We start from the raw sequence: 60948 nt of genomic DNA on the forward strand, positions 1-60948 counted from the left end.
TCAACGTCCTACAGGACATTCAGCTATATTTTAGGAATATCTATTTTTACAAATACGCGCGTCTCAAATTCTTTTAATTTCTTTATTTGTGAATCTTGTTTTGACGCCCAATCTTACCTAAATAATATTATTATGCTACTATCTCTGGGTATAAAAAAAGTGTAGACAGTTTTATGTTATTAAAATGTCTTACCAAAGAAGTATCGTGTTGATCAGCTAACTGGGTTAAGGAGGTCAGATAGGCAGTCACTCCTTAAGACACTGGTACCTACTTATCTTTATCTGGTCAGACAAGGTGCGGATGCAAACATAGTTGGGAAAAATCTGGGATGATGATTCAAACCAGCTGTAGTTGCACCCGTGACACATCGAAAATGATCCCACCGAAACATAAAATCAGGATAAATAAAATTCCCATATGTTAATCCAGGTTATAAACTATCTGTGTATCAAATTTCGTCCAAATCCGCTCAGTAGATTCTACGTGAAAGAGGAACAAACATCCAAACACAATACACACAAACTTTCACTTTCATATTAGTAGAATCTACAACAAACCCGATCGCAGTTCTATCTAGTTTCAGCTAACGAACTGCAATTCATTTATAAACACACACACACACATAAAAACTCCGCGGTAGTTATCAACTGCACTATTTCTTTCAATATCAACTTAAAACTAAAAATTGCTAGCTCTTGACTGTCTATCTCAGCTTGTAATTGCTGTGCCCGGTGGACTATTCAAATGTCGATACCGCTGGAATATCGACTCGCACTTGTCGATAGTGTATTCGTTAGGTCAGCGGGTTCACAACGGGAATGAACGGGCTTCGAGTATAGCATTAGCAGCAAGTTTTTGAAGCTTAAAGGAAGGCAATTTTGATATCTTGCTAGTGCAATTTAACTGAAGATCGCTTGATTGGATACTTTACGTCGTATGTGATAGATGTGAGACAGGTATCTGATTTTGCAACATAAGATCGCTTCAAAATGAGAAGCAGAATCCGAGTTTTCCCTTTCCCTTTGTGTACGGCAGACATGTCATCAGGCCTAATAGCATGACGACCTCCATGGTCGAGTGGCGCACGCACCGGTTTCAAGGTGTCGCTAGCTCTGAGGTCCCGGGTTCGATCCCCGGCCGGGTCAATGTAAAAATTCACATTTCTACATTGTCTCGGGTCTGGGTGTTCGTGGTACCTTTGTTGTATCTGAATTCCATAACACAAGTGCTATATAGCAACTTACTTTGGGTTCAGAACAATGTATGTGATGTTGTCCGCATTTATTATTATTAATAATAAAATAGAGGTATATGAATACGATACAAACTAAATACTTTAAAAAACAAGCCTAGTTGCAAAAACTTTTGTTCAAGAATTTTAAAAAATAACTAAGCCGAAATCTTCAATAAAGTCTTTTTTTATATCTTCAAATTCTTCTCATTAAGAAACTTTACATCCAGATAGTTAAAAACAAGTCGTTAATCATTGTAATCGCATCATAAAACAAATCATATTAGCTGTAACAAAATCTAAAACTATGAAGCAATAAATATAAAAGCTAAAAATACGGCTTACCCGACTGCGACATAAAATATGGATTATGTGTTCAACCCCTACTTCAGTTTGATCCTGGTTTTATCACACCATGAATTCTTATTGGAGATATTAATGTTTGAATTATGTTTTAGGATATTGAAAAGCGATTTCTTTACTTCACTTGGTGATACAAAGATATGATGTCTCTTTTTTGCGACATAATTTTGTGGTAAATCAGATTATTTTGGGGCACTACTCCTTAATAAGTATGTTAAACAATGAGCAACCTGCTAACATAACTTCACAGTTGGTATCAGTTTTTCTTCTTTTTGTCTAGTTGATATACAATCTTAATGATGTAACCGTTTACTCACGCGTATTTATCGGGGTAGCCCGACTAGTTGCGGACCCAAACGGAGTCCTTAATCATGAGCAGACGCTGTGGGGTCTCGAGTCGAACTAGTCGGGCTACCCCGATAAATACGCGTGAGTGAACCGTTACATCATTTAATAATAAATCATTCTCGCGATAGTTACCATCAAAAAAGATATACAATCTGGTGGGAGTTTATAACCTTTCCTTTAGAGCGGCATAAAATACCCTGAAGAAAAACACGTGCCTTGGTTTCCTCGTGACGATGTTGTCTTTCACCGTTTTAGCAAGTGGTAATTACTTTTGTCATACGCATACAAATTGAAAATGACTTTGATCACCACCAATGTCCTTTTCAAATGATTACGAAATTATGGGAGTGTGTGTGTTAGTGTGTTTTTATGTTTGTTATCTCTTCACGTTCCATGGGCTGGACCTATTTAAATAGGCATGTTATGAAGCTTGCTGACACCTTTTATACATAATATAGTACCCGACTGCTCTATCATCGGCCTAGCCTTTTCCCAACTATGTTGGGGTCGGCTTCCAGTCTAACCAGATTCAGCTAAGTACCAGTGTTTTACAAGGAGCGACTGCCTATCTTACCTCCTCAAGCTTCTGACTGCCTTTAACGACTGCCAAAGTTGTAGGAATAACAGCCGGGACCTACAATTTCACGTGCTTTCCGAAACACGGAGGAACTCGTTATGACAAAGATGGTCACTCATCTACGGACCAACCGCGTCAAACATAGCTTAATCTGTGATCACTTATGCGGTTATAGGTAAGCCTACGAGCTCCTGCTTTAAAAGAATGTAATGATGTTACAGCTATAACCAACATCCAAGCAAGTTAAGCCAAAAGCAACACCTAGTTATAAACACTCACAAATCAAAGTCCATAACAAGAAATCCTCTTAACAAACACACAATTAACCGCATAGTGTCAACTCGTTACCACTTGTATTTGAAGTTGTAATTACAAAAATAACAGTCACAGTATGAGTTCATCAAAATTCCGCATTCGTTAACTTTTGCCGAAACAATTCCGACGTCGACGCGGCTTTGCTTCAAGAATGTGTTTGCGGTAAGGACGTGGTATTCAATCCTTTTAATGTATGTTCCGTTTTATTCCTGAGTGGAATTATGTGGTTTAATTAAAAAGTGTTTGTAGTAATGAGCTTTTAGTGGGTTAATGCGAGTCAAAGAAGGCGAGAGAAGAAAGAATTTTTCTGTTTACTTGAGAAAATATAATTGTGATAAAGAGTTTTATTACTGCACTGACATTATATTACTGCTCTTGTAAAATAAAAAAAAATAGCTTGAATAGTAATGATATTTAAGTTAATTAATACAAATGATTTATTTACAATTTTACAGAGTTAAATATTTACAAGTTAAAAAAACAAAAAATAAAAAATAATTAAATTTATTAAATCAAAGCATCAAAAAATTCATCGGCATCGCTGCCGGCTGGGAGTGTGCCCAAAAGGCTGGCAGCATTGCCACGTCGAATGGCAATGCTAATCCTCTGAGCGAGGTAAAAGCCAGCCTTTGGGTCACGAGAAGTGTCAACAAGACGCTTTGCTAGGTCTTTAAAAAGCGTTTTGGCACTCGGCCCCCACGGCCCAAAAGTTTCAACCCCAAACGGCTCAAAGAAGTAACTACCAACTAGATTACCATATTTGCGCCGTTTGAGTTTTCAGCAGCCGCGGCAGCAGAGCCAGCGCAGCTCGAAGAGCCGAGAAGGTGAGATGGCGCAAGAGTATCGACACAAGTGGCGTCCCACACTAAAGGCCTACCCATCTTCCAAGGGAACAAAGACATACCGTCCGGTCTCTTGCCATCATCGCGTACCAAACCATTAGGTTCTAATACAGCAGGTACGCCGACGGCAACAAGAGCTCGACGGATAATGTCATTAATATACGCGTGACGAGCCATGCGACCTGCACTACGGCTGCATGATAGACCGTGGTGTCCGAGGCTGTTGACTACTTCACCACAGTGGCAGCGATGCGGAGAACAAGATGAAGCACCTAGTCTTAAGGCAGCAGCGAGACGGAAAGTTGTGTCGTCGAACAAGGTGCCTATATTCGACGACGGTAGTGCGTAAAGCCAAAGACCTGACTCCCACTCACTCACAGCCAGGAGGCGCGCCCGCTCCGCAGGAGTGGCAGAAGTAGAAATTAGATGGTTCTGAACTACTCTGCAAAGCGGCTCGTCCCACAGCTTTTGAGATGATGGGCAACCAGGTAAATTTGCACTTGGGCAGGCGAGTCTCCAAGCATCCACAGCCTCGGAGATGCACGGCACTTCAAAATCAACCAGTATTGGAGCTAGAATTTTCCTGGTTAATTTATCAGTGCCGTGGACCGAGGATAGGTACGCTGGTAAACTAGTACTTGAAATTTTGCGGATACCGAGCCCTCCCATCCGAATGGGAAGTGTGGCTTGGGACCAAGCCCGGTCATCCATGGATATATTTAAAATCATACAAAGAGTGTGTTTAATAATTTCGTCCATTTGGTCTAAAAGATTAGGGTACTAATCTTAAATTAATACAAACATTTCGGTATACATCACAATATCATCGTAATATTTAAATCCATCTACTCCCTGTGAGTAGTGCTAGCACACTGAGTAATTTTCCGTCAAAAATAAAAACCTTTTTGTAAAAAAAAATCGTTAATATTTTTAAATCACACCAACCACTCCTTTCATATCAAAACCTAACTAACATTAGCACCTAATCCTCTGACAATAGCAAGCAAACATGAGGAAACCGTGAGCCGGGACTCTGCGAATGTTAACAAAGGAAGCGACAAAATGCGAGTTCCGCAACTTTCGGCTATAAGTACTGCTCGTAATTAAAACACCACTTATTTATAACGTAATTGGTGGCTTGCAGACTGATTTATTGTATGCAAGGATGCAGGGATGTTGGGAGTTTCAGGTTTATTAAGTGTTGTAAGGATATCTACTGAGCGCGACGTGTCTTGCGTTCGGACCCCGTGTAGGACCAGCGTTGACGAATGCTTGTGCTGAGTCTGGGTATATTTATACACGCGGCTTGAAATATTTTTGATCTATCACGGCACCTACGTTTGTATATTATTATTGGTACTTTATACCATATTGTAAACGGAAAAACAGCGTGCTGCTGACGAGTTAGGAAGTAAAATTACTTAGAAAGTGGTGAAGAGTGGGCAAAGACTGGTGTTCGATGTAATTTGACCTTCACAAAGAGCTACTTAGTAGCCTAATTTCAATAAATAACTCCCATCTTAAAAAGCAAAGCAGTACCTGCTCTTAAAGTGCTTGAAGCAAGATACTGTTCGGGGTAAACCGTCGTTTGGTTTACATTTATGCAACAAAACTTCAAGAATTGACTGTTGGTTAACCATGTAGGTAACCATGACTTAAGTGGCTGCTCAACTATAGCATAAATGAGTATATATTAGTGCAAATCCACTTTTTAGATAGTTACTTATTTCTTACCAGTTCACCAATACAACGAAAGTGTTACTCACCTCATCATTTTGTGAATGATCTCCACAGAAATCCGTTCCTAATTATCAATTATCAAAAATGCCCTATACTCTCGACATCGTCAAACCAAACTATCGCAAACCAAAAACAAAATCTTTAAACCCATTAGAATCGCCTCTACCCTACCCTCATTATGGAACTGAATACACCGCGATTTCCTTTCATAAAACTATCCCATATGCTTTAATTACGACACCATCATTAACCATAGGGCTGTAACAGTTGAGTTTCGCTACACTAATTGCACAAAGTTTTCGTACATCTCTCGTTAAAAGTCGTCAAATTTGAGACGTCCGTGTCAGCCCTTTATGAGTGAGTGGAACTCCATGCGGCTTTTCACTTGGATGTGTCTTTTGAAAAGTTTTCGACTTAAAAGTAAGGGTTTGTTCTGCGGCTGTAATGGTTTTTGAAGACAATTATAAGATGGTGCTTAACTTATATGTTTTCGTTTGTAACTTTGTTTAACTTAAGTCGGTATTAAGGGTAATTAATTTTATTAATGACAGAGTTATGTTATATGATTAGGTGTTTTGCTTGTACTGGATTTTTAAGGTAAGAATTAGCACTGCCTGAAACCTTGTGTCAAGTAGATATTTTCAATGAAATATTCGTTACTTTTGTATCCAAGTTCTGTATGAAGGGATTAATTTGAGCTCGCCAAGCATTTTATTGCTTCAGTTCTTAGAAATATAAAAGAAAAAAAATAAAGACATGCAACGTAAATAAAACAATTCTCGCGATTCTGAAAAATCATCCCTCGTGAATTATCAATTTGTAACTTGGCTAGCAAACCTTTTTGTTCAATACGCTTAGTGATTTATGAAAAAAAAACCCTTCATTTTATGTTAGTTATGAACACTTCCTTGATTTTTCCGTTTGGGAGCTACGATAACAACACTTAAAATTTACAAAAACCTTTAGTTTTTGCGTAGAGGGTTAGAAAAAATATGAACAAAAAGAGACCTATACGGGTTTAATAGACCTAATGATGATATTGACTTGGGATTAAAGGTCAACGACTTCCCAAAAATGTCTGACACATTTTCATTTGTCAGTAACCCCTGACATATAATAAACTCGTTATAAAATGTTTCAAATGTTTTTGACAAAGTTAAAATTGATTCCTTTTGGGAGCCGATGAGCCTTAATAAAAACTTTTCCTTGTTTACCTAATCTGTTTTATAGGAAATTATTCTAAAAACCAAATATTTTAAAGTATGTAAATAACGTTTCAAAGTATCTGTATTCGTCTTTTAATTGTTGTGCTAAAAATATTCAATGTTTGCAAATATTTTTAGAAAATCTGTCCATTTCTTTAAATCCCCCTAATACCTAAACCCCAAAAACAAAACAGCCTAAATACATAAACGCTAACTGAACCGAGAAACTCGAAAAAAAAACAAAATCGTAACCAATAAAAATCAAATTCAATTTAGCAAGTAAACAGTTTCGGAATCTCGATAAAGATTTAAGGGGAACACGGCGACGTTTATCGAAGCTGCCATTATCATGCATTAAAATTCGTCTTTACGGCAAATTGCTATCGACGAAAACCTAATGATGTATTTGCATGGGAAAAGAGTTCTACTCAGCGCTCCAAGTTGTTAGGAAAATACTGGGACGAGGAGTATTGAATCTCATTGTTCGATTGGGCTGTGGGTGGGAGAGTATTTGTATCGGCTTTCCAATGTCTATTTTTAGTGATTCCTTTTGAGGTTTTAAGCTGTTTTGGATAATGATTATTTTGTGTTTTTCTTGTCATTTGTTTTAACGAGGTTTAGTTTGATGACGAACTGTGTGTACAAGTTATGTACCTGTTGATAGTTTTTATGGTTTAAAAAAAGTAGGTACCTGTTTTTTAATGTTTGCGGTATCTTTTTATAGTCTCCTATTTTTAACTGAATTCATAATACGATATTGTTACTCTGTAAGTTTAAAACAAATTTTGGGAAATTAAAAATATCAACGACTTGTGGTATAATGGTGTACCGGAACCCCCAAAAAATGGCAATATTTAATTAATATCGTCCATTATTTTTGGTTATTTTTACCTGGAGCTGACAATTTGTTATTGGTATTAGCTATCGATAATATAATCTTCTCCAACTTATAGAAACATGCTAAAGCTTTTAAGATAAAAAAGGGAATAAATTGCCGAAACACTCATGACGTGGTACTCTCGTAATTTTCTTGATTCCAATGTGTAGTAAAATATGAAATATTTATTGTTTTTCCTGTTTATCTTTACTATAAATATGAATTTATATGACTATAGTTATTCTTCGGCAAAATATGATGGAAGCAAAACAAAACCATTCCAAACTATGGGTGAATAAATCATATTGCAACGTCGACGAAAATATTGAAATCGATAATGTCATATAATTTTACTAGCTGTTGCCCGCGACTTCCTCCGCGTGGTTAGAAGATATAAATTATGATTTATACCTGCCCTGTTTTTTCCATATTATCCATTGTATCTTCGCTCCTATTAGTCGCAACGTGATAGTTTATAGCCTTAAACCCTCCTCGATGAATGATCTATTCAACACAAAAATATTTTTTCAATTTGAACTAGTAGTTCCTGATAGTAGCGCGTTCAAACAAACAAACAAACTTTTCAGCTGTATTTATTAGTACAGATATAGATTATGCCGAAGTAAAATAGATGCTTTAATCAATACATAACTTATTGATGGCATAAATTATGACGTAAAAACAAACAAACATTTATCTTCCTTGTTTGTTTGTTATTTCGAAATATTTTCTTCCTCGATTCTATACTTCTACTTGCCATTCCTTCCTTTGCTGATTATTTTGTAGCTATACCGACTTCACAGCAACTCACAGCTGTTGAAAAAGAGTTGTACCGCGTTTGGTTACATAACAAACAAATCACTTTTGTCTATTGAATAATTTATATTGGTATTTATTTGTATTTTTCATCAACCACTCAGAAAGTAAATGAAATCATTTTTTTGTGAAGTAGAATACGGCATCACTTTTACACTTAATTTTTTCAGCTACTTATGCTATTCTACTTAAGCAAGAAGGAAGACGATTTATCATATCCATAAATATTTTTTTAACATAGTATCACAAGTACCTAACTATGACTCATATAACCGTGCATCTACAGTGTCTTAGTAGTTCTGTTGCCTAGAAAATGGCCTATTTGAAATAAAAACTTTTGACGTGAAACGTCTTAAAATGCGATTGAGCCGGCTGCACACACGAAAAAATGCGACTTTACCTCGATCTGAGGCATTCCGTTGCCATTATTTATCTATTGCAGTAATTCAATCATTCCGTCAGTATTAACTAATGACGTTGTCACGTTCAACTATCGTCAGTAAACAGACTTTATATGTAACGACTTTTTATTCAAATACTAAAACCACTCAACAAAATCCATCTTCACTCAGCTCCAAGTTTTTTCCATTTCCACATTTGACTTCGTCTCCTCGACAAACATATCTCGAAGGCATTTGTTCTTATTCCGGTGACATCAGTTCGTTCAGTCCACAGCATCCCGACCGCACTAGATCAATCATTTAGTCCAAGTTTGTCGTTGAAATGCATTGCCGACTTTCACATTGGAGTTTTGAATTTTTGAAGTGAAATACAAAACATTTTAGACTATGTATGTGGCGATTTTTGTGGGATGAGTCTGTAATTTTTTGGCTAGATATTTTAAAATTTTCAAGAAATTGGTTAGGTTAGGAAGTAAACCGATATAATTCTGATTTAAAAAACCAGCCAAATCAAAATGCTTAAGAAAAACATATTTATACCAAAAATTAGCCAACTCCTCAAATAGCCGTACTCAGCGTGTCTATTCTTATTTTCTTTTTTGTTATACGACCAACAGAAACACAGTATTTGTATTGCATCTTTATGGCTATCACCGTTCATGAGATACAGCCGGTTGACAGATGGACAGACAACAGTGCCTCCGTAATAGTGCCTGAGGCCGAGTTCCTCAGTAATTCCGTTCTACCCCGTAGTTAGAGAACCTTAAAACAAAATTTATGTTGTTAATTATATAATTCTAAAGCACGACAGGGCAGAATACTTTCCAAAAAGGTAAGTTAACTTCAAAGTAAATCTCTCTTCAAAATCTAAAGCAATTTCCTGTTTCACTAAAAATACGTAAACAAGAAATTAAAAGCTTCGGTTTTTCTTACATCTACATACAATCGTGTAAACCAGGTCATGTTAGATTTACTAGATCTTATTAGAGTTAAATATATTTAAACCTCGGCAAAGGTATTCCCTAAAGAACTTCGTACGTACTCGTATTAGGGATGTAACGCTTCGCTTGTTAATTGAATCGAGGTGTTTGTTTTATTTATCGAGAAAAATGATTGGTAAAAATGACGATATTATTTACAGTTTTTTTACAATACATAATTGCTCTTATTTACAAAAAAAACTGTTGATGAGGTTTACCATGCACTTCCATTGCCGAATGCAGAAAGGGTGATAATATTGAATTTCGGACGGAGTTCAAATTAAACTGTGGAAATAACATTAAATGTAATTTATCATTAGATAACTCATAGACTTGATGCCATTTACCATTAAAATTCCGTATAAAAAGTATAGTCCATAATACACTGTATTTAAGCAAAAAAATATCGATACATTTATCGATACTACCCTATCACTAGTCAGTTCGTTCGCCCCTAGGGACCCGGGAGCGACACTACATGTGATCTGGCTTATTTCCCGCCCGCGTTTGTTAACGTTTAGATACACTCACCTGCTTTGTGTATGCTACTCCGGAAAATCGTTACGTAAGCGAGTGTAATCAATGCGGAAAATCGATTATGGAATTAGGGTTATACTCGATACTCGATAAATTGTTGAGTAATGTTGGCCTTACAGTAAGGAATCCTGATATGGTAAACTATAGAACTACAGAAGTATGATCACGATTCAACGAAACGCCTTTAGTTATAATCAAAATTTATGTATTTTTCTCTTGACATGGCATACATACAAACATTTACATACATATGTACATACCTTTCTTATATTGTGTTTAATTGAAACTTATGTTCAACGGACATTGTAATATGCCGTTGTCAGTTAACAAGAACGTTTGATAAGGAATCAAAAATACTACTGATGACATTAACAGTACTTTAAACATAAAACGGAATTAACAAGGTCTGCACAAATAAATGATAATTACAGAGAAACAATAGCACAATGTAATGGAAACAAAGAAAGTCTTGCATTAACATATTTTATTGGCGCAGAATAAATATACAGTGACAGCAATATAACTGGGAATGCAAGAAAAATGGTGTGGTTACACTGTTGACAAGTTTACGATGGAAACAGATGTAAAGATTTTCTAGATGGATCAATTATAATTGGTATTATGTAGTTATGAGAGCGTAGTTCATATTATTATGGAAAGATCTGATCAAGTTCCAGCCGGACTTGCGACATTGAGAGTTCCGTACACACTTCCGTATGCATTTACAAACAGTTCCCCAATCGAGTATTATTAACCGCGCGATGCCTTACCTCGCATTTTTTTCTATAGTTTTAGCGGCAACAGAAATATTCGGTAAAAATAAGGCACGCCTGGACGGATGGACCGACTGAGTAGCAAATAGCGTTCTGTTTTTACCTTTTGGTTATGAAAACCGTAACCAAAAAGCAAATACGTAATTCACGTAAGATTTTAAACGAATTCTTAAAACTGAAACGCGATTTTTTTCTTCACTTCTTTATAACTCTTTTGTTTTGTTAGTTTAAATCTTGCCTTGTCAACTCTTTTTGTTTTTTTAGTTCAATAAATATAATTTATTTAGAAACCAAAATAAATAAAATTCAGTTTCAAAAGTTTATTGATAAATAAAAATATTTAATATATTATCAAATTGACAACATCTTTTTTTTATCTAGCTCACTGTGTCCCACTGCTGGGCAAAGGCCTCCCCCGAATGCTTCCACGACAACATCTTTACGACACTTAAATCTATTTTAACTCTACAATTCTCTATCCTCAAACCCTACTCGTAGGGCTCAGCTGTCTGTCTTTCCTTTTGTTGCATGCTGTATTCAATTAACCGCGATAGCTACGTAGTTGAAATTTTCACAAATGGTTTAATTCTGTTGCTTCAACAAAGAGAATTATAAACATCGGGGTTCAATAACGTGTATAAGCTGGGCATAAATTTCATGGGCGACCAATTTTAGTTCCAATTCTGCTTTTGGTAGCCTTGTACGGAGCCCTTAATATCGCTAGTCTGACTCACACTTAACCAGTTTTTTAAATAAAATAGGTGAACACATTCGCTTCCAGTTACATCATAAATCTGTTGTCAATTCGCGAGCCGTGCAGGACATTGTTGTTTATGCTGTTCATTTTAGTTTTTATCGACTTTGGCCCCGAAATACACGATCCGGGTTCTAAATCGATAAAAACTTCAAGAATAATATCCCGTCAATAAACAATAGAAAAAACGGTCTTTGTAATCATTTGATCTAATATTCATTTTTTTTAAACGACTCCCAAAATGGAGGTTCCTCGATATATGCATTTAAACCAGTAGTTCAGATAATCTAAGCACATACCAACAGCCTCCACACCAGGACTGACAGATAGAGCGAGAGATGTTACTACGTGTAGTATAATGCGCCATATACCAACTAAATTCTTGCTTTTAAAAAATTAAGAAAAATTTGTGTGGGTTTAAGGTATACCTATCTAATTATATCCGAAAATGTGAAAATTTAAAAAAATACATACACTGAGATTCATAGAAGGTTGAAGAGGTGATTTTAATGATTGAAGTACTATATATTGCTAGAGAAACCCTAAAAACTGAATTTAAACTCAGAAACTGAACAGGAAAATACCAGGTACTTTATGAAACGCTCATTCAATAGCCACAAGCTTAAAACTAAAAAATGTGACGTCACTTTCTGGACGAACGAGTCGGTTTTTGTTGCAATTGTACGCAACGAGCGTTTTTAGAAGCGTTTATATTGGCAAGTGTTTCTATTGCCTTTTTTATGGAGCTTCACACTTTGTTTCAGCTGAAAGTCGTTTTTATTTTTGTGGGGTGACGTGGAAACGTTTTGCGATGCGAAGGTGTGTATTGAAGTGAACTATGTGATTTTAACTGATGTGCTATTGTTTTTTAGTTGTACAGTTGGTAAATAAGTACCAAACCCGGATCATGGACTCGCGGAACTGAGTTGAGTTACAATGCAAATAAGATAAAGCACAACAAAAAATGGCCATCTAAATTAACAAGCGAATCTACTTTAAATTTCTATGATGAAATTATGATTGACGCTCAATTATTCTCTATACGGGAAGACAATTTCCATTTTAGACTGTATATAGTCTAGATTACCTATACAGTAACTAACACTAACTAAACAAAACACTTCCGACTTATTCGGTCACCCAAAACATACACAAACTCGACAGTCAACACACTAAAGCAATCAGAACCCACGAATCGAAGTAAATCAAAGCCACATGTCAATGGAAATTAATATCACAGACGTATCGACGTACTGACTGACAAGAAGATTGATTGCATTTTAGCCACCTAACCCTTTCATTCCCATCGTAACCGTCACTTTAGGGTGTGTAGACACTAGAGTATCCCTCGAGTATATCCGTGTTATGTAATGTTGGAAATACGTTCGTTGTAATACTCGCCGTATTTTTTATAATATAACTTGCTTTTCTACTTTGTTGAGATTATAAATTTCTCAGCGTATTTGCATTTGCGGCCCATGTTTGTGCAAAATCTCAGCAAAATACCAATCGCTTGATCGTGCCCCATGCTAAAACTTACTAAAACGTAATAAGTAAGTAAAGTACATATTCAAGTTGTAACAAGACGGCGGACGCACTCGTCGTTCTGAACGTAAAATTGTGGTCATCATCATCATCCACAGCCCTTGTCCTCCCACTGCTGGGCAATCCATGTGTCGCGCAATGGCCTCCCAGTTTTCGTGTCAGTTTCTAAGGTCCTCTACCAGCCTTAACCAAACTCAACCCGAAACTTTAACTATGCCGTGGACCTATTTTACTCCCGGACGACCGACGCGACGCGACGAGGGTGGTCCGTTGAAATATTTCATTGACCAACCTGGAAATCTGTAAAGATGGGTTTGGGCTAGTCATAGAAAGACTTTCATAGAAAGAAAAATGTTTCGGTTTTGTTTAAACTAATAAAATTTGAAGGAGAAAGGCAATGGACAGATATATTTTGGCCTTTACAATTGAATGCTCTAGTCTAAACAAACCCTTACGTTGCGGCTTTTACAGAATGCGGGTCGGTTTGTTCCGAATCCGAACTTGATCCCGATGACAATAGTTTGATTGTGTTTTGTTATTTATTGTAGTGTGGCGAATTAAATGTGCTTTATTTATACGCAGGGTTACTGATTTCTATTATGAAAGTAAATCATTTAAGTAGCATTTAGGAGCGGTCAAGTATCAGGAAATAAATAAACAGTGCGAAATAAAAGCCGTCAATTCTCTAATAAAATATCAAAAAAGGTTTTAATATTCAAAGTTTAGTCTAAAATCACAAATACAATTGAAAGTAATTGGTTAATTGAAATTAGAAATTCCAATTTTAATTGAATCGGGTATAAGTAAAAGTGATAGAAACCCTAACGGTGTTTATTCAGAATTTTGACCTAACGTTGAAATTGTGTTATAAATGGGAGCTGAAATATTCCGGGAACATTGAATGTTAGTACAACATATCAAAGATTTTCGTTTATTATTTCAATTAGCCAAATATTACTTGTTATGTTTCCGAGAATCTCATTATACTTGGCGTATTTACGAAACTTCTCTATGAAGTAACATTATAATTTAATTTACAGATTATTATCGAAATGGAAATGGAGTAAACTTAGTTCTAATTTTCCCATTTGCAAGTTTTCTTAAGAGTTCAAAGGTGGTTGTTGAGGTTATCTTGTAAGGTAGGATGAAGGAAAGCAAGCTCTGTTTAGATTTTAAGGCTGATGCAAGCCGGGGCAAAGGGATTGTCCGAAAGGGTTACCGCGGCTCCGGTATACCAAGGGCAAAAGGAGGAACATGGGTGGATTTTATTCAGTAAAAATCTGACACTCTCTTCCGCTTCCCTTCCCAAAAAAAGCTATTACAGAACAAAGAAGTTCAAAGTTTTTGCTTACAGAGAGATCTAAAGGGAACAAAAAAAACATACAGGAATGTATGTTTTTTTTGTTCCCTTTAGAATCGTATATCACACCATTTTAATATCTCTCGTTAATATCTCATGATCTCAATTTCTTTTGGAATTATTAGTATACCTTTTCCAGTATACGTAATGTTTAACTCAGTACGGCCATTACGTCACAAACACATCATTCAAAGATTCAAAAAATTCTCTAATCTCTAATAACGAATTATTCGTAAATAATACCAACCCATACCTTGGCTACACGCGTCCTTACCCCGCGTCATCAATCAAGCCGGTTGCGAGCGCCTTGGCAGGGGTAAATCTCTCTTTTTTACCCCAGCGTCGTGCGAGCTTGCTCCTACAGAGACCCGTTATTGTGTTACCCCTTGTTTTGGACTTTTTATACCTCAGCTTAAGGCTGTATGGAATAGATTTTGGATCACGATATTGCTTGGATTTAGAGTGTGATGGATTCGTGTCTGGTAAAGTATATTTTTTGATACTTTTTTTCTAATAAGCTTTGTATATTCCTGTCTGATTCGTTGAGTAAGCAGATGTGGTGACGTATGTTCTGATAGACGCCTATAGAGCTCCTTTTTCCTTGTCATGTTGTATGAATATCATATTATATAGGTAATATGTTAATCATACAACTGTCCTACTGTGTCCCACTTCTGGGCAAAGGCGACAGTAGGCTAGGAAAAAAAATATATGTATGTGACAATTTTAAGAAGTACTTAATACTATTTTTGGTTAAACTTTGTAAATTTATCATGGAAGCATTTATTGATTTTCAAGTACAATCCGCAACTGATTTCTGTCTTTAAAATAACACACATAACTGATTAACGGGAAAATGTTCCAGCAATTTGAACAGCCTAGCTATTTTCATCTTAATTTAAACATTAATCAAGGCTTTGATGCAGTGCTATTTCAGTCGGAGAGATATTTCAAATTACCATCTAGTTGAGTATACAGCCTTTCAGAGATATGAATGCCTTCAAATCAGCCTGAAAAGTAATCAAAAGCTAGGTCGATATGGTACAGTAGAGGTCACAAATATATAATTAAGTTAAAATTACAGATTATAATTACATAAATACATTAATCATTACTTAAAAAAAACTACTTCTTGAACCATATGTACTTTAAAAAATATATTGTTTCAAATATAAAATTCTCAATTAGAATATCTAACGTTCCGAAACAGCCAGCAATAAATATTCCAAAAAACAATATTCGATATTGCGTAACATAATCAACGGAAATCTCGTATACAGCCTTACGCAAGGTCCAATAAAGGAGGCGGTAATTAAATAATTTCATATGTATCTAATGAACTTTATATTTATCCTTCGGCCTTGCCTAATGTTTATTATGGAAATCTCATGTCCTTGTACCAAGATATTCCTTCAATTGATCATGAAATTGATAAAATTAGTTTATTTTTGTTTGTGTAATGAGGTATAAGAAGTAAGTAAACTGGTCATTAGTTTCAACGTTTTTCTACAACATTTTTACTTTGACACATTAAAATATTGTTTTAATGAGAATATAGAGTACTAAAATAAAACTTTAGTAGTAAAATAAAACCTTACAAACTAATTAAGTAAATAGTAAATTTCTAGAAGACGGGTCAAATATCCGTCCAACAATAAGCAACAATAAAATTGAGTAGTCTCGATATTGCGTGTCGTTTCACACCGTGGTAGTGGGGCCTGAACCTAATTATGGCGACGCTCATTTTGGCGCGAAAATGTGACAGTTCGTTAGGTGCCGGCCGCATCTTGGCGGGAAATGGGATTGTTAGGTTATGAGAAATAAGTTTATACTGAGAAGACGTTTTAGCTGATCCTTGTTATTTCTTGTTTTCGTAAATGGTTAACGTAATGCGAATACTGTACCTAATGTGTGCTCTGTTTCGTAAGCGGAATATTAGGTTGGTATTGTAAGGCTAAGGCAATGAGCCATACAGCCTGTATTCTTGACACGTAATGGGTGTTTACTTTGTCAATGATAATATTAAAACCTCCTTTTAGGTTCTTTTAGCAGTTGGTACACTTAAACGCAAAACCCGAGTAGATTTAAGAAAAAAATAACCATATTAGTTTAAAGCTAGGTGTAGTCAAACTAATGGCTCAAGCATGCCTTTCTATGGTCTTTAAATGGTGATTAATGTCGTAAAAATTATGTAGGTACGTCAAAATCCGTGAACTTACCAAATGAACAAAATATACAGAAAAAATAATTATGTATCGATTTGAAAACGTAGAGATTATAAAAATTATGTATAGCAAGATTAAAACAGCAAAAAGTATTTAGCTGTGAAATAAGTAATCTCAAAACAGACATCTCTCATATTTGATGAAAATCTGTTTGAGATGAAAAACGAAACATTGGAAAATAATTTAGACAGCTTTGAAGTTCGAATCATCTTGATTACGAAATATATGTATATTTCGGCAAAATATTGCTATACTACAAAATTTACAGAAACTGAACTTTAATCTGTGGTTATAACTGAATCAGTTTTTTTAAACTTTCAGTCAAAGAAATCTGATTCGAAGAATTTTATACAATTCTTCCAGTTCAGTTTGACCAAAAGCCATATAATCATCATTAAAGCATTCCCCTTCTAGAGTTCACGTCATTGATATACGTACGTATTTTCAAACACAAACCTTTCAATGTTCATGTGGGTAGCAGGAGAAACATTAGCTTTATGTACAATGATTTACAAATATACTGTTTTGCCGATTCCAATTCTCTCTTTCAAGGCCCGAAAAAGAATTCTTGACAATATTCACTCCGAATCATTCGACTACAAAAAAACATATTCCAAAAAATAACACAAAAATATTTACAGCAAAACATCACCTGCAACCTGAAAATTACCTGAAAATAATGACGTTGACAATAATTTGACATAGACGGGATGTGCTAAGGGACCCTTTTCACACCCTTTTTATAAAAGCCCCATGTCAGACCGGGATTGGCTTATACGTTGTAAATATAACCGCGAGGATACATCCACGACAAATATCTCTTGGATTCTTTATTTCCAAATGTTTTAGGAAAATAAATCTTTTTTTTTGTTGTGGCTATAATTTTGTAGAAACCTGTAGGCGCTGGAGCAGCTTCTTCATTTAGTTTTGAAATAGTACTAGCCGCGTCCAGCGATTTCGTCAATGAAATGCTCAAAGCTACCAATGTATCTTGCACATGAAATGATGCGGGTATTTTATGTAGCTTAAGATATCTTTTTAAAAACCCTAATTATAAAGTCAAAATTGAATTTACAAAATTAGTAGTTATAGAAATATATCATAACTCTACTACTTTACTTTTTACCAAAAATAGTGTTGTTCATATAACTTTTTCTAGCTAAAGCATTCATGGCCTTTAAAATCATAAGACGTGCTCGTAAATATTTTGCGGCGAATGAAAAATTCATATTTTATTCACGTTCGCGACTGTCACATAAGTTTGAGACACCACCTGCGTTGCGTTGAATGGATTTTCTGGGAATACCGAGTTACATTAATATTGCACTCTCGTGGCTCTACTAGATAGATAAAATCCTGCTTGGTTGTCAATTTGTAATAAGTATAGGCAGTTTCAAAATGGGAGTAAATAAAACAGTTGCAAAAAAATACATATTTTTCAGTGCAACAGATGTTTTTTGACTTGTATATAGAGTACAAGCTGTTGCTCGTGACTTCATGCCTGGATGTTGGTTGTCGCTGCAAAAACATTTCTCTTCTTTAAAGAAGTTGGATCAAAACCTAGCCTATGTTAATCAAAGTGTCAGCTTCCTTCCAACCAGGATTTGTTAATTAATTTCACATTTATAATGTTAGTGAGATTTAATATATAAAAGCACGTATATGTTTATAGAATTACTGGCTACATCCAACGTTGTTTCCAGAATTTAACTGCTCCTTACACAATACACGAACACGGCAAAATTTTCAGCATAAATAAGCATGATAGTCCAGAAACAATTCCACAAAATATGAGATAAAACCTCTTTAAATTTCACCAACATGTAACATACTTTTTAAATAATTCATTACCTAGATACGGTCTGATAAACAGCCTACATTACTTAGGTCATATAATATTCTACAATACAAATGTGCGTACAAATGCGTTGACGGTTAGTATATGTGCTTTATAAGTTTAATAATACTTATGTTAAAAAGAATCGTTTTATCTTACCTTTTTAGATGCTAAATTAAGCTTAAAAGTTTTAGAAGGAGTCTTTCTATATTTTTTTAAGTTTCAATTTTTAGAGCATCTCTACGTTACCATACTCTTTATGTTTCTTAATAAAATAAGAAATGAAACATAAAAGATGCTTTTCCAAGAATCGTTGTATTTAAACTGTTAATTAGAGAGACTTGAGGTAAAGTAAAAATAATACGCTCTACAGCTACGACTATTTTGCGTAGCGAATATAAGCTAAACCGTAGCTCTGGCGTAGCAAAAGAACTCTTTGATACGCCATCAATATTTGAATAGAAAAATATTTAAAAACTTACAACGTAGCGCATACTGGGTAAAATATCTCTTTTACATTTCTGCAAAACTGCAAACACAAATAAAGCGCAAAGCGAAGACAAATTATTAACATTTTATAATTAACAGGGAAATTGTGAATATCTGGCGTTATCTGCATGCCGCAGAACCGCTTAATAAATTAGAGAATGTTTGCTTTTAATCCTTGCTTTTCAGACCAGCGTTAGGTACAGAAAGGACTGATATAAATAAAATTAAAGTTTACCTGAGCTAAACGTTATTTGTTTTAATTTTGTAGCGTTAACAATAATCTATTAGATTTTGTAATGGAAATTTTGTGGCACAGTGATGTTGAAAGGAGGAAACTTGGTAATGTTTAGAGTCGAGCCTAAAGGCTAAAGGAATCTGTAACTAACACTTTATTTTCTGTACGTCTGTGTATCACCCGCGTCTATAGCCCAAGATCCGTGACGGAAAGACACTTAAAATTATCACAGATGTTGCACCTATATCGATTGCCGCTGTCATAAAAAATCGTAGCGGTATCAATCTTAGGTCAACAACCTTACCTTATCTTGCCTTATTCACAAAACATACCCACTATTCAATACTTCAAAGAAACATCCATTTAAGTCTCCAATACAAAACTCTACAAACACAAACAGGCTCTACAAAATACTAGGAAATCATAACAACAATAGCGAGTATCGACTAACCGCATAGTTTAACATATGCTAAGTAATATTTACGTTGAAAACATAACTAGTGCTTTAAGTTTCCAAGTTACAACAACCGAAACTATTACGCAACCCGGAGTAACTGTAACTTTCTAGTGCTTACTTCGGAGGTACTAAGTTAAATCTAGCGTGATAGTAGAAGAAAGATTGAAGCAGAAGATTCACTTTACGCTGTTTTGGATTACACATGTAATTTATTTTTATGCTCACTTTCTTGATGTGGATTTGTACGTACTTATATAGAGCTACGGTTTATTCACGTGTCGTAGGATATTTGACTTAAAAAACGGTTTGGTGGATTTTTTGCAACTTTGTAATTTTTTCGTGAATGGTTATGGTAAGTGACGTTACAAAAGATTTCTAATCTAAATTGACACGGAGACGGGGTCAAACAAATCGTTTTAAAATGGAAACAAAATATAGCACTTTGCAAGTTTTATAAAGGCTGGTTTATAAAATTCACTACCTAACACTGGATATATTTTTGACATACAATTTTTGATAATAATTACAGAGATCTTATCTGTAATTATTATCAACAGTGCTAATTATGAATTTCACTTAACCAGACCAAGGGATACATCAATTGTTAGATCATAGCTTTCCTTCGACTCTGCATGACAAATGCAAAATATGTTTTGCTAGAAAAATAGTAAAACAAAAACTTAAACAATAAAGTAAAATGTGGTTGTCGACATTGCTAGCGACATCTATTTGCAAGACAGTGAACTACGACGACAGGTGTTACTTTACCAAAACGAAACTCGTGACGTCACACCAGACAACGTCATAATTTTTCAGAGATTTATAAAACTAAGAAAGTTGTGTACCATATACTTGTATTCGTAAGAAATTATATTTTTCTAAGTTTCCTTACCCAAAGGTTCGAAACTGAACCTATTACTGATGCACTGCAGTCTGTACTTACGTCATCATGAATACTAGCTAGGTTGTTGAAATTCGTAATATATTATCTGCTGCCGCTATCAAAAACTTTATAAAATTAAAGTCGAGGTTAAGCATCATTTTTTCTTGCGAATGTGTTGAACCATGAATAATATCACGGGCTGACCGCTGTTTTAAATACATAGGACGTGTTCAAATCACGTATTTACCGATAACGTTATGGTACATTTTGTCCATCTTACATAACTTTTAACAGCACAGCCTTTAACAGTCCTCCTAAAATACAAAAACACCTATAAAGACAATGCCATCTGTGTTACAATAAATACAGCTTTCACTCATTTTCGATAACGGATACGGCTGTAGCAATCGAGTCAGTCACTAAATCAGTCATAATTACTGCTATAAATGTCGAGAGCCGGCCGTTTTGTATAGCTAAGCTGGTGTTGCCATATCGCTCGATGTTTTCCCCGGAAAATATAAAATTATTTGTTTCACGGTGAGTTATGTCTTTGGGTGAAGGTTATTTTACTTTTTGGGAGATTGAGAGCGAGTTTGGTTGGCTTCGACAAAAAATCCGTAAAAGAAAAAATTGACATGTCAGTCTAACTGCTCCTGAGATTAAAAAAGAGAAAAGCGTTAAGAGAAAAACAACGGAAATATATTCATGTATGTAACACAGACTTACGACTATCACTCATCATCCCTAAGGATGAAATTCAAGTTCCTTAACGGAAGATTATTAATAAAAATGCATTAAATAAAATTGCACTGAAAACAGTTACTATAATTACCTCCAAAATCCATAAAGCTTCAACAGTCGTCATCATCACCCCATCATTCGTCCTCTGCTAGACATAGGCCTCCCCAATTGCAAAGCCATCGAGATCTATCTTCGGCTACTCGCATCTAGCTCCTGCCAACCATCCTGCGCAGATCATCACTCCATCGTGCCTAATCTTCAACAATATTCGTCAATAAAACATCCCACCTACACAAAATTCTCAAACACTCAGTACTAGCAACCCACGCGTGTACATATCAGTGACATATAAAACGCCTGATATTGATGCGATAAAACAATTTTTATTGTTCCCGTTACCAATAATATTGTAACGGTTTCATATTATGACCTTTTGTTACGTTTCCTCTTTGCCCTTTCGAGGTTAGGTAACTACTTTGTTTTGGCAATACTTTGTTGACCAAAAACTAAATGTGTTATGTACTCTATTTTATGTGACAATATCTGGTATTGTTGGAGAGTAGAGAAAATGTGGGAAATTTTTCAGCGTGAATCAAAAATGTGTATTTTATTTTGTTGCTCCACAAAGATTGTAGCAACAGTTTAAGTGTTTTGTGGTCTTACTAATGATAGAACATGTAGGAGAAGGTACTCTTCAGACCCTGTTTTTTTTTTTTAATTGCGTAACTTGTATAACATGTGTGGGGTAAGACTAATGCAATTTTTTTTTAATTTTTGTTTTTTTTTTAAGACGACCTACTTTACGACGGCCTTGAAAATGTGACAGCACTTTTAAACATGGCGTAAGGCTATGGTCTTCTTCCACAGTTGCTATAGTGGAGATAGATAAGAACCTAAAATAAACCTTTGATTGAACTTACAGAAGAACAAACAAAATTCGTGCGAATTTGTAATTTACCTTCTTCTTGCCTTGGTGAGAAAAGTTTTTTGTGTTTATTTGTACAAAATATAAAAAAAATGCTCTTAAGTATATAATCATACATGGCGTAGAGGGTTGTTATTCTTCCAAACCTGCAATAGTGAAGGCAGACGACACAAAAACAAAACAGTATACACTCAAACACAACTCTACATTATCTGAACAGGAAATATCAGAATACAATATCCTATTTTCCTTACGATTAAGCCTTCGATTCATCTTCCTTTGCTGTTACGCTAAAAGTATACAAACAGCAATAAATAGGTTTAGTAGTAAATAAATCTCAATAAGGCTGTAATAGCGTTATAGGGGACGTCATACTAGAAGAATTTGCGTGATTCCGCGAAAACAAAACAGTTTTTTCCTCGGTTGAGTTTACTTTATTCGTAAAGAAAATTAGGGAATGTAAATGTATCGATCAATTTTTAAGACAGAATATTTTGGAAAGCTTTCGTTAATTATTTAAATGCTAAATGTAACATCAAACTTTTTCGTTTTTGAAAAGAACTCTATATTAAATCTTAGTAGATGTTAAGATGAGTTATACTTAAAAGATGCAAACGTTTACTCACACTTAACTATCGGGATTTTCGAATATTTTCTGACCTCACCGGAGTCCTCAATAATGATCTGTGAGGTCTTAAGAGCTTATTTGGCCACACAAAACTCAAATATAATTCAGTATTTTGCGTCAATATGTATTTATTGTTATTTTTTTTTTCAATTCAAAGTCCTTTATTAATAACAGTTGTATGAATACTAAAAATTACACATAAAATAGAAAAAAATGCATAATTTTTTTGAAATTATTCACAATTTGAAAGTATTCACGTTCCATCTTCAATCCTGCTTCCTAGACGAAACAAAAACAAAGAAAAACTCCGCTTCAATAAAATTTCGCCAACAACAAAAGAACGCCTCTAAAAAATTAAAAACAACCCTTTAAAATGATATCACCCGCAAACAACGTTCTATTTCACGACGAAAACTGTAAGAAACCACTTCTATTTAGCTAATCTAACAAGATACGGTCTCTGAGAGCCAATTAGGTCCTATTTAGTGTTAAAAATCCAAAAGCTAAAAACAAAGTAAGCCATAATAGAAGGAGAAAAGTCCCAAACGCAATAACAATTTTAATTACGTTAAAAATTATGTTAGAACCAACTTTTCCGGTTGGTATCTTCGCCAGTCCGTTTCGTTTTACGGTAATGTTTAATTTCTGAACGTAATGCCCGCCATTTTTGCTCTAATATTAAGAATGAGGTTTAAAAAAACAATTTTTATATTGCTTCGTCTGGATTCTTTTGGAGTTTTAATGTTCTCAAGTGTATAGTGGAAGATAATTTGTTTCTTTAATAAAGTGTTGTTTTGCTATGTATTTATGTAACAGTTTCTTATTTTAGTCTACGAACGTTTTGTTGTTGACGTATTAAGATACATAGATGCTCAAAATAATTAAATTTAATTAAAGTTAAAGGAAAACTCATCCACTATTACTTAAAAAAAAAGAACATAATTAAGACTTGTAAAAATACAACATTTGCAGTGTTATAGTAAAATAATCAAAAATATATGAATAACGAATAAATTTATAAGAATCTAAATAAAAAACCCTTTACCATAAAGACATAAACCTTTCTTATCTGTAAATAATAATTCTAACAATAGAAAATAATGACTGTTCGGATTATCGAGTGGTAGGTCACTATCACTTCGTCACACCAGCGCACGACCGACGTATCGGGAGTTCAATCCCCGCACCCCCCACAATCATTTATATGATCCAGGACGTTATCTGAGACTGGGTCTCTTTGTGGCCAACTTAATTAATTTTTGTGATAGTTCGCTTTTTATTTTGGAATAAATAAAATTGCCTTAATTTCAAAATTTCAAACCAGCTTAAATGCTAGTAGATTACCTGGTACCCATGTAGGAAGGTACCGTGAAAGTTAAATGAACATTGCAAACTATTTGCAGCATCCTGATTACCTTAATGCTAGTTAATTTAAACCTAGGATACTCTCGAACACATTACCAGAAATTGTATTAAGAGATAAGAGAGGATTTAATTTAAATCACTTTAAATAAATAATGTTACTTATACCGATGTGCTGTGCCAACAATGTTGGAAACTATTGTGAAAGTATGGAATATTACTGGACAAGTTTTAAATGTAATTCGACGGCAACGCCATCTAGTCAAAAATCCTTTTTCGTTCTATAGATTGGCAACGAATGATCGCTTAATGGTCGATCTTGGAGAGCAAGATTAATTGTTTTTAAATTAATTAATATTATTTGCTAACTGTTTTCTCAAGCGTATTTATCGGGATCCGTCTAGTTTCTAACCGAACTAGAAAGTCCATCGTTAGCTAATGTACTTTGCTAATCAATTAATTTAATATACATAAATAAGCATAATACATATCTACGATTTCCTCAAATAAACCGAGCATCGCCGAGAAAAAACACCTCAATCATCAAAACCCATCCAATCATTATCAATAATACATCAAATTTCATCTCCACGGTTTTCCTCAAGACTATATTTAAGCAGCCAAACCAATAAACCAAGTTATAATCCACATTACCGAAACGAAAACTCAAACTCGCAATAATCTCGGAAACGAGTTGCCATCACGAAACAATCAACGCTGTTAACTTCCCAGTTATCTGCAATTAACAGACTTTAGGACAAACTTATGCCAACTTGATAAAGGCTTGAAGAAAATTAACGAAACTTTGTGATCGGTGGTCGAACGTTCTCCGCTCTTAAAGTTGTCGCATCGATTTTTATATTAACAGCTTTTATCAACTTACTTTTAGATGCTTTTGACGGATTTCATTCATAAATTGTCATGGTATTTCATTTGTGAATGATGTTCTGTTTAGGGTTTTAAAATAGTCCAATATGTACCGTATTAAAATTACTTCACGTGATATACGACGTACAGAGATATTTGGTATAAGATAAACAAACAATGAGCAAAGACTAGAACGGAAGCAAGCTAAACATTTATATGCAGAATCTGGATAATTTCTTCCAATATTGAAAACTTTAATGCTGCATTAAAAAATATAAAGATTCGTTTAAAAACCCTAACAGGAATGGCCACAGTTACACATTCTTTGCATAAAATTCGGTATTAAAATGCACCAAACAAAAGCACAAAACATGATATACTCGAGACATTAATTCCACATTGCAGTATCAAAATATTATATCCCATCCAATTTCCATGTTCAAACCGGCATCACCTATAATACTACTCTATACTACATCTACCGTTCGATTGCAATCAAAACACAGTTCCAAAACTGTGAAGGCTAGTGAAGATCGTTAGAGATCGCCATGTCCTGAGTTGGTGCCAAATTTGAACAGTTTCAAACTCAATTTCCTTGCCGCAATGATCTTGGCAGGCACATGTGATGTTAAATGGAAAAGTGTTGGGGGTATGTAATAAAATAAAAACAATTGGCAATCGGTTTTCATTACGTTTTGTTTATCGATTCTGATAATCATCAAATTGCTAAACATTTCGTATGTACGCTCTTATGGAATTTAAACTACTATATTAATAAAATGATAGACCAGAGATAGCCGAGAGGTAGAGGTCACTACGCCAAACCCGCTGAATGTGACGTGTTGCGGGTTGAATCCTCGCGCAAGCATTTGTGTGACCCTCGAATGCTTGTCGTCGCTTGCCGTTTGCCGCGGTGACGTATATTTGAAGAAAAAAAATGTCGTTGCTCGTCCAAAATCTCTTAAGAGGTGACAGTAATCGCCTAGAAACTTAACATCACATTCATTTAAATGAAATTAAAGAATGCAGAAATTAATAATATCAGTCAAGGCATTTAACCCCGTCTTGCGTCAGAGGATCTCACTACATCAACTATGTATCACGGAGGATACAGCCAACTAACAATTATTCAAGTCAATGTTAGAACAATGTTTGTTCCGCACAATATCGAACTTTGACTAAGGCGGTCGTCGAAGGGTGGACGCATACTGAAGTAAAAATTTAATTGTTTACAAATGGATTAGATTGGAGACTAATGGTTGAAAAAGTTGAAGAATTTTGAGAAATCCCCAGTTCCGCGTGTTCTAGCTATGCTCAATGACCTCATGGAAGCTGAACCGAACTGTGATCTATTTGTTGAAGATTTTAAAATAATAATGTGTTTGTGTCTCAGCCTATGCGAACGGATAGTTTAATGTGTATCTTGTCATTGTTATAAATTTTATATTACGTTTGTTTTGTTTATTAGTAGTTTATTCTTTGATGTAACTAAGTTTCTCATGTTTATACTTAAGCTGGTTGGTTTTTCTATTATATATTATGTTTTTTTTTTCTATTTTAAATTTCACGTCTATGGTAATGTAATTGGTGTCTCTATCGTTTTAACATAAATAAATAAATATTCTAAGTTGGCGATTTCAGATTTTAATGTTTTCAGGAATCCAGATTCCCTCACTTTTTTTCCTACACCGTTCAGCGATTACCGTCAGAGGTGTATTAGGATAATTGAAGTAGTACTTATAAATTTGCCTGCGTTTAATCGTGGTAACTTAATGGCTCAATGTACGGATTTGGATACATTCGAGCCCAACTTACGGGTTTCGAAAAAGCCCAATGGTATTATAGCTAGCAATTTGTACAATATTTATCCTAGTTTATAAATTAACTGTTGAATTTAACTGATTTTTGTAATGTAACTTATACTATACTAAGCCGCAATAAATAGTGGTCCCTTACAGCATCAATAAAAAAATCAAACTAATTATAATATAGTAAAACAAAAAAATACAAATTCAAATAAAACACCATATCTGTGATAATAATACAATTTGCATTCTTAAAGACATTATCTGGTGTCAGTCCACCTTTAGCCCGAGTAGTGATAGCCGAGTCAATTTAAGTTGGCAACTTAATTTATACAAGTTTAGCCATACCTGTTTGAGATTTGCGGCCATTGTTCAGCACAGACCGAACTAAGCGGCGCAAATTGAGCTGCGAAACGGTTCTTATACAATGTAAGACTTTTGTATTGGATTCAAATGTTAAATGTGTAGAGCTTCTTGAGATTTTATGTATTAGACAATGGTGGTTAGCTCTTCTTCGCAAAAAATTAGCGCATTTTTAACCAAATTTAGAATACACATTCAAAGAATTGGCAATGAATAAAAACACATTGCGCGCGGCATGTCGCGGGTTCGATTCACGCGTAGGTGAAACTTGTGTGTGATTGACGAATGCTTGTTCTGTGTCAGGATGTCTTCTTGTAATTGACTGTGACTTGACTGTGATTTGTTTGGAAACAAGGCTTGGGTTAAAACGGGTGATGTTTTTCTTTAAATCTAATTAGTCTGGGTTGATGTGAACGGGAATGGTGTAAAAACCAAGATTGCATAGGAGAAGTTACTGGTAATTTATATTGTTTTATTATTTATGTCTAGATAGAGAGTAGCGTTATATTTTGTATCGGATGAAAATTAGCTAGGCAAGAACATCGAATGTGTCTTAGAATTGCAGGGCAATTATTCATTTATTTACGTTATACAATTGGCTACTCCAGAAATAAGTATCAATTTATGAGAATGGAATCAGTGACAGAACCTAACAAACTCAACTAAAATTATAATTTAAACTTAGCCAAAAACTAAAATTGAATACGTCATTCCTAATCATATTCCCACAATCATATTACGTCAGCTGACAAACTAAATATATAACTGAGGAGTCAGGGTATTCTGCAAAGCGGGCAAATCTATTTTTGGCAAAATATTTTGATACCTTCAGGCAAACGAGTCCGCAAGGTTTTTCCCACAAAACGACATGGCTAGACATCACACCGTAGCCGGTATTAAAACAAAGAAAAGGGATTTACGAAAAAATAATTAACCGCGTCGTCAAAAATCAGGTTGTTCAAAAATGGAGGTAGGTGATTTAACAAGGATGATTTTGAAGTTTCGGCCTAATTTTTGACACAATAAAAAATGACAAAAAAAAATCTAAGTTTAAAGAAAGTAAAAAAAGTATGCAGTTTTTTGTTATATAACTTTAATTGTTTGTAGGTAGTGTGAAAGTAAATTCTGCTGAAAAATTAATAATAGCTTTAAAACAAATGAAGAAAGTTCAAATATTAAAGTACAGAAATAAAACGCTCACTACCATTTCGTAACGCAAGAAATGAGTCAAAATTAGCTTTAATAGGCGACATTATCACAATTTATTGAAAACCAGTTAATAATTTAGCTAACCGCATAAAAATGACTCATAGTCACCTCGCAATGATAACATCCACAATATGAAATTAATGCCTTCGATAATTAATTTATAATATTTGTAATGATTTCACTACTACAATGATTCTTTTTTTATGTCTGTACATACATACGGTTGATCTTTTTGACCTGACTATTTTACCTGAAATATGGTCTGTGAGTTTCTAAACCACACCGGCTGTTTTAGGAGAAATTTTGGCATATTGCAGAAGACAAAGCAGAAACCACAGAAATACTTTTAGCATTTCCCAAAAAAATCTAATAAAATTATAACAGCAATTATCAAAATACAGGTTTCACCTAATTTAAACCATTAGAGACCACAAATTCTATTACTAATGACCCTCAAATGAAAACAGTATAAAATGTAACGCCGGACTGAACATGCATCATTCACCAATCTTCCATCACTCGAAAACCATCGAAAACTCCCCAAAATGAAGGTGTTCACCATCGTGATGCTCTTAGCAGCAGTGATCTTCGTGGAGTGTGGTCATACCTTCATGGGAACGAACATCATGAGGCCAGTACTCCTGCACCAGGATGTGAAGTACCCGTCCAGAATGTTCCGGAAGCGGGTGGAGTTCTTCAACTATACCATGCCCATGTTTTATGGGAGGACCATCCAGGTAAACCTCTTCGACTAGATTGATATTACTTATATGTGAAAGTGATATGTCTTTGTTGAAGGTTCCTAATATGTGATGACTCAAATGTTAGATATTAAAACCAAAGGAAAGAAAACAAAAGAAGGATCCGACTCAGTAATTCCCAAAATAGTGATAAAAAAATAGATTCCGCCACTAAGGAATTTCATCTATGTGTCGCGGGGGTTTTTAAATACATTCAAGTCCCATATACAAAGACCTAGACTCAGAACAAGCGGCGACAAGCAAGCTGCGGGAGACACGATAGACACATGACATGCTCTGTAGACGCTTGTGCTTCTTGCAATGTTCTTTAAATTACAAATAGTGTGTCGTTTTGGAAGAACACATATTTTTGTTATCAATTTTGTCAGCAGCTACCTTCCTGTACTTTTGACCCACAAAGTTTCTCGACTATGTTACTTAACCATTCTTCTTTTTCCACAGGGCCTGTTAGCTTACGACCTGACACACTCTGACGCTTCCGCAAACGTGACGCAGGGTGGTATTGGATACAACTTCGTTCAGCTCCGTATGAAGAGTGGTCGCGGCAGGGACTTGCATTACGACGTTTACATATACTAAGCTTTAACAAATATATATTTTTACATATATTTATGTCCTTTTATTTTAAAAACAACATTTTCAACAGTTTTCTAGTTAGATTATCCTGTAAGAAATTGATACACAGAGACTTTATGTAAGGATATGCAAGCTAAACTATTATAATATATTGTTTTAAAGTAACTCTCTACAAGTATGTATAATGTAAGCCGGATGATTGGGTGTGGTAGCGGAACTTGGGGGAGTCCTAGACTTACCTGTACAGCAGAGGACTTGAATGACTCCGTATCTATGTGATTAGGAATGAAATTTTGTTGCAATCAGAGTGATATGGCAGCATTAGCGCTAGAAGGAAAGTCACTTGTCTCGATCTCCGTACCGCAGTGGTTACTGTGACTTAATAGATTTGGTTTACAAAAAAAGTTACCATATTCTTAATAAGATCCCTATATCTTTTATATATCCCTATAGGTTTTTTTTCCACAATTTTCACAAAACGCTAAGCTAGTATTATGAGTACTAGACACAAGATAAACATACTTATATATTTCTAAATACATACATATTATAGATAAATTACACCCAGACACAGAACAAATAACCATGCTCATCACACAAACGTTTGTTCTGGATGGGAATCGAACCCACGACTGGTATAGGAGTCAGGCCACAAACCAGGTAGGAAATACCACTAGACCAACAGGCCAGTCAGGAGTTTGGTAGTTACATTGCGGTGTATATACAGTCGCGGAGCGTCGCGTCTGTCGGTCTGTCACACGCTATCAGGTGAAGTCGGTTTTTTACCATTTTGTTATTTCGAAGCCAATCCGTGCCGCAGAGATTCTGAACCGAACTCTGTGCGGTTAAACTAAACTGACGGGACATCGGATTCCATTTTTAAGTTCTTTTCTTTTTTTTTTGGTATTTTGTAGGTAAATAAAGCGGCGGTTCGGTGCTGTCGTTTCGAGTTGCAGGAACATTGAGGTTGAAAGCAAGATACCTGTACATACAATGACATGTAAGTTCTTGTATTGACTATAAAACTGGAATACCTACCTTGAGAATAAAAATAAAATTGGACATGATACAATGGGTTTTATTATCGCAGTAGTATTTTTTAATTTCATTGTTGTTTTCGACAAATTCTAATATTTGTTTATCTGGCGCGATACCCAAGCCATGCCAGCCAACCGTGATACATTTGAATTTATACAAAAATTATAATTTAAAAATTGATTGTACTATGTATTGTATAAAGAGAGACAGCGTGTTGCTGGCGAGTTTGTTGCGCCATTTCTTCTTTCGCAGAGTCGCAGAGAAGCGATGAAGGGTGGGCAAAATTGGCTGCTGTAATTTGACATTCAAAAAGTGCTACTTAGTAGCCTAATTTGAATAAATGCGTTTTGTTTTTGATGGATATGAATGTAACTAAAACTCTATGTTTAAAAAAAGTTATGTGTAACACAGACAACAGACACGACAAATACTTGTACCATCCCGGAATCGAACCTGTGCACTTTCTTGTTATTAGCGGTTCGCATATTATAACGTCTACTAATTTATCCGATAGATTTTTTTCCATTATTGAAGTGCACAACCATGACGCATTCATAATATTCAATAATAATCCCCACTCCATTTGTTAGAATTTTCTTACACTCTAGAGATTAAAAATACTCTTATCGTATTATAATAGGAAATACCGCAAAGCAACTATGAAACAATTCAGCCTAAAAATAGTTATTATAATGATAAGAACACACTATTTATGACGCATTGGGACTACCCAAGAGACATGATCTACAAAGTAACTGTAAAGATGTTATAATATGTTTACTCTCGCGTATTTATCGGGATTGCCCGATGTAACTGGAGTACTGTCAAGTCCTAAGGCAATGAGCTGACGCGGTGACTCGAACTGGGAACTGATCGCGAACTCGTCTCCAAGACTCACCGTCCGAAAAGAGTGAGGTAGTAAAAGTTTGTTTCATGTGAATCATCATCAAGGAACTCTCTCTAGATGGAGAAGTAACACAATATGGACATTGGACGGCTAATCCCTACATCTGCAAGTCATGTTGTGTTACTCACAGCAGCAACAGTCCCACCCTTGAAGAGGTGATTATATCCCCTCTGATTACCTACCACCTTTACTCACGCAAGGTATGTAAATTTAATATTTTGAATCCAGAGGAATTGAATGTGTATTTGCGTTTGTGGAGTAGAGACGCTACTCCAAAGTGCTTAGAGCGATGTCATGCTTCAACAAGTAAAATAAGTTTTTGATGTACCTAGCCGTAGGTCGTCAGAACCCGACTAGAACTTGTCAGACAAGTTCGCTGGTTTTAAGGAGTATAATATGCTCCTCTGACATTTCTTATGAGGCTTAGGCCCCAAGAAAAGAGTTATGAACTATCTAACTGAGAAAAATACAAACCTAGAACAAACTTTGTCATAAAATAAACAATACCGAAACAATCCTTCAAACGTTAGAATTTAAGGTAAAACCAAGCATAATTTAGTCATGAGTTAAGATTCTATCCACAAACAGGAAAAACAAGTGAATGAATTAGTCAGTAATTTCATCTTAATTACTCAACTGTGCAAAAATATATATTACAATAACTTGCACGAAGTCTTACTTCATTATAAAATTATCAAGTAAACAAACGTCTCGACGCTCTCATTTATCGGACATAGGTATTTATATAGATAACAAATTAAATTTCATACCATTTGTAATTCAAACGCGGAACGAACAGTGTCTTCTCCAAAGAGTTTTACATCAAAAAGTTTGGTCAAAATGAAGTTGGCCATTTTCTTAGTGTTGGCAGTAGTTGTGATTGTGGAATGTTCGCATACTTTTATGGGTACCAGCGTACAGCGGGCTATGGTATACCATCACGATGTTCAGTATAGCTCCAAGTTGTTCAGGAAAAGGGTGGAAAATCTGTATTATTCGATGCCCGCTGTGCCTTCGAATTTTGGACGTGTTATACAGGTGAGACAGATTAGTAATATAATATAATATTTTGTCTATATAATTTTATATAAAAACTGTTTAAGTAATTTGTTGGGAAATTAGATTTCTTTCTTTCTTTGAAGTCTTGTAGAATTTATAGTTAGCTAACTGTATCAGAAGAGAATAATTAACTGGTCTTTTTTTTAAACGACTCCCGCACTGTTTGATATTTGTGTTATTTTTCTGCGGCTAAAAATTTTAGTCTAGTATCAGTTTGTTTTGGCTTTTGATATCTAAGATCAAATAATTTTGAGACAGCGCGCTTGATACTATTTGTTTCTGATGGGCTAATATTTTAACGTCTCTACATGATTCACAATAACCAAGTCATATGCAAATATGCCGAAACGCATGATGTGCAATTATTATTCAATTCTTCAACAATATTGTTTCATAGTGATACTATCATTGGCCTAGCCTTTTTCCCAACTATGTTGGGGCCGGCTACCAGTCCAACCGGTTTCAGCTAAGCACCAGTGTTTTACAAGGAGCGACTGCCTATCTGACCTCCTCAACCCAGTTACCTGGGCAACACGATACCCCTTGGTTAGACTGGCTGTCAGACTTTTTCAAGCTTCTGACTACTTCATAGTGATACTAATAAGTCATATTATTGACAAACAGACCAAAACTAAGACAAGTATCTTCTCTATCTTATGTATAAATACGAAGAATTCTTGTATTGACCATCTCATGAACTAGCCATTAAAAGCCATTTAAACTAAATATATGAAGTAAAGTCCTTTGCCTGAAGTAATAAAATAAATGCTCGCTACATTTGTTTTATTGCTCATTGCATGCATGACACGAGTCCCGGTTTAGAAAATTGAATGAGTCAGAGACAATATTAAACGTGTAGTGGTTTCTCTCATCTGAAGACAAATATTAAAAGAAAAAAATATTAGTCGCTTAGCCAAAAGTCTCGAATTCGATCACAAATCACGCACTGACTTTTCGTGTATTTTGAATTTAAGAAATTAGTGCTTTAAAAATGAATGTCAGTCGTGTCAGGATCCCATCGGTCCTTGAGAAGGAGTCTAAAGGACTAGAGCCAGCCAGAGTCACGCATAGTATGCGCGAGCGATCCCGTGGCTCTGGCTAAAGCAGTAGAAGGGGCCCGGGGTGTTTTTAGTCGGTGGAAGTCCGAAATATCCCTACGCCGTGTTCTCGACGTGGGTTGAAGTTATTAGCATTAGAACCACGGAAAAAAAAGTATCCCGTCGGTGCTAGGAGATGGAGATCAGAGAGTGCACTTGCGTATGTGCACACACAGTAACACAATTGAGAAAATAAGTGATTAAAGACAAACATTAACTTGATTGAAATCAATTTACTTAATTAGAAGTAGTTTTCAAACTTATTTAATGCTAACTAACCGGTTTCTGGTGACTAACAAGATTCATTACAAATTATGTTATATTTTAATTGGGTATTGCGAATTGTTATGTTAATTGGGTATTGCGGAATTTATTTTTTAATTGTTAAATATAAGTAATAGAGTCCCTAATACAAACCGTGTTGTCAAGTTAGAATAAGATGATAGTTTCAAATAATAATAAATCAATAATGACGATAGTTTGATAAGTAGATAAAATGTGACGAATTAATATTTAGAGAAAGAAATCACTTCACCACTATCCAACTTCAATTGAAAAACATGACAGAAAAGAAGAGAAATTATTTATTTATTTACTTAATACAATATGGAGGACTTACAGCAATACAAATCTGAAGTAGCTATAATTTATTAGACAGCCAATTATAAGTCTTCACTTTTGATGACTTATCAATATTGCACCAAGCCAAAAAGTTTATAATTCAAATTATTTAACACCAACAAAACAAAAACGACACGCCTTCAAGTATCTGCGTTCACCCAAATGCTTACATGTTCATTTGAACAAATATTTGATCAAACATTTGTCTTACTTTCAGGGTATCCTGGCTTTCGACTTGACTTTCTCTGGTGCCTCGGCCAACGTGACACAAGGCGGCATTGGGTACAACTTCGTTAATCTCCGAATGAAGAGTGATCGAGGGGCGAAAATACATTTCGATGTTTATATTTTTGCATAGGTAGAATGAAATAAATTAAAAGTAATGTTTCTTTTTATTTCTGAAATAATAGCCTAATGATAGTTCAAAAGAAAGGTGGCGATCTTTTGAATGAACTAATTTAATACTTTTGCATTCAAAATCAAAAGTTTTTATTTCAAATAGGCCGTATTCCAGGCACTTTTAAAACGTTATATATCTAGTGAGTCTGCTTCCAGGAATGAAAAGAGAGATGCTGATATATTATGTTGTGTAGAGTGTTGTCCTGCTTGTAGAACTGTTTGTAATTTAAAGAGGCAATGATCGGTAGGTATACAGATAAAGCAGTGCATATGAATGTCTGTAAGAAAATTTAGAAGTAGTTTTGTTGAGGAAAGTAGTATTAATGTAATCAAACTGCTACAAACAATAATTAAGTATGAGTTATCAATGTTATTAGAAACAATTTATGTAGAAAATATATGATTACAATATAAGTAGGCATCTCTTTTATGCTTTTACAGTAACTTGAACCGTGTCTTAAGGAAATACTTGCTTGTTGATATTATTAACTCTACGATAGGATCTCAGAATAAGATTTATTTTCAATGAATAATTACTATAATTAAGGTGAATACAATATGTGGAATAAACTGTATTTTAAATTAATAAGTAAGTAACTAACCTACGTGTTTCTTAGATACTACATTAAATATCTCTCTTAACGGGTGGAAGAGAGTTACTTAGCTTTAGAGGAAAGTATCAGTAGAATAAACTATTAACTATGTAAGTATTTGACTTGCCAGTGAGTAATTCAAAATTTAACTGTCTACAGGCCCAGACAAAAACAATAGAAAGTTACATACCGAATAAAAAAAAAACAAAACACAGCGTGGATTCACGCGAAACCAATACTTCAGATCACTGCAAAAGATTCCCACGTATCACAGATATTTTCAAATTGGCCAACCGTGGTAGCTAATACGAAATTCTTCACGGGTCACGCAGTAATATTTCATTTTAGTAAAATATGCCGCGAATGTGCTACAGTTTCGTTCTCAACTATCCCGCTACTGACATTTATATTGCAAGTTTTAGCTTTAAAAGGTATTTAATGTAAATTTTAGGGTGAATAGTTGATAGTACTAAGTTTGTTCGAGTAGAAGACGTACAGTATTAAGTGGAAGGGTTGTTTGGAAGTTTGTTAGCATGCAATCTGTTCTTCGAGCATCAGCAGAATGTGCGCTAGAACAAAGGAAACTGTTCCGTTACCTTAAATTTAAATATATCGTAAGTAATTGTTTTGGAATGTTTTTTTTGTGACGAAACTTTTAGCTAGATATAAGCCTATAAGTAGGGCTTAAAGGTATACCTTTAAGCTTCATGTTTTATAAATTTAGTCTACAAAAGATTTCTACACAAATTGAAAAATGTTATAAACAAGATTGAGCCTTTTGCACAGTACAAAGGCTCAATGATCCCTATCATGGTATGATGAAATTATCACGATACAAGCTGTCTATGTGAAAATAATTTTACTCACAGTTTGACAAAGATACATCATGAGTCACGAAATTGATAAAAACATTCAAAACTGGAAGTGGAATTGAGAATCCTTAAAAAATGAGCTCTTAAATCCATTATTCTTTGTTTTTGAGCAATCTGTAACAAAAATCTGTCGCAATACAATCACCAAGTATGAAGATATTATACAGTGTGTATGGGCAATAAAACTAACAGTCCCTGTGGATTTAATGCGACCTTAAATATTTGTCCCTCGTACGGAACCTAAACTAACACAAGGTTAGAAGCTAATTCAAGTTATGTTTGCTATACATAAACATGAATTCTAACATAGTTACTTGCTGTAGTTAGGTGGTAACTTTATATACAATCTGTAAAGATTTTTACATTGAACTTTTGCTACTTGTATTAACTACTGCGAAATAAAGTAATAACTTATGTTATTTTTTATGACGTTTGCATCTTGAAGAAAATCTATTATTTAAATGTTTGACGCCTGATATTTTTTTCATAGCAATCATACACTTTTCTACGTCTAACTATTCATATTCATATTTGTCACAGATAGTGAAAACCTTTCGTAAATAATTTAATTTCAAATATTACTATTCTTTTCACTCCTATAAAATTAGAGACAAAAGAATCAAACTCACCTTTTTCATACAGCCTAAAGAAACTTCCTTAAAAAAAAGTCTAAACGTCTTCGACAAAAAACAAAGCGCTTTTAAAGATCGACACACAACTCGTCAACCAGATACTTTAGGAAGAAGGTCTTCAGTGAAGTGGATATCAGGAGGCTGTAAGTGTGCTTCCGGCGAGGGGCCGCGTCAAAGCGCCCGCCGGATGTGTCAATTTAAACCCGTCGCCATCTTGGAATCTCGTTGACTTCGGGATGTGTGGGATTTGAAATCTACTTTTATGAAACTTGACCTAGATCATAAATGACTTACTTAGGATGCTTTTTATTAAAGTTTGTTCTATATTTTATAGGATAGTTGAAGATGTTTTTAATTAACTAAAACAATTTCTCTACATTATTATACTTAGATACATTTCTAATATCTACCTAATTGGCAAATACTTACTATTATTCATAATTCCGTGCATGGAAGGAATCTTTGAATGGAGAATGTTCCGGAGACTAATTAAATGTTTTAATAATGATAAGTATTATTTAAATATGTACATAAAATTAGCCTAGTGAAGTTTCGCGACACTGTGGTTGCTTTTAAAATTCCAAAACGACAAACGCATCAAATTTTGACACCTGTCGTGATCGTTTCAACCGATGCTTAACCTTGATATTGATCGTTTTATTTTCAGGAAGGTTTAACAATAGCTATAACATCTTTGAAATAATCAGCTATCACGGTGCGTTCGATACAGCCTGATTGTCATACGCACGACCGACGGTGGAGCATTAGTATCTAATTGGGTTCGAAAGCCTAAAACTCTAGTTACCCATGTAAGAAGGAAAGTCTCCTCTTAGAACAATTTTCAAGACAAGAATCTACACATTTTAATTAATTAAAAAGTCTTTGTACAAAGATTTGCATAAGTAATTAGTTGGTGGTCAAACCCCTGTCACTATATTTGTTGGACAAATGCTAGAGCCCGCAAATTCCGTGCGACCGCCCATGATAAATGATTGCACACTTCATTAGCGAATGGGTTTAGCTGTAATCTAGGGGCGCACTATTAAATTATTGGTTTTTATATGGAAACACAGAGTCTTACATACATGTACCCCAACTTTATACTAAACGAGTAGATTAAGTTAAAAGTAAAAGATACTTTAGTTAGAGGAATGAATTTTGACAAGATGCTCGGATTCAAAATTGTTTGAGTAAATCCTAAAAAACAACTGCCAATCGAATGCTTTAATTGAAAATAATGTTCAAGACATGTGTTTTGGTTGTAGTTTGTATTACTATTAGTTGTTCTCGCATTTTTTGGGTTTGCATGACTCTAAAAGGAAACTGAATAGCCAAAACTACGAATAACTACGAATATGTTATATCAACAAATCGAAGTCTAATTAAAGCGACGTTTAATTAAGGGCCGATTTTTCAATCGCCAGATAACTTTTATTCGACGAATATGTTTGACGTTTTGACAGCTTTTGTATAGAAAATATGTCAAACGGCCATATTTATTTCGCAGATAAAAGTTATCTGACGATTGAAAATCGGGCCTAAGTGTCTTTTATTATATAGCGACTTCGTGTGAACTAATTTTAGAAATATTTACTTTCGTTTACATATTTAGGTTTATCTGAATACGTAGGTGCCAGTGTGTGTTCCACCTAATTATCACTTGGTACGGGAAAAGGAAACATTGTGACGAACCAGCAGACAAAAGACTTTTTCAAGAGTGGTGAAACCACATCAGCCTCTTACAAGTGTTTTATAATTTCTCACAAAACGTTGTGTACAAATATACCATAGGAAAAGAAGAACTAAAATGTTTTATCACAAAAGTATCCACCTCCCACACTACAATAGGTAAACACTCATGACTACTTTATACAGACATGAGACAATCTAAAACAAAGGAAACAAGATCCGACAATAATAAAAAAGTTACTCAAATAAAGAAACTCCCAAAGTTTGAAGTAATCTTTTTCTGCACGTACTAATATTCAGTCGAGCGAAGTTTTATTTAATTTTTTACGTGACTTCCTTACGGCACCTTGCCGGGTTCGAATAAACTAAGGAATTGATGACACGCCTAGGTGCTACTTTAAACTGATTTGTGAATCTTAAACGTAAAGTCTGTAAGTTACAACTTAGGTACACGGTACCTTTCACGGTATTTTTTTAAGTTATGAAGGTAAATAGTATGATACACTGGTTTAATCACGCATGTTTGTCGGTATTGCCCGATTAATTTGGGACCTAACTGAAATAGTTGTGATTCTTTACATTTAGCCATGTAGGCATAAGTTTTCAGAAATCGTGAGTTTTCCAGAGTGGCGGTGAGAAAAAAAAGCACCAGTGCTACTTCGATAGAAAAGTTTTGGAAGAATATGGGAAAGTTCTCGTCCAGCCGTGAAACACCGCAAGCTCATAAAGTATTTTATCTCTAGCTGTGAACACAAAATACACTAAAATGTGATATATAAGATAACTCCTGCTTAATTTCATTGAGTAAACACTAATGATACTTATTTTTCATCTATACCTATCACCTCAAGTTTCAGTTCCACGATTGACGTACATAGCATCACAAAAACAGGTGTATACCTACCTATAATTAACCTGCAATCTGGCCAAAAAAACATACTACCAACAACTGATCCATAGCAAGAAATACTAGCTACCAATAAATAAAGTATTTGGATGTAAATGTTCGATATATTCCACATCATGTAATGTGCGTGGAAACGCAAGCGTACCGAGGCCGTATATCACGCCGACTCGGTTCACACATGAAATGTTTTACAATTTACTCAGTGCGATAATGTATGGGTCTGGCTGTATAGAGCACTCTGTAGATAGCTATTTGCCTCTCAGCTGAGCTCGTAATTCAAACGAAAGATTTTAAGCATAGATCTTACTGGCAGTTTTGATGGTAGATGGTTCTGTAGTGCTAGGTAATTTTGAATCCCGAAAAAAATGCTCGACTCTAAAATCGTTCCAAAAATTATTTTTTTAACTACGCCCGTCATAGTAAAATTTAATGCATTGTCTCAAGAGTTTTACATTCAAGTTGTGAATGTTGTGACACCAAGACTCAGAACAAGTATTCGTGGATCACTCAAATACTTTTCCCGGGCGAGAATCGAACCCAGCATGATGACTTATCCGTCCAGTTAAAAGAATTAATGCAAAAGCTGACTGTAAGTCAAAAAACAAAAACATCTGCAAAATATACAACAGTGGAAAAAATAAACATTATTAATGTCAGAAAATTTATAAGGCATACAAAAAAATGTCGAATCAAATGAAATGGAACTTCACGAGTCCCAAAAAACAATTTAAAAAGTCAAATATCAGGTGTTCATGTTGAAGGTTGTCTGTCATGTCTCAATATAGTCTAAACCTTTTCGTGTAGACCACAATACCTTCGCATTCGCGCTTGTTTTTTATAGTCACTCGTTCAGATGAAACAACTGAAACAAGAAAAAATATGTAACGCCATATAACATTCTAGGTTTTCAGTAACATTCGAAACCGACCCAAGCCTAGTTAACTATAAAAAAAATAGTAAGTAAATAGATGATGATCACCGAATTTCACCATTTTTTTTCATATATTACCCGACGACTGTAATTCTTTTAACAAAAAAAGGATGAAGTTAGCCAGTAATCACCATGTGCCTAATTCAGTTGGACCATGGCATTGAGACATTATGCCATATGGGTAACTTTAAAATATTCTACAAAACACATTTCCGTATCAAATATGGGCTTTGGCCAAATAAACCCCCAAAGCAATTAAAAACTTAATCCTATTATTATAAGAACTGCCTATAGTGATAAACAAGCACAATACAATGTGTCCGACAGGTCCATCATAAACTACATAATTGATTATATAAATCGTGTTATAATAACAAAAATAAATTGTTTCTGCAACTTACTCGTAGTTTTGCTGACAGGCAAATAATTTTTTCCCTTTTCTTTCTTCAGTTTCCTTATATTTTTCCTATAGAACTTTGCTAAGCTTTCTGAGCCGAGTTTAATGGCCAGTTCGAATTTGTTGAGTCGATTTCTTAGTTTTCTATGTGATAGTATAATATGCTTCCATGTTTTATGTGTGCGTGTTGCTATCTGTAGTGATGTGGCATCTAAATAGCTATGGAGACGAAAAAGAAAATGATGGAGTTGTTTTTTAAAGTTCGTAAATATTTATATATCGTATAGGACGTATAGTGTTAGGTTTTTTTTGTATAGCGTTTAGTTCAATATTGGTTAAAAATATTACATAAAATCTTACAAAACATTTTTGACAGCTAAATATGTCACCAATTACGAGTCGTATCTAAAACTAGAATCGAGAATCACAAACAAAATTTTCTGCAATTTTACACAGATTATAAAGACGTTTAGATCACAAAGATTAACACTGGTTACGTAAAAATGCCTTGATTGTCACTCACGAGAATATTTTCCAAGATATCTCTAAAGGCAAGGCTGATATGGCATCTCGCTTTGTTTCTTTGTCAAATGTTTTAGCGCCAAACACGAAAATACCAGAGTGATACATTGTCAACAAGTTACAAATAATTATGAGAGAACATGTGGGTAGAACTGAAAATAAGTAAAATTATTTACCTCTAGACTCCTAAAGGTAAACTTTTTAGAAGCGCAGTTTTACTTTTTTTGAATGAATAGAGGAAAGAGGTGCATGATTTTTACAAATATCTGTTTTATGTAGTCATTAAACATAGAAAGGATTTTTTGCTAAATAGCCTGTTTCTAGATTGTAAACGAAAGTTATGAAAAAAACTCAAACACAGTATAACGGCACTCATTTATTTTTAAATACAAATACTGACCATTTGTCTTAATTACCATAACCTATTTCACCATAGCTAAGTATACCAGTTTCTTTTTTTCCTAAAAATACAATGTTTTTTTTTCTAAAACACTAATTTTTAATTTTCATTCACATCAAAATGCAAGGTATCCTTCATAAGTTGTTGAAACGGTTCGCCACCAGCCAGAAACGTTGTTGTTCCCTTTGCCAAAAGGATTCCTTTTTCATTATGAAAATACGTTTCAACTAACGCAGACTTGCCGCTTTTAAGTGTTTTGGTTTCCACAATTACTTGTTCCCCGTCGCCCACTGCTTTCACGTAGCTGAAATATTACGTTTACTATAATTTATTTTTCTATAATCAATAAGTACCTAGAGGAAAGGAGCTCGTGGCTAAACTAGTCCGTGGATGGGTGACCATATATGACGTAACAAGCGCCTCCGTGTCTCTCAAGCCACGTTAAAATGTGGATATCAGCTGTTATTAACACATCTTTGACAGTGGTTACGGGCAGTCAGAAGCTAGAAAGTCCAACAACCATTCTGACTAATGAGTATCGTTTTGCCCAGGTAACTAACTGGGTTGAGGAGGTAAGATAGGAGGTCACTCCTTGTAAAACACTGGTCAACTTCAACATAGATGAGAAAAGGCTATGCTAAAATGATGATGATGCATTAATACTTCGTGACATTGTTTTCGCAGGAGTTTGTTGGCCTTCAAGAGTACATTTAATTTTAAAGTAGTAGGTGTAGGAATACATACTTGACATTCATATTGGTAGTATATGCCGCTTTGCCGTCGGGCGTCGTAAGCTGTGTGTAAAATGACAGGACGTCGATAATAGCCGCAATGTAACCTCCATGGAGCCCGCCCGCAAAGTTACACATAGTTTTATCCACAACAAACGATCCCTTCAAAGACCCATTCGATGAAGATTGCAGCTTTACCTAAGAATTTTGTAAAGGATAAAATAATGTAGTTCAAACATTTATTCTTTATGATCGTTTCGTAACGATACGTTATCGTTGATCATTGGAAACGTCGACTCGGATTAAAAAAGTATTTAATGTTTTTTTTAATCAATTAAAAAGAAAACTAATAAGTCAACAAAAAATACAGTCAGGTAAAAAAAAGTTAACTTTTAAGACGCTACTAAACGGATAATGCAGAAAGGTCGAAAAAAGCTGATGAATAAATATTAAAAAAAAAACACTAAGTAAAGTAAATACTTCATAAACGCTTGTAAAGTATTAATTTCGTGAAGATATTATTAAAATAAATATTAACGTTACCTTATTGAAGACTGAACATTTTTCAAATGACGTTAACGTAGATTGAGTTGTTAGATAATCAATTGTTTTTAGTAAACGAAGAGCCCTTGCGTTAGATGACATTGTTGCAAGTTGAAACATAAAACGGACAACACAATTGCTCGTTTTTATATTTCGAAACGACCGCTCTGGCTGTATTATGAGTGTTTATGGGAGGGAGGAAAGTATGGTGTTGCTAGTCGATAAATTTATATTTTATTTTGTATGTTACATATAACGTCTTAACAATTATATTATAATGCGAAAGTTATTTTGGTTAAAACACTGCAGAAAAATTGAAATTTTAAAAGTTGTAGAAAATAAGTAGGTCGATGAATAATGTTGTAGGTAATAAAATTAAAAGTCTCTTATATCTTATATGTATGTAATAAATAAATAAACTACAAAGAATTTTAATCTTCATACACATCAAAATTTATAGTTTCTTTTGGAATGTTTTGGTATTTTTCCTCGGCAGCCAAAAACGCAGTAGTGCCCTTCGCTAGAAGAGTTCCGTCTTCACCGTGAAAGTATGTTTCTATTAATGGCGATTTGCCACTCTTCAGCGATTTTGTTTCAACTAATACTTTCTCTCCAATCCATACTGATTTTACGTAACTGTTGAAAAGAAGAATAGGTTTAATAACTGATATTAGATAACAATATATAAAGCTACTTTATCATTATCAGCCCATATTCGTCCACTGCTGGACATAGGCCTCCCCAATCGCACGCCATCGAGATCTTCTCTTCGGCTACTCGCATCCAGCTCCTGCCAGCCATCTTGCGCAGATCATCACTCCACCGTGCCTGAGGATACACTACATTTAAAGCTACGTACATACTTACTTGATATTCATGTTTGTAGTATACGACAACCTTCCGTTAGGAGTCATCAAAACCGCAGCATACGACATAAAGTCAACCATAGCTGCTATGTAACCTCCATGCAGTATCCCACCAATATTACATTTAGGCTTGTCAACGACAAACGAGGCTTTTAATGCCCCATTGGAAGACGCCTCCAACTTTACCTAAAAATATTACAAAAATAATTTAAAACATTTTGGAGGTCATTCCAGAAAGAACAATAAAGCTGGTCAGTGTTTTGAGACCGGTTTTATTACAGCAGTGTTATATGAACTGGCAATAAATATTATGAGCATTTTATTATACACCTTGATTACAAAATCTTATCAAGATTCTTTAAATCGAATCATTTATTTTATTCTAATTGGTATTAAACTGATAATAAATGTTTTGTTCCTTGAATGTTTGGTGTTGACAGTCTACGACTTGCAACCATCAAATGAGAGACTACAGTTTCTAAGAGCAACAGAAGTCTCCGTTGGAAAAAAAATCTGAATGAAAAAAAAAAGTATCTCAGCTCCTCTCGGCTATTTTTTTACGGCAAATGAGAATGAAAATCAAATGGGATTTAATTTACGTCTACTTATACAAACAGATCGGTCAGTTAGTCTCACAACGTTGCGGCAATATTCGAAATTTTATCAAATGTCATGCGTAAAATGAGAAAATCTTCGTACATACCTTATTGAGAATCAAAGAATTGTTTTCAAAAGCAATTAAGCTCGACTTTGTCGATAAATAATCCATAGCTTTTACTAGTCGAAGAGCCCTTTTGTTTGCTGCCATTGCTCAATTTATTTAATTTTATAACAAATATCTTAAAACAATCTCTACTTGTCCGCGGAACGTCTTTAATTAATTAATATTTTTTATGAATGACACTGATTATACTTTCGCGCTCTTTTTATCGTACGATATTGCTTTACAACGCTTGGTGTTGCTAACTAATAAAGTTAAATAGTGTTATGCTGCAACATTAATACCTAAAACAGCAGAGCAACCTGTAAAAAGTGGTTACCAATTCAAGAAGGTTTATATTAGTTGCGATTGCTTTTAAATACACTTAAAAGAAATTGAAAGTTTGGGAAAAAAAATGTATCATTTTTCTATAACGTTTTGATATGTACGCTGTCTCAGGTCTGGCAACTCTGGCCGGATCAACAAGCGAGCGGTCTGCTTATGTCGGTTTGTTAGCAAAAATTACAAAAAATATCAATAACCACGTTGTTTCCCGCGTTTTATCATAATCTATACGCTCGTTAGGTTCGCTTGATCAATTCAGTTATTTCTATATTTATTTATCTACTTAGAAATGTATGGAGATTCGACGTAATCTAAGTGACAGATGTTACAGTGCTAAATCGCGCCACTTTTTGATCAATTACTTCGTTTTGACCCTATAAAAATGGAAGAAAGTAAGGAAAATAACATTGAAATGGATTCTAAGAAACCAGAATCAGGTAACAATAGTATTTATTTAGCAATTGTGTATTATTTTCATGCTTATGTTTGACGTTCATCCGTATAAACCGACTAACTTACAAAAGCGGTCATGTAAATTTAACCTAATAAGAACTAGCCATATCTTTAATCTCTGTATTGAGTTGTATTTGATATAAAATAATTTTCCTTGCACGTGGCTCATGAAATCCACACCACATTAACTCTAAAAGGATTTTTGTTAGCTAAGAGGATGTAAAATCCTCCCGCATTAATTGCCTTGAAGGTGACATATTTGTTTTGGTCGGGTTATAATCCAAACATCAATAAGGTTTTGTATCTATTTTTGAGTTACAAATACATTTCCGTTTATCGTCGCTTTTGTTGTTTCACGTGTAGAACTGATTTATGTATCGATGTGGCATGTGCGATTCGCGATTCTTCGTATTCCAAAAATAATATGCGAATTTTATGCATATATTTTTTTAAGGTTATAATGAAAGTTGGACTCATTACTCCCATGACTGTTTCATTGATATTTCTACTAACAAAATGTATTTGTAATGGACCATTTATGATGTTCATTTTGTGCATTGATCTTGTTTTTCAAGGCATTTAGGGAGATACAAGATGTAATCAAAAAAATATGTTGAATTACATAAATTATGACTGGGGCTTGTATAATGCTCATGGATAGACATGAAATATTTGAAGTCAGTAAGTTAAAAATAAAATTATTTTAGTGCAATATCTTTTATGGATATTTTTATCTATTCAGATGTTGATACTAAAATAATGTAAAGGTACTAAAATATTTAATAAATTTGTGGTTTTTTCATGTAATTGATAAGCTAAAAATAAAAGAAAAGAAAACATTAAGTATATTGCGGTAAATAAGTATAATAAGTATTAGTTTAAACGGTATCAAACAAAAAATTTAAATCAATAAGTATTTTTAAAAGCAACACAAATATTCTCTGTGCTATTCAAAAAAACCTATTATCTCCTGAGATAGCAACAAGACAGAAAAGCCTTGAAACCCAAAATATCCTAATAGTGACCATTCTACTACATCCTTTTGAGACATGTTGCAACATGTCTAAAAGTGAAACTAGTTTTTTCTAAAATATATTCAAGACGAGGCCCCAAACTTGACCATGATTTACATTCACAAGAAACTAACTTATGTATTATTTTTGCATATGAAATGATTCATATTGGAAACAAAAAAAAAACTATTTATTGTATTTACATTATATGATTATTTATCATACTTAATTATGTTTTTTTAACGGTACATGCAGCTAACCCGAGCACAGGAATAAACCACCAGACTTGCTTATATTATTATTACCTTAAAATCAAAAATAACATATTTATATAAAAAGATCTCTCTAGAGAAAAAAAAATTCAGTGTCCTCTCTGTTTCTTGTTTCAGAAGTGGTACCAGAAGTAATCATAGTTGATGCTGCAGGTGACAGTCTCCCAGCTGAGACTAACAAGGATGCCTCTCAAAACCTCTTTCCTGATAGTCCAGTTTATGAACCGGATGATGAAGTTGAGGTTTGTGTTAAAACTTAGATTATGAATGTATGAATGGGCAATGTTAACAGAGTACTATAATCCATTCTTTCTCACTTGTGAAGGCATATTCATTTAATCTTATTTATCAAATAAATAACTTGAAAATGAGGCAACATTTAAAACCATAATGAAGCTGTTTTATTTTTTATCTTCTGAGTTAATTAAAAGGACTTGTAAAGGAATATCGGTAATTAAATAAAGTATTATGCATTTTTAACTACCTGGCTAAATATTCTCTATACTTACTCAATAAATAGATAATGACATCATTGCATTGATTACTACGCTTGTATAGATAAGTTGAGAATTTTATGTCAAGTATTTTATTAAATAAAAATGTAACAACAGCTATTAGCTCAGTCCTACAATTTCTCAGTGGTATGAAATTGACATTTTATTGCATTCAATAAAATAAATAATACTATATTATGTTATCTTATATTGTTCCTCGAAGCCATTCCATATTCAATAAAAAATATAAAGTATGAATAAAGTACATTTCCTCATAATTTGTGCAATGAAGTATTTTTATCAGGACTTCAAAATTTTATCTATGTTATGTATTTACTCATGTCATGTGCTTTGATCGTTTCAGGAAATAACCACTGATGCCACTGATGAAACAGCCACTTCTGCTACTACTAATGGTGTATCGTCAGATGCCACAGGTATTTACAGATTTACTACCTCTAAAAAAGGTGAATATAAAATAGAGCCGACTAGGATTCGGAGAAATGAAAATAAACTAATTTGTTCCTTTAGAAATAGCTCACTTTTTATTCATTAAACAGTGGTGTGTAAATCATGCAAAACTGTTAAAATTTTTTTATATTTTTATATAATCATTACAAATTACAGAACCTCCAACCCTTCAAGCCAAGAGAAAGCTATCAGATGATCCCTCGGACAGCAGCGCCAAGATTCAGAAACTTGAACTCACTGATGACGAGTTCACCGTATCGACGCAATCCTTGGACAATGAAGTGTCTGAGATCACCAGCGCGACGAAACGGAAGCTCGAAGATCTTGAACTCCCATCTACTTCCAGAGTCCGCACCCCAGTCCGGTCTAGTCCCAGAAAGCTTAAAAGGAGCAATAGCGCTGACGTATCCAAACCCAAAACACCAAAGACTCCGAAATCGCGACCAGCCAGTGTTGACCTCACCAAGTCAAGGAAAACTCCCAGCAAACTTGTTATTGAAGGGCCCAAAAATGAACCGAAATCAGGTGATGAGGTGGTGGTCATTTCCGATAGTTCTACTTCCTCCTCCCGCCCGAGTGTTGAGTTCGTTAAAGAAATTCCAGCTCCTTCTGTACCAGAAACTATAGCTGAGGAACCCTCTGAGTTAGATGACTCGCAAGGCTTCCATCTGGAACTTTCGCCGTCTCCTCCCGAGGTTAGTAATGGCGTTAATGGCGATAAGAAAAAGCCTCCAAGCAGCAGCGAACCCATTATCGTCAAAGATAGAGATGAAGATATTAATCCGGGTAAAGAAAGTGGCCCAAGAAGTGAAGGATACAAGTACTCTGATCAGGACAACTTCTCTCAACCCAAATCTAAGGACTACAATATAGGAAAGACGACGGATCAGGAAAGCACTGACAGTGTTTGCTCCCTTACTCTAGAGAGCCCTGAACATCCTCCCAGTGTTACCTCTAAATTAATCTCCAAGCTTTCCAACGGCAACTCGTCTACTCCAACTGAAATATCCGATGGTAAAATAAATCCCGAAGATAGTGACAGTACCCCTGACATGTTGAAACTGGCTGCCAACAAAGGAAAGAGAATAAAGAACGAGTCTTTCAGATCAAGTAACAATGCTACTCCTTCAACTATATCGCCGTTGCCGAATGGTCATTCTTTGCCGATGAACACCCCTCAGATACCAGTGTTCGATGTCCATATTAGTCACAACGAAGAGAACGAGTTCCTATCCCTCTATGTTGTCCGCACTGATAACGATCTTGGAATGGATATGTGTCGGGAATACCAAAGAATTTCCAAAAGATTTACTATTGATCCTTACCTAGGTGACGTATCTGTCAGCAACTCTCCATCCAGTGTTACTAGTGGAGGCATGATTAATTTGCCGAATAGAACCTCTTTCGCTTCAACAGTCAGTTCGACGTCAACATCTAGCAATAGAACAAGCGATGGCGCGTTTGTCGTACCGCAGCCACCGCGGAAATCTATTGTCAATCCAACAACTTCCGTCAAAGGATACGACGCCTTAATGAAGAAGCTACAAGACATATTTTCGCATATCAGAGATGCTTCAGTAGACGACGGAATTCACGATGAAAAAGTGTCCGTCGGTATTCAAACATCCGTGTCTAATGACAGTTCTATGAGTAATGGTAACGCTAGTCCTGAAGAAGTTAGTAAATGCGATAAGGCGACACCAAAGAGTTCTTTGAAAAAGACAAGAGTTCGCGGTCGACGGCATATGGCGGGCAAAACTAAACGAGCATTACTGCCGACTCAACCCGAAGAGCCGGAGTACATGCACGGCATGAACTCGCCAGAAATGGTGCCAACTAATGGAGAAAACGGGAAAGACTCGCCCGACAAGTCACCAAAAGACGAAAAACCACTATCATCTTTGGTTGCAACACCGAAGTCTGTGAGCAAGTTGAAGACTAAACGCCGCCCGACATCGCCTCGACCAGCGACGCCCGTAGAAAAGGCTGTAGTGAAGCCGGAATACCCTGGTTACTCTCCAGACACCGTAGTGCTAGCTAAATGGGTGGATAAACGGTACTATTCGGGCAAAGTCTTGGAGATCACGGAACCAAATAAGTATCTAATCAAGTTTGACGATGGCCAAAGTAAAGTATTACTGGATGACTTCATAATATTTGGTGATATGAAGACATTGCCTCTGGAAGGACAGTCAGTGTATGCCATGGTTGATGAGGAGCAGAATTATGAACCTGGGTTGGTGCTTGGTGTTGAAGAGAATGATAGTGGCACTGTAACATACAAATGTACTACTGACGGGTAAGTCTTTACTTTTACTTTTGAAAGTTAAATGGTCAATTCTTTTATGTAATTTGTATAATTTGTTTGATTTCTAATGACTTTTCTAGACTTCTTCTAATTAAATATGTATATCAGAAATTGAATTAAGACACTTGTTAATTAAGTATTTGCTTATTTTATAAATCCAAAGTCAACACTTCTATAGTACTTATATTTGAAAATGCTATTTTCAGTAGGGGGATGTATTATGGGTTGGTATAGTATTATAATTATTTTCGTTAGGTGTAAGCACGGTCATGTTTCAGGATTTCAGTTTGGGTCGATAAATACCCTTGGGCAAGCCGTTGTGAATGAGATGATTAGTGTTGTTAAGTACCGCCGTAGTAAGTGCCCCCCCCCCGTTGCAGCGACACGCTGGTGATGGTGACGGCGAGCGAGCTGTACCTGACGGAGGACCAGGCGCGCTCGCTGAAGGACGCGGCGCGCGCGCGCTCGCCCGCCGCGCCCGCCACGCCGCGCCGCCGCGCGCATCGCGAGCTCGACCTCGACAACATCATACAGGTGCGCCAGCCGCGGGGGCCGGCTGCTCACTAGGGCCGGCGCTTGCTCTCGCCCTTGAGGCCGGCGTGTAAAGAGCGTCGGCGTCCTCGCCTCATACTATGGTCATCATCGTGGGCCTGTTGATCGGGCGATGAGCACCCCCGTGCCTATCGCCCAGACCCTGGTTAGGGCGACAAGTTACACTCGTGCGCGGCACTCCGCCGCCCGCATCTAGTAATACCATTCACGCCGACTAATTAAACCAGATATAGACTGTGTTCTTTCAAAGTGTTAGCTAACTCCATTCAACATTTAATCGAAATCGGTCTAGCTGGTTGAGTGTTATTGCATTTATAACTTTAGCGGGACTCATTTACGATTTTACTAACGTAAATGCAACCTAAAAGCGAAATAAGGAAATCTACACTGAAACAGACATGAGCAGGCGTGATCGACCTTACGGGAGAAATGCACTCCCTCGAATGCCTCAGCCTTATAAAAGCCTTGAGACCGAAGCAGAGAAGAAAAATGACATTTTATGATCAAAAAAAAAAAATCGCTGAACCAGTTCTCTTGGGACCTGTATGGTCCCATTGAATTATGCGTGTTAAAGATCGAAATATGCTTACTCTTCCGATTATCGCGTCATATAAAGTGATGGCGTGTTCAAAATCGACTAAAACTAAATTTGTATAAATAAAAACCTTATTCATCCTCTTACAGGGTCCGCGCAGCGCCCGTAGCAGAGACAAGGGCAACTCTAGCGCCCGGAAGCGCGTCATCTCACCAAAGAGTCCGAAAGCCTCTACTTCCGGTATATCAGGTACAGCTTGACATCTTTATTGTATCCCAGGCGAAACGAATAATGCTGTGCGATACTATTCTGTAAAAGAACTATCAAATTAGAACAATTTTAACTGTATTATGACATGTCGAAGTCACATTAAAAGGGGTAACACTATACTGAAGTACTGGATATTCATCCACCACAATCAATTAGTGCCAATATTAGGGCATGTGTGTGTTTTCCCTATATTTAAAATTAAAATACGAAAACACCTCCCTGTACCCGATTTCTTGGCTATTAATAAAAACATTTTTATGTTATGTCATAATACAGCACTAAAATAATGAGGCAAAACTCCTGTCGCCGCGTTTGTGAGAGCATCTAATTAATCTTTAGTTTAAATGCAATACGGTGCCAAGCTGTACCAAGTAGATTATCAGTAATAAGCATTTTTTTATCAACTTTTATAAGAAATAATGTTTTTTTTTACATAACTATGTGCTTAAGTTAGCTTTTTTCAGTCATATGTCATAATAAAATAATCATGAAAGTTGTATAAAATTGTTCATAAGGTTAATAAGTTTGAATGTGTCAAGAGTTGATGTGAAGTACAGTTTTTTTTTTACAATTCTTTTATTTTGTAAGTTTAAACACTTGCTACTGATTGTTGTAAACGCATATTGGTACCGAATAATGTTAGCTTAATATTGCATTTTACAGATCTCTTGACTAAGTATATTAAAATACTTATTTTATTGGATACATGGACTGAAAACACGATTTCTCAAAAAGTGCTGAAATGAAGTCTTTTTGTGACAAATGCATTTATCGTTCGCCTGGGATTGTAGTTTAGTAATTTTTTTACTTTTTTTATTATTATGTAAGTCGTATTTAGGCAAAATATTGCATATCAGCGAATAACTATCTTAGCAATTTAGTTGTACTCATTTGTACACACATCATATTTAGATTATAATGATCTTAAAGACATGACTTTAATTTAAGTATTGGGTTGGTTTAAAGTAGTTTAAACATACTGGGTGTGTGTCATGAAAGTTTAGCATAAATGCATATATTATTCACGGAATAATATTCTCTTTTTTATTGGTAGGGCCAGATAATATTTCAAATGAGTTTCTGGTTCTGTTTGAGTGTTTTTTTTTATTGTGGTGACTGCTATGTGTACTTTTTTTAAATAAACTTTTTTATCCTTCATTTATTTTTTTTATTTTCCATTTGAGTTGTTTATTATTTTGCTAATATCAATCTTACTGTTGCTTTTTAAAGTAATCAAGATATACTTAATCTGGGAATTGTGTAGATTTGCAATGATTACAAGTGTTTTGATTTGCCAATGAAAGATAAAACATAAAGTTTCAAATGACTGACTTGATTTTTGGTTTTGCTTAAAGAGAAAACTATTTTTCCTTTTTTGATAAATATAGCTTATCCAACTAAGTGGCTCGTGTTAAGTAGATTTTAATAGAATAAAATGTCACAAAAATTGTGACATATATTACCGTAAATGTGTATAGCGACGGTGTTTTCAATTTAGTTACATGCTGTTGTTTTTAGATGGCGCTATTTTAAACTTTTTAAATAGTTCAAGCTGAGTCACAACTTGTCTAAAACTAAACTAACCTAGTAACCGTTCTTTTTTTTTCTTTTTCGAATGGGAAATAATCTAATGACTCCTTCCGGTTTGCATTGAACGGACGGAGACTACTATTGACTAAAAGCCACCCATGTTCCTTCGTTTGCCCTTCGTCTACATTGGCCACGGTACCCTTTCGGACAATTCCGCTTCCCCGACAGGAACGTCGTTACTTGAGACAATAAATTGTAACTTTCAATTTACTGTGAGCAAATATTTACTAATCAATTAAAATTTCAATTGTAGATCCTAATGTTTGCAGAGCTGAAACGATATTTTATACTCCTATATTAGATGTCTTAAGTTATACTTAAACGATAGAAATAATGTTGTAAGTGTGTGTAGGCGGCAAGACCAAGCCCCCGACGGCGGGGCGGCGGCGGCTGGGCAGCGAGAGCAGCGAGCTCAGCGAGAGCAGCAACAGCGCGCCGCCCGCGCGCATCGAGGAGGTGGCCGGCGTCGAGCCCGAAGTGCAGCGGACGCCCAGGAAGATCGACGGGGTCAAGGGTAAGGACTTATTGTTAGAGCCTGTGTCACCACTGCATATAAGTTCCCGTTAAATAATTTAACAGGAACTTGAGAGTTTTTTTCATACAAAGAATTTCAAATTTTGCAATTTATCTGTCAGATAGCTGCTAATCAGTGATTGTGAAACAGGCGCTTAGTTATATTTGTTAGGTGTAGTTTTAGCTGTAATATAGTAAGACTTTTTGATAGTAACGAGGTTTTTAACAAATATCAGAAAGGTTTTGAATTCCGTCGTTATTTTTTGGATGTGCAATAACGTAAAGCCAGTTACGTTTTGTTGTTTGTGAAATGTTACTGTTTTTTCAAATATGCGGCGAAAATTTTCTTTGATAATTATTTCGAGGTACTAAATTCAAGATAAAAGATACTTTAATTAAAAAAATATGGGCAGTGTCTCTAAAAACAAAAATTACCTCAATTAAAATTGAAAACATTACTACTTAACATTTGTTTATTTTGAAAAAGTGTTGACATACAAAATCCTAACCCTAGTACAATGTAGTTCAATGATTACGATTTATATATTAAAAATATCTTTGCAGCCGGCCCACTGCAGCTAAAAGGTGCAGCTAAACAAAACATTGGGAAGAAGAATTCTAAACTAACAAAGTTTGAAAACGACGAGGATACAGTTTCTCAGCTGGGCCCTATTCCTGAACCTGATAGCAAACTGTTCGCGGGACTACACTTCTTGTTGACTTGCACCGAGACGCCGAGGCGGCCGCGTACTAACAACGAAAAGTCTGAAAAGGTATTTATTATTTAATGTTGTACTATAAATTGTGTCTTGTTATTCTTATATCTTGGTTCTTCGACGATATTGACTCGAGAAACCAAATAAAAATTGAAAAAATACTTCATTATTCTTTGGGGATTTGAGGATTAAATTGGGGATCGCTAAAACGAAATATAGTAGTAGACATTTATTTTATCGAATTTAAGTTTGTATTAGTAAAAACAATTCCAAATTATGTAATTAGTTGGCATAAAGTTATGTATAAAATCGGCTATTAGTTTTCATATATCTTTAACCCTATCACTAATAACATATATGTATGTCCAGTCTACACAAAGTCAAGACACGCGGCACTACTCATCAGAAGAGGACGGTGAGACCACCTCAGTAGCCGGCACTGATACTGAGGACCTGGAGTTCTGCGACCGACCCTTCAACAAGGAGCGGCTGAAGGAACAGCTGGAGGCTGGCGGCGGGATTGTATATAGGTAAAGTGAATTCAATTCTAGCTTTTGACTACCCAATAGAAGTATTATGTCTTTTTTCCCATATAGGGTTTGAGTATTGAAGCTGTTTGAATATTATGCTGGCTTTCTGTGGATTGATGTTTAAAGAATCTAAATTCGATATTTGAAATTTATTGTACCTTACGGTGTTTTGCAAAAGGTGAACTTTTTTTTTTGTATTTTATGTTTTAGAAGCACTGGAAGTTGATTATTACTGAAATATAAGAAGAATAAAATATCAGTTTGTCATAGAAGATACAGATTGTTTACTTTTTTTTATAGCATAGATCCAATGTAAAGCAGTACAGCCTATCGACTTAGGTTGTAGCCTGTATACCGTACTGTAAATATGTGTGTCCGCAGCCACTTCGACGACGTCCCCCGCAGCAAGTACAGTGTGTGCCGGCTGATCGCGCCGCGGCCGTGCCTGACGGCCAAGTACATCCAGTGCGTGGCGGCCGACGTGCGCGCGCTGTCGCACGCCTGGGTCATCACGGCCTGCAGCCGCGGCGCGCTCCCGGACCCCGACTGCTACGCGCTGCCCGCCGGCTGGTCGCTGCTCAAGCAGAGGTTCATCAACTGGGTGAGTCACGGGACATGGGCTAGTGTCGTTTTGGAGAACATGTGATAATATTGCCTTCTTGCCTTGCCTTCAAGATTAGTCCAACCAAAGGTTGGCGAGCAATGAAGAATATTCTATGTAATGTATTCTGTGTTTTAGTTACATACTTTGTAATTTTGTAGAATGTGATGGTAGAGTCACTTATTGTATCTATTATTATCATCTTCCAAGAAATAAAAAGAAAAATAACATGTAACTTATTTAGTCCGTCGTAATTGATGCCAATTTCTTACCTATTCTTCGAACATGAGCCTTCCTGGCATTACCTTGCATTTAAAAAAAAAATTGTCTTCATACTTCACAAGTTTTATGGAGATTTGATAAAGTGAATTAAAACTCTTAACTATCTTCATATACAACACAAAATTTCAGGTGCCACCATCAGGCAAACGCAATGCAACATTCTACAAAGACAAGACCATCCTTCTATGCGGCGACCAAGACACATTCGTCAAGTTCTGGGAGCGAGTGTGTACCCTCGCGGGGGCCAACACGCGCGTCGTCAACGAGGAGGACCTCAACATGTCTGGGGCCCTCGCCCTCGTGACCGAGTGGGACTGCCCCCACGAGGTACAAAACAAGGCCAACCAAGACAACATTCCCCTTGTTTCCACCACTTGGGTCGTCCAAAGCCTCATAGAGGCCCGCGTCATCCCCCCCACCAGCCACGAAAAGTTCTCGTTTATGTTCGCGGAGCCAGAATGATCCTGGGACTTTCGGAAGATCCTCATAATACGTGAAAATTGACACTTGAGGTGACCGCGGACGTGACGCTTAGTGTTAGTGAAGTGACGTGATTACGAACCTACTTTTCACATGGTATACGCTGCTCAAGGGCTGTATGATGATGTCTTAACGCTATAAAAGTCCCAGGCAGATAAAGATGAAGTTATTTAGACAACACCATCTCTCTCACTCCAATTGGCATTAAGACATCTCAATACACACCTTGGTTGATAAAGTACAAAGAATATATTGGTTATGCTAAGCATAAAACAGAGTATAAACTATCGATTATAATGTAAACAGCTTGTAATGCTTAGAAAATGTCTAAAACATTCTGCTTAGCTTCTAAATAAATGCAATTAGTTGCTATTTTTATAATGTAAAGTGAGTTAATCGAATATATATTATTACACAACCGTTGGCAGCTGTACCATTGAAAAGGAGTTGAAATAGTAAAACACTGGTGTTATTGTGTAATAAAAACGAAAAGTGTCGTGTAAAAACTTGACAATTAATTCTAAATATGAAAGTCTTGGTGGTAATAGTATGTAAGGGACAAAATTGTGTGGCAATGATATTTGTATAAGGTTATAATATTGTTCTACAGTTAGTAGCGATAGTCCGGTTGTTTCTTACTTTTATATATATTAATAAGTCCCTTTTTTGATCTCAACACATGTGTGAGGTGAGAAAAGGATACAACATATTTTATTTAAAAATAATGGTGGGATAACAAACCAAATTGGATATGATGAATGGATATGATGTCCCCCAATCTAATACTCACTTATTTTTATTGCTTGGTGTTTAAAGTCTACAGAACGGCCAAGGAAATACAAAGTTAAAAAAATATATAGCAATATTTTCTCTGAAAGACTTTGGTGTTAGAAGTGTATTTCAAAATAAGTGCTTACGATGATGTAAGCCCTCATTCTGAAATATGGTTTTGAGGTAGTATTGATCAGTTGATATACTTACCTGGCGTAGGAGAAGCCTTGATCATGATAACGTTGATAAACAATACTGTTATTGCCGGACTATTGCCTCTCAACTGAAATATGTACAGTCATTTAAATATGAAGATAAGAGATTTCTTTCTAAAATAAAGATTCACACTGCGACTGATTTCTAAAATTTTAACTACGACAAACAGTAACCTTAATTTCCATTCAAGGCCTTACTAGCATCTGGATCTGAACCGACTTCAAAAAGGTTTTCAATTCCTCAATATTTTAAGTTTTAAAGCCGATTTAATTGATTCTTCTTTCATTAAAAGTGGAAATATCTGTCATTGGGTCCTATAAAATTCGTCAAGTCTGGATCAGTAGCTTTTATGATTTTTCTTAAAAGAATTTTTTTCTAAATATTTTGCGGGAATCTTAATAGTAAGTGACAAATGTTCAAAGACTTTCTGACCTTAAAAGAATGATAAAATAGGTAGCTAAGTATAATCATTAGGACAAAATTGGTATTCAATTGTATATGGTCTCATTTAATATAAGTTTGAATAATTGACATTTTTGTGAATATAATAGTGTTGATACTCCATCAATTAAAATGGTATCGATTTAAAATCGATGTTTAGCCAAAGCGAGCTAATTAATTCTACGTTATTACGATCTTGAACAATATAAGGACCATGTCTTTTGTTATTTATTTTTAATTTGATTTTTTTTGTGCATGGAATGTTAAGCTAAAGGTTCTATATGGCATTGTAGAAAAAAGGTTTAATGTCTGTTTTTTTTTATGAGAGAATTGATGATATTAGTTCCTACTTTTACTGGTAAATAATACATAATTCTCATGCCTTTTAGAAGCGTAGGCTTTCCTGCACTACTGTAATGTGTCATTCTAATTGAATTAAGTTTAAAAATCATTTTTTTTATAAAGTAACTGCTTAAGTATTGATTCGATCACAGATTTTTGACAATACTTTTTTTCTTTACTTTTCGTAATAAAATGTCACAAAATTAAACTTTTTCCATTTGTATTTAAATCATTGACATCTATTTTTATCAGATTTGTTTACACTTTGTATTAGTGTCCAAATATTTTTTGATTATCATCTCAGATATCTTTTGGTGATGAAAAATCTATGAAAGTGATGAAAAATATAAGTAAAATGTGCTAAACACTTGTCCAGTGATATTATTAAGTTTCCAGCAGCGATTTGCCAGCTCTCGATAAAATATATTGTAAGCCATTGACAAAAATATAATCTCCAATGATAAATGTATAAACTTAGGCTGATAAAATTTTGCAAAGAACAGTTTTTTATATAATCAGGATTGTCAAATATATTACGATAAATATAAGAACATGAAACTAAAGGGGTATTACATTGCACTGCATTAGGGTGTTACAATGATGATAAGAAGCCCTGATTTAGTGTTGTGTAATACCCCAATAACTCAAAGATAAGTTAATCTACAAGTACAACGACGGTTTTTAGCATCCGCTAAAAGCGTCCATGTCTTGAAGTATGTAATTACAGCACCAAGTTTGAATATAAATCAAATATCCACAATCAAAGTGTAAATATATCTAATTAATGAGTAATATTATAATGTAAAATTATGAGATTATATAAACGAGGGTAGTTCAAGAGATAGGCAATGCTAGGATATTCCTCATGTAAGTTAAAGTGTATAAGTACATGTATGTGAATAGCGCGTTGAGATTTGCTGCAACAAGCGCTTAATCGAGCCAAATTAAGTATTTTCTTTTAATTAAACCAGAAATAAGTTTTACTTAGTTCGTGAGACGTTTTTGTGATGAAGACAAACTATTAAAAGCTGGTTTAAGCTAGACTTGGGGGAGGCCTTTACCTAGTATTGGGAAACCTAAGTCTATGAAAATAAATGGAGAAATGACACAATGAGAACATTCTTTGACGCAGAAAGGGCAGAAGTTTAACTGTCTTGATTGAAACTAAAACAGTGCGTCTAAGTAACCCGAACTAAGTATCGCTTTTTTTCTGTACGAAATAGACAGATTGTCTATTTAATATGTAAAACAAGTAAACTAAGTAAATTGTATAAAATAAAAACACTTTGTGCCCAAATCTAATCAACATTTCAAAGTTCGATTTATTTCTTTATAATATATCGTGTACATATAAATTAAAGATTTTTGACATAGTATGTTCTTGTATGATGTAAACGTACAAATTACATGTTTTTTTTAATTTAATAAGCATCTGCCGTACGTTGGGACTACTACCACGTTTTGTAGAAGCCATTGTAGAAATGAAACGGACGTGTCGTGAACGTGTCATTTCCACAATTGCAATAGTGGTAGGACCTTGACAGTATAACCTGTACCGTGTAAAGTTGTGGCAAAGTAAAAGATCTCTATGCGAGGGAGCAATTGGTTTTCGTTATTGGTATTTTATATGTAAGCGGAATATATGTACAAGTAGTGAAATCTAAATTATAAACATTCGATCTGACATTGTACATAGTTATTCATAATTGTCTTTTTTTTTTGGCACACATTAGTTCTAACTATTAAATTATGTCTAGGGATTATGAAAAGTTAAAGAGTAATGTTAAAATAATGTCGTACGGTATTATTAAGCTCTTGTATCGCCTTGGATATGTACAGATATAAGTGTTGTGTGACTGAAAGTATGAAAACGAAACTAGTTAACTTAAAAATAGGTGATAAATGTTAGTACATCGGTAAACGTTAAAGAAAGAGTTTGGTCGTTTTGGGGTCTGTGTGAGAAGTGTGTAAAAATTAGGTCTCTTAGGAAACAAAAAGTATTATCTTGATAAATTATCGAATTAAAAAGAAAATAGGTCATACAGAATCTTTATATTAGATGAGTAAGGCTGTTCGAATCCATGTTAAAGTTGGTCTACTATACATGACGTCTGTCATCTGATAAGAGTCGAGCCTGTTGGACAAATGAGTTGTCACCAGTAGACTAAAATCGTCAGATATCGGAGACCTGAGCCCTTGTAAAACTAACCTAATTTTAAAACTACTCAAACTAAAAGATACTACCATTGAATAATTGCCTTTGCCTCAACTCACAGGCATTGCGGCATGAAAAGTCTTTTCATTTCTGCGGGTACTTTTTGATCTATGTTAAAAGTGAACTAGTGTGTGCTGATATTGGTGTAAAATTTCTTGAAGTGACTTGTAGTGTAAGCGCATTTTTAGTCGGTATTTTGATTTATTTACAATGTACATTGTGGCGTAATTTTGTGTTGCATTTCTTTTTGATGTTTTTTTTTTTTTGTTATTCTATCATTGTATCTTCGTTGTTAAGGAGTCAGATAGACATGTAATGTGTAAACTATGAATAAAATGATAGAAGTAAATCGTCCCGTTTATTTATGACGAATGCTAAAATAAACCTACAAACATTGAAAGCCTAGCCAAGGAACACTTTTCATTTCATTTTCATTAAGAAGTTAAGAATGAAAAAATACAGTTCAAAGTAACTTTCAATACTCAGCTTATCGCGGTTATAGGCATCCCCCAAGCTGTGCCACAGATTTCTTAACTCGTTTGATAAATATATACAAGTGACATCTAGCGGTTTGTTAAATAAAGCAGATAAGACCAAGTTGAACAC

The 60948-nt window shown here is 35.0% G+C and overlaps 6 protein-coding genes across 6 annotated transcripts; 3 read left to right on the forward strand and 3 right to left on the reverse strand.

Moving 5' to 3' along the window:
* The first annotated feature begins 28927 nt into the window (after positions 1 to 28927).
* LOC113493933 lies at positions 28928 to 30534 on the forward strand. The gene is made up of 2 exons (XM_026871968.1): positions 28928 to 29428; positions 29894 to 30534. Exons 1-2 carry the CDS (start codon positions 29237 to 29239, stop codon positions 30029 to 30031), a joined length of 330 nt encoding a protein of 109 aa, XP_026727769.1. The 5' UTR covers positions 28928 to 29236; the 3' UTR covers positions 30032 to 30534.
* A 2216-nt stretch (positions 30535 to 32750) lies between these two features.
* Positions 32751 to 35133, forward strand: LOC113493886. The gene is made up of 2 exons (XM_026871918.1): positions 32751 to 33011; positions 34968 to 35133. The coding sequence occupies exons 1-2, from the start codon at positions 32814 to 32816 to the stop codon at positions 35106 to 35108; spliced, it is 339 nt and encodes a 112-aa protein (XP_026727719.1). The 5' UTR covers positions 32751 to 32813; the 3' UTR covers positions 35109 to 35133.
* Positions 35134 to 40479: 5346 nt separating this feature from the next.
* On the reverse strand, positions 40480 to 41824 carry LOC113493887 (probable E3 ubiquitin ligase complex SCF subunit sconB). Its single transcript, XM_026871919.1, has 3 exons — positions 41694 to 41824; positions 41175 to 41389; positions 40480 to 40704 (listed from the first exon to the last, which is right to left on the reverse strand). The coding sequence occupies exons 1-3, from the start codon at positions 41798 to 41800 to the stop codon at positions 40619 to 40621; spliced, it is 408 nt and encodes a 135-aa protein (XP_026727720.1). The 5' UTR covers positions 41801 to 41824; the 3' UTR covers positions 40480 to 40618.
* Positions 41825 to 42055: 231 nt separating this feature from the next.
* On the reverse strand, positions 42056 to 43492 carry LOC113494056 (acyl-coenzyme A thioesterase 13-like). Its single transcript, XM_026872191.1, has 3 exons — positions 43367 to 43492; positions 42837 to 43021; positions 42056 to 42396 (listed from the first exon to the last, which is right to left on the reverse strand). The coding sequence occupies exons 1-3, from the start codon at positions 43484 to 43486 to the stop codon at positions 42192 to 42194; spliced, it is 510 nt and encodes a 169-aa protein (XP_026727992.1). The 5' UTR covers positions 43487 to 43492; the 3' UTR covers positions 42056 to 42191.
* Positions 43493 to 43755: 263 nt separating this feature from the next.
* Positions 43756 to 45176, reverse strand: LOC113493891 (acyl-coenzyme A thioesterase 13-like). The gene is made up of 3 exons (XM_026871922.1): positions 44936 to 45176; positions 44234 to 44418; positions 43756 to 44002 (listed from the first exon to the last, which is right to left on the reverse strand). The coding sequence occupies exons 1-3, from the start codon at positions 45038 to 45040 to the stop codon at positions 43798 to 43800; spliced, it is 495 nt and encodes a 164-aa protein (XP_026727723.1). The 5' UTR covers positions 45041 to 45176; the 3' UTR covers positions 43756 to 43797.
* A 205-nt stretch (positions 45177 to 45381) lies between these two features.
* Positions 45382 to 60691, forward strand: LOC113493835. Its single transcript, XM_026871865.1, has 11 exons — positions 45382 to 45714; positions 47133 to 47257; positions 47874 to 47946; positions 48137 to 50279; positions 50669 to 50822; positions 51525 to 51624; positions 53588 to 53749; positions 54313 to 54521; positions 54834 to 54994; positions 55376 to 55595; positions 56007 to 60691. The coding sequence occupies exons 1-11, from the start codon at positions 45660 to 45662 to the stop codon at positions 56337 to 56339; spliced, it is 3735 nt and encodes a 1244-aa protein (XP_026727666.1). The 5' UTR covers positions 45382 to 45659; the 3' UTR covers positions 56340 to 60691.
* Positions 60692 to 60948: the final 257 nt, after the last annotated feature.

This window comes from Trichoplusia ni, chromosome 5 (genome assembly GCF_003590095.1).
Source record: "Trichoplusia ni isolate ovarian cell line Hi5 chromosome 5, tn1, whole genome shotgun sequence".
NCBI classification, from domain to species: Eukaryota; Metazoa; Arthropoda; class Insecta; order Lepidoptera; family Noctuidae; genus Trichoplusia; species Trichoplusia ni.

Excerpts from the sequence above, each read along its gene's own strand:
- LOC113493933 (XM_026871968.1), top strand. The coding sequence starts at position 29,237 with ATGAAGGTGTTCACCATCGTGATGCTCTTAGCAGCAGTGATCTTCGTG. Across the intron at positions 29,429-29,893 it reads TTTATGGGAGGACCATCCAG|GGCCTGTTAGCTTACGACCT; the intron begins GTAAACCTCTTC and ends CTTTTTCCACAG.
- LOC113493886 (XM_026871918.1), top strand. The coding sequence starts at position 32,814 with ATGAAGTTGGCCATTTTCTTAGTGTTGGCAGTAGTTGTGATTGTGGAA. Across the intron at positions 33,012-34,967 it reads ATTTTGGACGTGTTATACAG|GGTATCCTGGCTTTCGACTT; the intron begins GTGAGACAGATT and ends TCTTACTTTCAG.
- LOC113493887 (XM_026871919.1), bottom strand. The coding sequence starts at position 41,800 with ATGTATCACTCTGGTATTTTCGTGTTTGGCGCTAAAACATTTGACAAA. Across the intron at positions 41,390-41,693 it reads ATATCTTGGAAAATATTCTC|CTATTTAGATGCCACATCAC; the intron begins GTGAGTGACAAT and ends TCGTCTCCATAG. Across the intron at positions 40,705-41,174 it reads GCCTGTCAGCAAAACTACGA|TTGTTTCATCTGAACGAGTG; the intron begins GTAAGTTGCAGA and ends TTCTTGTTTCAG.
- LOC113494056 (XM_026872191.1), bottom strand. The coding sequence starts at position 43,486 with ATGTTTCAACTTGCAACAATGTCATCTAACGCAAGGGCTCTTCGTTTA. Across the intron at positions 43,022-43,366 it reads AATGTTCAGTCTTCAATAAG|GTAAAGCTGCAATCTTCATC; the intron begins GTAACGTTAATA and ends CAAAATTCTTAG. Across the intron at positions 42,397-42,836 it reads ACTACCAATATGAATGTCAA|CTACGTGAAAGCAGTGGGCG; the intron begins GTATGTATTCCT and ends GTAATATTTCAG.
- LOC113493891 (XM_026871922.1), bottom strand. The coding sequence starts at position 45,040 with ATGGCAGCAAACAAAAGGGCTCTTCGACTAGTAAAAGCTATGGATTAT. Across the intron at positions 44,419-44,935 it reads ATTCTTTGATTCTCAATAAG|GTAAAGTTGGAGGCGTCTTC; the intron begins GTATGTACGAAG and ends TAATATTTTTAG. Across the intron at positions 44,003-44,233 it reads ACTACAAACATGAATATCAA|TTACGTAAAATCAGTATGGA; the intron begins GTAAGTATGTAC and ends TCTTTTCAACAG.
- LOC113493835 (XM_026871865.1), top strand. The coding sequence starts at position 45,660 with ATGGAAGAAAGTAAGGAAAATAACATTGAAATGGATTCTAAGAAACCA. Across the intron at positions 53,750-54,312 it reads GAAGATCGACGGGGTCAAGG|CCGGCCCACTGCAGCTAAAA; the intron begins GTAAGGACTTAT and ends ATATCTTTGCAG. Across the intron at positions 54,522-54,833 it reads ACAACGAAAAGTCTGAAAAG|TCTACACAAAGTCAAGACAC; the intron begins GTATTTATTATT and ends ATGTATGTCCAG.